Consider the following 71,335-nt stretch of genomic DNA (forward strand, 5'->3'; position numbering starts at 1 on the left):
ATCCGGGAGGCCCAACAGGAGGCTGTGAAGGAGGAACACCGGAAGAGTGAGTGTATCGTGGGCCAGATTTCCTCCTTCGACTATGATAGCTGTGGACTGTTGAAACTACACCGCATAGTGTGGGTTACGTACGCAGGTGGTGTGCACCAGATCCTGATGGAGGAGGCGCACAAGTCCAGATTTTCCATCCATCCCGGGGCGACGAAGATGTATAGAGATCTTCGTCCTAATTATTGGTGGCCCTACATGAAGCGGGATGTAGCCTGGTACGTTGAGAGGTGCTTGACATGCAGGAAGGTCAAGGCCAAGCACCAGAGACCTCATGGCAAGACGCAGCCGTTGGATATCCCTGTGTGGAAATAGGAGGATATTACTATGGATTTCATCACGAAGCTTCTCAGGACCGCACGGGGAGTGGATTCAATTTGCGTCATCGTGGATCAGTTGACCAAGATTGCCCATTTTATCCCGATCCACGAGAGCATTTCGGCCGAGAAGCTAGCCGACATCTACATTAGAGAGGTATTAGCTCGACACAGAGTGCCAGTTTCTGTGATTTCTGATCGAGACGTGCGGTTTACTTCCAGATTCTGGAAGAAATTTTATGACGAGTTGGGTACTTGTCTGCACTTTAGCACGACTTTTCACCCACAGACGGATGGTCAGAGTGAGCGGACCAACCAGGCCTTGGAGGACATGCTGCGGGCGTGTGTATTAGACTTTGGTGGTATTTGGGATACCTACCTTCCCTTGGAAGAGTTTTCCTACAATAATAGCTACCACGCCAGTATCGACTGACCTCCCTTTGAGATTCTTTATGGGAGGAAGTATAGAACCTCGATATGTTGGGGTGAGGTTGGACAGAGGGTCATGGGGAGTGCCGAAATGGTACTCAAGATGACAGAGAGGATCCAGCAGGTCCGTAGTAGACTCCAAACGACCCAGAGTCGGCAGAAGAGCTACGCCGACAGACGACGATCAAACCTAAAATTTCAGGTGGGAGATATGGTCCTTCTGAAGGTGTCACCTTGGAAAGTAGTCATCCGGTTCAGGAAGCGGGGCAAGTTGAGCCCCAGATACATCGGACCATTCAGGGTATTGGCCCGGGTGGACAAGGTTGCATGCCGACTGGATCTGCCAGCTGAACTTTGTCAGATCCACAACACTTTTCATTTCTCCCGGCTGCGGAAGTGCTTGGTAGACGACTCGACTGCGGTGCCCTTAGAGGATATTCAGGTGGATGACAGCCTGAACTACATTGAGCGACCAGTAGCCATCCTCGACAGGAAGACGAAGGATCTTAGGAACAAGAGGGTAGAGTTAGTGAAGGTGCAGTGGCAGTACCGCAAGGGCTCGGAATGGACTTGGGAGTTGGAGGATGAGATGAGGGAGCACTACCCCGAGATATTTCCAGGTGCAGCAGACTTCGAGTACGAAGTCTAAAATAAGTGGACGAGATTTGTAACACCCAGTTCCTGGTATGTATTTAAGTATAAGCTATTCATTTTTGTACATGAATTCGACGAGTTGGAGGCCCCAAACATGTCGAGTAGAGATGGTGTTACATCCCAAAATTTAAGACCAAAAATTTCATTTTTAATAAAGTTATTATAAAACCAATAGTATAAAAAAACATCCATAGTGTCATCCCATATCCAAAACCGATATGTCAATAATCAAAACATGTCATAATGAAACAATATCAGAGTATAATCCCAAAGATCTCTTGTGCGGAAAACATAGTGTGATGCACTGCGATCATGTCGGCTCCTTTCCTTTTGCAGAAGAAGTACATGAAACCAAAACTGAAAACCATAAGCACGAAGCTTAGTGAGTTCCCCCATCATACCACATACCATACAAATAACATATTGTCTAACATTTCTGGGTACTGGCCTACCCCTTCGGTCTCTTTCAACCGGTAACTGCCTAGCATATCAAGGTGATGGCTTACCCCTTCGGTCTCTTTCAACCTGTAACCTGCCTAGCATATCAGGATGCTGTCCTACCCCTTCGGTCTCTTTCAACCGGTAACTTGCCTAGCATATCAGGGTGCTGGCCTACCCCTTCGGTCCTTTCAACCGGTAACTTGCCTAGCATATCAGGGTGTTGGCCTACCCCTTCGGTCCTTTCGACTGGTACCGGAGACTATTTCACCCCCTACTTCTACCATATAATATCCTAGTACATAAACATATAAGCCACATACTGCCTAGCATATCAGGATGCTGGCCTATCCCTTTGGTCCTTTCGACCGGTACTGGGGCCTATCCTACCCCTTCCTACAACTATCACATAATATCAAAGCATACTAGCACATAAAGCATAACAGATAGTGGTATACCAGATAACTATCACAAAGACAATCATCTCTACTATAACTCTTACTAGTGGCCCGGAATTGGTGCCTTCGACCCACTTCTACTGGAAGGTAACTCACCTCACACTGCTGAAGTCCATTGCAGGAAATCCTTAGCTGCTGTCCTGGCAACTCCCTGGGCTATCAATACCAAAACGTCACCCAATTAGCAATTGGGTTCCAAACCATGATCCATAATCCTTCCTTGGGGTAAAATGGCCATTTTTACCCCTGGTCCAATAAGACCCATAGCTAAGGCCCAAACCCACAACCAATAAGGTCCAAAACGATAAGATCCATAAAAGCCCAATATATGGCCTAATTTCCAATTAGGCCCCATCCTTTCGCATGGGCCTCAACCTAGGGCCCAATAATGCTTTTCTAGTCCAAAAGGTCCAAGTCAAAGTCGAATTCAACGCTCCAAGTTAACTCAACTCGTCGATATTGCTCTTCAACTCGCAGAGTTCTCATAAATCTCAAAATCGTGACTTTTTGTATCAACTCATCGAGTTTTTCCTTTTCATAATCGGGACATTTCAAGAACAACTCGTCGAGTTCTCTCATGAACTCGCCGAGTTCCTCAGTCTGTTAAGCCCTTCTTAATGGATTAAGCTCCTACTCTTCAGATCTGAGCTTCATACCTCACATATACACTGAAAATGTCCTTTTAAGGGCAAAGTTTCCAACTTTACCCGTTAATACCCTTACTTAATGGGTTTAGCTCAAACCCTAACTCTTTAGGACCTAGATCTTGGTCCACAAGCCATCAATACTCCAAACTAAAGCATACAAACTGAGATCTGGACTCTAGATACTTCATGAACACGTAAAGTCTCTAACTTTCTCCCCATGCATGGCCTTTTGGAGCTTAAAAGGCCAAAATGGCATCCTAAAGCTTGTATGGGGCTTCAATGGTCATAAAGTTTGCACCTTTATTGCATGAAAGCCCTTCAAGGTCCTAGATCTGGAAGTGTACTCACTTGGGACGTCCATTTCCCAAGGACCATGCTACTTGGACCAAAATCCAATAAAAGTGAAAGATGAAGATATCTAAGTAATCATTAAGCAAGTTTTAGACTTGCTTACCAGGAAATGTTGCAAATAGAGTGGAGTTTCTGGATCTATAATCTCCTTCTTTAGTCCTCAAGCTTCTCCTTCTTCCTCAAGCTTCACATACACAAGATTTCTCTCAAAAATGGCTCACAAGCTCACACAATGCATTAGGGTTTCGAGGTCTAGGGTTTGGGACTTGGAGGCTGTAAATCAGGCCAACATGTGGGGATTAAGATACTTAAATAGGGTGCAAAGTCCCGATTTTAGGGTTTCCCAAACCCATTCCAACTCGATGAGTTGGTCCTCCTCAACTCATTGAGTTGGTCTTCCAAAACGCGTAGTCCAACATTCCAACACGTCGAGTTATCATCCTTGAACTTGACGAGTTGGCTTCTTAATTGAAGTTTTTCCTTCCCTAATTAGTCTTCAGGATTCTGGGTGTTACAACTCTCCCCCACTTAAACTAGACTTTGTCCTCGAAGTCTACTGCAATCACCTATCCCGAAAATGGCTCACACGATAAGCTCGCGGCTCCCAACATTTGCCATGAACCAACTGATGTTTCTTACAAGAACTAACACTTGCCATCCTGAGGGTACAAGCATCACCCCGCGTGATCAATGGCCTTCCCAAGGCAAACCGAAACTTCTATCCTGGATATATCACCCGAACCTTCAACCCTTGCAAGTTACTTCTACCTTCTGAGACCTGAAACCTATCATAACCTGGCTTCCCGGTAGCTACCCGGTGCTAAAACAACTTGAAGCAACTCTCCGTCAATCTCTCACCTTCTAGCAAAACAATCACAAATCTTCCAACTCTGTTCATATATGGGCCCATCACGATCTACTAAAACCATCCTTAGAGTAATTCTTCAAACTCGGTGAAGAATGACTCCTCGATCTCTCAAGTAAAACCAATCCTACTTTCCCTGGAATCCGAACCCTAAGGTCTCAGTGGTCTGGCTCCTTGTCAGACCCCTCAGACCGAACTGTCACCCATCACGTTGCTGCTGAAAAGGGAAACAAGTCACTGTCCATAAACGGCTACAGAACACTTATACCTGACAGAAGGCTTAGATAATCCTTCGAGTAGAAGATTCATCCCTGCCACGGTTAGACTCATACGAGAGCTGCACAACAGAGTCAAACCGACTACTCTTAGATTATTTAATCCCACTGCGAGTGACTTATCACCTCCCAATCAATCAGTTACTTTGTCCGTACATGAAATTCTAAAACACCAATACTGCCCGATACACTGAAACTGCCCGAAACACTGAACTGCCTGAAACACTAAACTGCCTGAAACATTATGCTGCCTCCCGACTGCTTTCCAAAATCCACCGAGACCTCCCTTATCTCAATTCGTTTGCCAGTCATCTGAAATACCGGATTCCGGCCCGGTTGCTAGGCCAAAAGACTCCCACACAGTCGCCTCACACGACTTCCGAACGAAATCCCTGTCTGATAATTGTTTCCACTAGTTATCTTGCCACTGTGGCTCTAATGCTCTCCTGATCCAACCGATCGGGTCCATACGTCGGATCCTAATGTCACCAAATCCGAGGCTAAAAGTGATTTCTAAATGACCAAGGGTAGCCTTATATCAACAACGACCTTAAACGGTCCATTGCTCCCTTGACCCCATGACTGTCGTGGTGTTCCCACAGTCTTATCACTGGCTCAACCAGATCTAGCCCATCTGGGTAATTCTATAACCCAATCCGTGTATTTCCATGCCCTCACTGCTGCACCCAAACTGATGGGTACTACTGTTCCTTCCGCGATCTAGCAACACTCCCATGCTATCTACCAACCTAGTGAATGCTACGGCTATACCTGCAGACTCACAGCACTCTAACACTATTTTCCAACCTTGTGAATGCTACGGCTACACCTGCAGACTTAAAACACTCTATCACTATCTTCCAACCTCGTGAATGCAACGGCTATACCCGCAGACTTACAACACTCTATCACTATCTGCCAACCCTGTGAATGCTACGGCCACACCGAAAGACTTACAACACTCTAGCACTATCTGCCAACCCTGTGAATGCTACGGCTACACCCGCAGACTTACAACACGCTAGCATTATCTACCAACCCTGTGAATGCTACGGCTACACCTGCAGACTTACAACACTCTAGCACTATCTGCCAACCCTATGAATGCTATGGCTACACCCGCAGACTTACAACACTCTAGCACTATCTGCCAACCCTGTGAATGCTACGGCTACACCCGCAGACTTACAACACTCTAGCACTATCTGCCAACCCTGTGAATGCTACGGCTACACCCGTAGACTTACATCACTCTAGCACTATCTGCCAACCCTGTGAATGCTACGGCTACACCCGCAAACTTACAAAACTCTAGCACTATCTGCCAACCCTGGGAATGCTACCACCAATCCAACTATTCCCATTCTGGGTCGAACACGCACTCGAACTAACACTCATCTGAAATTGAGTCCTAACTGGACATCTAACATGGTTCCCCAACCTGCTATCCGATGCCAAGGAAAGGCATGAACCAAATGTTGGAACGTTTTCTAAACTCCCAACTCACCCAATCCTCAACCAAGATGGCCACTCGACTGCCTTCCTTCCTGACGGGGATACGAAACTCATCCTAGTTTCACATTTATTTCTGCTCCTGTATACTTAATCGATTCTCCCCCACTTAGGTTCGACTAAGTCTTCACGGAAATGTGAGAATTGAAGGATTCCCAATCCTTCTTACCTTCTAGAATCCAATTGTTGACAACCTGCGCTTACCAGTGCTAACGATCGATTACCAGTCAACCTAAGATCGCCCATCCTTGGAAATCTTGAAGAGTACACGCACTCGAACTAACACTCATCTGAACTTGAGTCCTAACTGGACATCTAACCTGGTTCCCCAACCTGCTATTCGATGCCAAGGAAAGGCATGAACCAAATGTTGGAACGTTTTCTAAACTCCCAACTCACCCAATCCTCAACCAAGATGGCCACTCGACTGCCTTCCTTCCTGACGGGGATACGAAACTCATCCTAGTTTCACATTTATTTCTGCTCCTGTATACTTAATCGATTCTACCCCACTTAGGTTCGACTAAGTCTTCACGGTAATGTGAGAATTGAAGGATTCCCAATCCTTCTTACCTTCTAGAATCCAATTGTTGACAACCTGCGCTTACCAGTGCTAATGATCGATTACCAGTCAACCTAAGATCGCCCATCCTTGGAAATCTTGAAGAGTACTCTTGAAATCTGGTCCAATCTGATGCCTCAATCCTCCTTCCATGATACTATACCAACTCCTTGATTTCCCATGTTGGCGACTAGAAACCTTAACCATTACTCTGGCTGACAAATCCTCGCAGAACCACTGACTCTATTCAAACACGACCCATGCGAAAATACCATATCCTTGGAACCTCTACCGGTTAAACAACCCATGCGATTACACCCGTGTCTATCTGCTACCGCTCCTCTCCTAGCGACTACATTGTTTCGATCCCCCGCTGGAGATTTTGGTTATAATGTCAGGACTTTAACTATATTGTTTAAATGAATTAAACAACTTGTATCACTTGACTCATAAAAAGCATATAAACGTTACATGTATAATAGTTATGAAAAACCCAATCATTCCGAAATAAATGACTGACAGTATGTTCTTGAATTAGTATTCTTAACATGTATCTGAAAGATGTATATCCTTGAATAGTTTTGAATCAAACCTTAGTTCTTGTAAAACAATGTACTTTTAGTATACTTGAATCGTGAATTAATGTTCTGTGAATCATAAATTATACCTATTATAATTTATATGTACTATCTGATTTGATAACGAGTATTCATGAATGCAACCCCTTGCTCAACATGTTACAAAGGGTAATTGAACTTAATGAACTAACTTTTATACTTGTATACATATACAAATATATATAAGTAAAATTTAAAAGACATTCAGACAAATAACTTATGCTTATAATCCCACATCCAAACAAGGAAAAGGAACCAAAGTGGGTTATCAGTCCTAAGCCTTTTAAATCTTATTTATATTAATATATATATATATATATATATATATATATATATATATATATTATATATATATATATATATACTAGTATGATTTTTGGGAGAAATATAAGTTTATAAAAATATTTAAAAGAAGTTTGATATTTTGAAATTCATTTTGGTGACTTGATGTCATTTTGATAAAATCATTGAAAAACATGTGATTTGATGATAACTGAAATCCATTTTGATAAGATATTTGAAACCATTTGTTTATAATACAAAATCTTTGTGTTAGACTTGTATTCCCCCCTTAAAACAGTAAAAACTATGAAAATACGGAGGGTATGAACTCACCTTATGTGGGTGATCTAATTGCAGCTTCGCGTAAGGATGAGAAGTTCCACGAATGAATTCCCGAGACACAAACGAGTCCTAAATGACATATAATGGCATATATAGTCATGTAATTAGTGTTTAAAAGCAACTAACACGCAAGGAAACACCCTCCGGGACTAGGAAACACTTGGACTAAGTGTTAGAATCACATGTGATTCACTAAATGGAGTATAAGGCCACACCATGGAGTGTACGGCCAAGGGGTGTACGGCCATGGAGTGTACGGCCATACACTCACGGAAAACATGCATAAGGAAGGGTGTTTGATCCATGGGGAAGCTAGTGTGACAAATGCGCAACCAAAGGATGACCAAGGCTTTCATTTTGGAGGGTTTTGAGGTGTGTATGGCCACACCAAGTGTGTACGACCGTACACTCCCCAAGATGGATGCATTTTTGGGTCTTAAGTCAAAGGGGTTCAAGGTTTTTAGAGTTCTAAGGGGTACCAAGTGACTAGCAAGTGTTTTAAGCCTTAGATTATGGACTTAACAAGGGTATACGGCCGTATATAGAGTGTACAGTCGTACACTCTTGATGTTCTTGAGTTTTGAAGATGTTTCATGGATGAAATCATGGATTCTTACTAGATAATGTAATGAATCAACTAAACAATGGAAGGAATGCTTACTTTCTTTGAAGATCTAGGTGAAAGTTTGATGATAGTTGAGAGAGAACTCGAATTCTTGACTTGGAAGTTGAAGAAATGAATAAGAAATGAAGAGTTGGCTTATATATGGGAGGTGGTGTACGGCCACATTGAGTGTACGGCCGTACATCCATGTGTACGGCCGTACACTCCTCTTGAAGGAGTGTATGGCTTGAATACAACTCGATGAACTGAAGATAACATATCCCTACACCCAATCCTTAAGTGTACTAGGCTTAAAACTCATAAAATGATCCTTAACAATGCTAAAAGATAGCAGAAATGAGTCTGACTCTCAATTGATTGGCTGGACTTACAAGGCAAAAAATTTTGGGTTGTCACATTATCCCCCCGTTAGATGGAATTTCGTCCCGAAATTAGCTTTCTTAGCAGTACTACTGGGGTTGAGCTCCTCTGATTGGCAGAATACCCACTCGTAGACCTGGGCAACTTTGCCCTAATGTCCATGATAGGATTCATACCTGGTCCATCTGTCATTACCTCGTGTATATAAGTCGTATATAATTAAGATTAGTTAGACGGTCGGATGTGCGACTCTACCCCAGGTCCACAACCAAACAAGGAACAGGAGATAGGGCAGAAGCACACATACTAAATCTGCATAATCATAATTATATACCACCCTCGTGTATACACTTAATAGTGATAGGTGGGTTGTATTCGTCCTTAGCCTCTGTGCTTGAACTTGATCTGTTGAACGAGTGGTATTTCAGGAAAGTCTGATGAACATACGGCGGCAAGGTTTCGGAGGGCAAAGTACTCTTCGCATGAGTACTTCGGGTTTAGAATACAAGGTAGACGATTCCGAGGTCTGGGTTGGACTGTCGTTACGAATGACGGGAGTTCCGTTGATTTGACGGTCAAGGCGACAGAAACATATGAACTTAGTATGGTGAGGACCACACCAATCCATGACTAATGATGACAACGAACCCTTTACAAAAACAAATGTTAAGCCGATGTGAAAGAAACGCTTGTTATATGACGGTATATCCCGAGTGTGTTCGGCAATGTACTCTGTGTAAACGTTCTAGTGCTTTCTATTTTCTCTTTGATATTACCACTGCCACCAATCGTACCGCGGTGAGCGAGTACTAATAGTGCAAGTTTTTTGATAACTAGTGTTGGTACTTTATGTTACGATCCTCCTCGGTACCACTATGATCGTCTGGCATATACAAGTTATGAATAATTAAGATGAATAAGACGGTCGACTGAGTAACTCTGCCCTGATATCCACAATCAGACAAGGAACAGGAATTAAGGCGGAATCACTCACTCTAAGTCTGCAAAATCTTAGTTATGCACAACCCTGATGTACATACTAAGCCATTATAGCTTCCTTGAACGGATCTTTAGTTCTCTTGTGAATGTTGTGACTTGTTCAGACGAGTGAGTTATTATAATTACTTTTAAATGTTTTCCCCAAGTTTTAATCTTATATAAATATAAATTAAATTTTTTAAAGTAATTCTATTTAGGAGACGTACCAAAATCTCAAAAGAGGGGTTCTTCGTTGTTCCATTATGTCTTGTCGTTAGATTCCTCCTTCTCCTCCGTCACCTCCCTCTGTTGGGCAGTCTCTCTTGGCATGTCCCATTTCCCCACATGCATGGCATACCTGAATTATACCCACATCGGTGATTGAAGTGATGTGCTGAGTCGGAGTTCTGCAGAAGCGAACTCCTTCGTCATTTCTCTCCGTTGGACATTCCTTCCTGAAGTGTCCAGATTCGCCGCACTTGAAACAAACCTGTTTTACTTGGGAGATTGGTTGTGCCGGCGCCCTACAGAAACGGGCAGTGTGCCCCTTCCTGCTGCAATTTCTACAGTGTAACTCTCGGCAGGCTCCATAATGATGGAAGTTACACTTATTACATTTTGGGCGATTCCCCGCATATTGTCGTGTCGGCGTTGGCGTGTCCGGTTTGGCAACTGCTATTGCAATTGTAGGGGTAGTTACGGATTGTCGTCTCTTGGTAGAATCTTGAGCCGACTTTTTCCCCTTTTTCTTTCGTTTCTTGCTCTTAGGTTTGTGGTCTGGGGTGTCCTTGTCAACCGACACTCGTTGTTTCACTTGATTGTTACCGCGATTAGTATAATCGGCACCACTTCCTCTTCCGCTGGTGTTATTAGCATTTAAATGTGCAATGACGGCTGTCACAGCAGCTGTGATCGCAGCCTGAAAAGTAGCAGAGTCTATCTGCAGAATTGGTGCCTCGCCTGTTGGTTGGTTTCCTCCTTGTGAAGACATGATTTTGTTGCATGGCAAAGAATGATCTCGTGAGTAATGATGGTCATCACTAGATGTATCCCATCAACTTAAATGTATTAAACAATTTCACGCTTTACTGGACTACTCTCAATGTTTCTGTCAACATTTCTGAGATATGTCCATGATAGTAAGTAGAAGTGGGTTTTGTACGAGTGATATTTGAACTAAATTATCCTCGTTTCCTAGTGTATCTGGTTCTGACTTTCATAGGGTTATGGAAAATGATTCATAAAGAGAGTCAATACAAAAATAAACTTTATGAATCAGAAATGGCTATCCTCGAATGAATTTCTATAAATTGAATAACTGTTACCAGTTGCACGAAAAAGAAACAATCCTAACACATAGTGTGAGCAGTGTATCCATTAGCTCACTAAGGCATTCAAGGTTATTGTTTATTAGTGTGACGCATAGGACATTTTAGTTTCTCTGGCTGATCCTTCTCTGAAAACTTCTCATGAATCTGTTCTTGTTCCTCCTTGACTCTTCTGCTGGCCGCTATGAGGAAATGGTTACATCTATCTGGGTTTGTCGTGCGAGAATGGAAATGTCTAAAGAATTCATGAGTTTAAGTGTAACATTATGGGGTGATCCTTTCCAGGTCCTCCTATAATTGTGCAATGTATACAGGTTGTATATAATTTAAGATTAAATAGACCTTCGAATAAGTGATCCTACTCCAAAACCACAACCAAACAAGGAATAGGTAGTGAAGCATAGATCACAAATTCTAAGTCTATAAAATCTCAATTATATAAAACCTTGGAAGTATACACTCCAGAATCATAGACCTACCAGAAGGGTCTTTTAAGTTCTCACATAAGTTATTTGTAGTGCCTAAAATACTCCTATAGTATTTTTAATGTATTGAACTTGGTATGTTTTAAATTTGTTGTTGCGTTATAGTATCATAAAATACTCCCATAGTATTTTAACTTTATGTACTGATCTAGAAATCCCTTGAATAGAGTTAGGTAAGTTTTAAGGTTGTTGCAACACCACATCACTCCCAAACACATGTCGGTCACATCTCAAATGAATATAGTTGATCAGGCTATATTGATTCCAGATGTGATTACATAATTGTCCAGGTTTGACCGCAGTGTTCAACCTTTAAATACTTCTGTTCTGTTCTTCTTGTGATACTTGTTCTAGTATGTAAAAGCATGTATGTATACTTTTATAAGGTATTGTTATACATTTAAAATATATTATTATCCAGAGCACTTTGGCCCCATTGTATTTATAGTTGTATATCTTTTATAGGTTGATATACTTAGTTCACTATAAACAATGCTCTGATACCAATCTGTCACACCCCCAAACCGGAACGGCGGAAACGTTCGGGGGCGGAGGACCTCATGTTTAGTATCACAAGACATGCATCATAGTAATCAAACTAACAAACAACCATTGTATTAATATTAAAGTGTTTACAAAGTAGTGATTCACAAAAGATTGAATCCAAAAGTAAATAACAAAACAAGACATGAAGCTACTATGCTCCATCTTTTGAATCCCATCACGCGTACCTGTTTACTATTTACCTGAGAATACAAGTTATTTTGAAAGAGTAGATCAATATTTAAGCTGGTGAGCTCATAAGTATTTTAGTGATGTATTAGTAAGTTGAAAGTTCTTTTAGAAAAGTTCGCATGTTCCTCCAGAAGATCCTATACCTTCTGATATGATGAAAGATAAGTATAAATGGCTCTACAATCCTTTATATGAGTACTAAATGAATATAAGTTATATAGAATACAGATCAAACAAACAATCGATTGTGTGAATCTGCCCTAAGCCCACAACCAAACAAGGAACATGGAATGAGGCGTAAGTCACACATCCCATTGTTATCTAGATCTTTACTGTATATAACCCTGGTGCATTCATTTGGTACTCATAGAGTTAATTGTAATAGTTCCTTTATATTTGATGAAAACATTCTTTAAGAAAACCCTTACTTCTTTTAGTAAAAATGGTAACCACAATAGTTCCTTCTATAATCACTTAGTTTATACTAGCTATATATAATCTAATATCGAACAGATAGTTAATTGTGTGAATCTACCCTAAGCCCACAACCAAACAAGGAACAGGAAGTAAGGTGGAAAGCACACATCTAACTATCTATCGGATATTACATATATATAACCCTGATGTGTAAACTAAGGTATTATAGAATTAACCACTTAAGGTCCTTTAAGTTGTACTGGTTTAATAAAATGGATTAAACCTTTCACTGATAAGTTTCTAGTTTAGTTTACTCAATGTTCTATCTGAAAGTATGTTTTTGTACTAGAAAACGGTGTATTGAATTTGTATACTATGACCTGACCTATACCTGGTACTCCTTATGATTACTTGGTGTATACGAAATATATATATATAGTCAAGATCGAATAGATAGTAGACTGGGTGCATCTGCTCTAAGCCCACAACCAAACAAGGAATAGGAAATGAAGCAGAAGGCACACATCCTACTATCTGCTGGACTCGATTAATATATATCCCTGATGTATCTACCGATGAATCATAAAGTTAGCATTATAGGCCCCTTTCTAACTGAATGTTCTGTATTTGTAATCCTTTTGTAAACTTGTATCTGAGAGTGTGCCTGGTTTCATCAACTGTTATTGTAAACTGTAATGTTATATTGTAAACTGTATCTTGTAAACTAGTACTTTGAAAATGTACTTAAGTTTAGTTAATTATACACTAATATATTGTTAATATCTTTTATGAGTTATTATAACCATACTGACTAGATGGCCTGACCCAACGCTATGAATGCGCTGAAAGTTGTTGATAACAATTTGTCACTCACAGGCGTGTATGCCTGACTGTAGCTAGCAGTCTGAGTGCGGGGTTGTCAATCCCAATACAGATCTATACACACATTGTTTCGATCCCCCGCTGGAGATTCTGGTTATAATGTCAGGACTTTAACTATATTGTTTAAATGAATTAAACAACCTGTATCACTTGACTCATAAAAAGCATATAAACGTTACATGTATAATAGTTATGAAAAACCCAATCATTCCGAAATAAATGACTGACAGTATGTTCTTGAATTAGTATTCTTAACATATATCTGAAAGATGTATATCCTTGAATAGTTTTGAATCAAACCTTTCTTCTTGTAAAACAATGTACTTTTAGTATACTTGAATCGTGAATTAATGTTCTGTGAATCATAAATTATACCTATTATAATTTATATGTACTATCTGATTTGATAACGAGTATTCATGAATGCAACCCCTTGCTCAACATGTTACAAAGGGTAATTGAACTTAATGAACTAACTTTTATACTTGTATACATACACAAATATATATATATAAGTAAAATTTAAATGACATTCGGACAAATAACTGATGCTTATAATCCCACATCCAAACAAGGAAAAGGAACCAAAGTGGGTTATCAGTCCTAAGCCTTTTAAATCTTATTTATATATATATATATATATATATATATATATATATATATATATATATATATATATATATATATATATATATATATATATACTAGTATGATTTTTGGGAGAAATATAAGTTTATAAAAATATTTAAAAGAAGTTTGATATTTTGAAATTCATTTTGGTGACTTGATGTCATTTTGATAAAATCATTGAAAAACATGTGATTTGATGATAACTGAAATCCATTTTCATAAGATATTTGAAACCATTTGTTTATAACACAAAATCTTTGTGTTAGACTTGTATTCCCCCCCTTAAAACAGTAAAAACTATGAAAATACGGGGGGTATGAACTCACCTTATGTGGGTGATTCAATTGCAGCTTCGCGTAAGGATGAGAAGTTCCACGAATGAATTCCCGAGACACAAACGAGTCCTAAATGGCATATAATGGCATATATAATCATGTAATTAGTGTTTAAAAGCAACTAACACGCAAGGAAACACCCTTCGGGACTAGGAAACACTTGGACTAAGTGTTAGAATCACATGTGATTCACTAAATGGAGTATACGGCCACACCGTGGAGTGTACGGCCGTACACTCATGGAAAACATGCATAAAGAAGGGTGTTTGATCCATGGGGAAGCTAGTGTGACAAATGCACAACCAAAGGATGGCCAAGGCTTTCATTTTGGAGGGTTTTGAGGTGTGTACGGCCACACCAAGTGTGTACGGCCGTACACTCCCCAAGATGGATGCATTTTTGGGTCTTAAGTCAAAGGGGTTCAAAGTTTTCAAAGTTCTAAGGGGTACCAAGTGACTAGCAAGTGTTTTAAGCCTTAGATTATGGAGTTAACAAGGGTGTACGGCCGTATATAGAGTGTACGGCCGTACACTCTTGATGTTCTTGAGTTTTGAAGATGTTTCATGGATGAAATCATGGATTCTTACTAGATAATGTAACGAATCAACTAAACAATGGAAGGAATGCTTACTTTCTTTGAAGATCTAGGTGAAAGTTTGATGATAGTTGAGAGAGAACTCGAGTTCTTGACTTGGAAGTTGAAGAAATGAATAAGAAATGAAGAGTTGGCTTATATATGGGAGGTGGTGTACGGCCACATTGAGTGTATGGACGTACACCCATGTGTATGGCCGTATACTCCTCTTGAAGGAGTGTATGGCTTCAATACAACTCGATGAACTGAAGATAACATATCCCTACACCCAATCCTTAAGTGTATTAGGCTTAGAACTTATAAAATGATCCTTAACAATGCTAAAAGATAGCAGAAATGAGTCTGACTCTCAATTGATTGGCTGGACTTACAAGGCAAAGCATTTTGGGTTGTCACAGTACCTGCGATGAATCCCGAGCGGCCCTAACCACTATGTGGGGGCAATTCGCCCTAAAATGACTAGGCTGATGACAACGATGGCACAACTCTACTTCCAATGTGCATTCTCGGCGGAGGTGACCCTTCCAACCGCACCTGCCGCACTGAGACCTGTTGCGAACATCCTTTTGTACCACTTCGTCCTTCGTGCAACCGCCACGACCCCTTGGGTCTCTGACACTTGCTGCAGCCGCACCCAACTGCTCGGTTCGTCATCCCAGACCATGCTCCCGCTTCCTATTCCCCAGCTGTCCATCTAAACCAATCTTCTTCTCCTGAGTTACCCCGATTACCCCATCACCTGCTTGAACAACCACGATCCGATCCTAGAACTTAGCGATCAATCTATCAGTGACACACCCAATGATGTTGGGTAACTCCTCGCGTAGGGCTGGCGAAATCTCCACAGTGATCCAATCATGTGGTAGCCTCTCCTGAAGACAAGGTGCATAACCCACCTCCGATCCCAAATGACTCGAGCCAACAATAGGATCCCCCTTCCAGAAGGATCCCTGAGATCCACAAGCTTCGGGCTCCAGATGAGCCCCCAACATCCCTGTCACAATCTCGGCCTGAAAGGCCCTGAGACAACTATCCAATACCTCCATAATCCCCTCCTTGACTGAACCAAAGATTACAGGGGTCTGCTTCAAAATACCACGGGTAATCTCCGACGAGATGAACTCCCGTATCTGCTCGCTAATCGACTCAACACCTGCACCTGAGTCAGAACCCGAACCACAACCACCTCCCCGAGTGCTCATCTCCAAACTGAAAAAAACCACAAAACCACTGGTCAAAACATACTCAAGGATTCTCCTCCCCGAATCTTCTTAGATTCTACAATACTCTCACCGATTCGAGTATGGATCCTGTGCTTTCGGTAGTACGAGCCCAATACTACCTTCCAAACCTATCCATACTTTCCTCAGCAATCCTCCCGAATCTTCCAAGTCACTTCCTCAAACTGATGCACCCAAATCTCACTAAACCTCACTATTAATCCACTGAAGCATATCCTAGGCTTTCCTAGGTTCCCGAACCCACCCAGTCCTTACGTGCTAAAAGATTCCCAGTAATGTCAACTAGCTACCTCATGAATATAGCCGCATGCAATAGAGATCAGATAATTCTTCGAGTAAAAGAATCAATCCTAGAACGGTTAGACTCAAACGAGAGTTGCGCAATAGGGCCAAGTCCGTCACTCTGAGATTATCCAGCCTGTGCCACATGTGACTTAGCATATTCACTTAGTAGCTAGCTCACATTGCTAAGAGTCCCACAAAGCACAAACCAAGCAGCATTCAGACAATGGAAATTCAAACCAACATGATCCAATCAAACCATTCTATCCTCTTATCAGGAATTTATACTGGCATAAGATTCTAAAGCTCATACAATCAGGCATAACCTAAACAGGCCATCCTATCACTGACTGATCAGTACTAGCATGCAGGTCTACAAGCACATATAATAGGCATATAAGACATCTTTCCTAGATCCTTAGCAATAATCTAGCATGCAGTTCACATATTGTCAATTCATATCATAACATAACATAACATGTATGGGTATCTTGGGGAAAACTTACTTGAGCTCGGCTGATTGCACGCATCACACTCCTTGTTCTTTATCAAAAACTCTTTATTTTAAATTTTAGAAAAATTATTTTCTTGTAAAAATCTTTCAAACCTTCGATTTGAGTCCAGACACCCCCGAAGGTGTGTCCGAATCCCTCAAACCAAGGCTCTGATACCAACTTGTAACATCCCAAAATTCAAGACCAAAAATTTCATTTTTAATTAAGTTATTATAAAACCAATAGTATAAAAAACATCCATAGTGTCATCCCATATCCAAAACCGGTATGTCAATAATCAAAACATGTCATCATGAAACAAATATCATAGTATAATCCCAAAGATTTCCTGTGCAGAAAACAAAGTATGATGCGCTGCGATCATGCCGGCTCATTTCCTTTTTAATAAGAAGTACCTAAAACCAAAACAGAAAACCGTAAGCACGAAGCTTAGTGAGTTCCCCCATCATACCACATACCATACAAATAACATACTGTCTAACATGTCCCGGTACTGGCCTACCCCTTTGGTCTCTTTCAACCGATAACTGAAAGGAGAAGCCCTCTTCAGAACCCATACCCTAAGTCGATTCTTTTTGAAAGACTCTCGTCGGCGCTAAAGGCAACCGCCTAGCATATCAGGGTGTTGGCCTACCCCTTCGGTCTCTTTCAACCGTTAACGTGCCTAGCATATCAGGGTGCTGGCCTACCCCTTCGTTCTCTTTCAACCAGTAACTTGCCTAGCATATCAGGGTGCTGGCCTACCCCTTCGGTCCTTTCGACCGGTAACTTGCCTAGCATATCAGGGTGTTGGCCTACCCCTTCATTCCTTTCGACCGGTACCGGAGACTATTTCACCCCCTACTTCTACCATATAATATCCTAGTACATAAACACATAAGCCACATATTGGCTATCATATCAGGGTGCTGGCCTACCCCTTCGGTCCTTTTGACCGGTATTGGGGCCTATCCTACCCCTTCCTACCACTATCACATAATGTCATAGCATACTAGCACATAAATCATAACAGATAGTGGCATACTAGATAATTATCACAAAGACAATCATCTCTACTATAACTCTTACTAGTGGGCCGGCATTGGTGCCTTCGACCCACTTCTACTGGAAGGTAACTCACCTCACACTGCTGAAGTCCATTGCAGGATATCCTTAGCTACTGTCCTGGCAACTCCCAGTGCTATCAATACCAAAACATCACCCAATTAGCAATAGGGTTCCAAACCATGATCCATAATCCTTACTTGGGGTAAAATGACCATTTTTACCCCTGGTACAACAAGATCCATAACTAAGGCCCAAGCCCAAAACCAATAAGGTCCAAAACCATAAGATCCATAATAGCCCAATATATGGCCCAATTTCCAATTGGGCCCCATCCTTTCGCATGGGCCTCAACCTAGGGCCCAATAATGCTTTTCTAGTCCAAAAGGTCCAAGTCAAAGTCAAAGTCAACGCTCCAAGTTGACTCAACTCGTCGAGTTAGATCTTCAACTCGCTGAGTTCTCATAAATCTCAAAATCGTGACTTTTCGTATCAACTCGTCAAATACTCCCTCAACTCGTCGAGTTTTTCCTTTTCAGAATCGGGACATTTCAAGAACAAATCGTTGAGTTCTCTCATGAACTCGCCGAGTTCCTCAGTCTGTTAAGCCCTTCTTAATGGATTAAGCTCCTACTCTTCAGGTCTGAGCTTCATACCTCACATATACACTGAAAATGTCCTTTTAAGGGTAAAGTTTCCAACTTTACCCGTTAATACCCTTACTTAATGGGTTTAGCTCAAACCCTAACTCTTTTGGACCTAGATCTTGGTCCATAAGCCATCAATACTCCAAACTAAAGCATACAAACTGAGATCTGGACTCTAGATACTTCATGAACACGAAAAGTCTCTGACTTTCTCCCCATGCATGGCCTTTTGGAGCTTAAAAGGCCAAAATGGCATCCTAAAGCTTGCATGGGGCATCAATGGTCATAAAGTTTGCACCTTTATGCCATGAAAGCCCTTCAAGGTCCTAGATCTGGAAGTGTACTCACTTGGGACGTCCATTTCCAAAGGACCATGCTACTTCTAACATCTATAAAAATCATGCCAGGTTTGAACTTTTTTAAAACATTTAAAACCATTAAGTTATTACAATTTGTTTTCAAAATAGTTTAAACATCAGAGTATCCCCATAATTAAATCATGAAAATATAAGGAGGTGCATGATCATGCCTTCGCCTTCCCGCGATCATCAGAACTACCTGAAATAAAATCAACAACTATAAGCCCGAAGCTTAGTGAGTTCCCCCAAAATACCAATGTCATACAGATATAACCATAGCATATAAACAAACACAGCATGCATAATGAGCCATCAGTCTGACTGGACCCCCTTACTGGCCATCAGTCTATCTGGACCGCTCTCCGAGCCTTCAGCACGTCTGGACCGCCTCTGAGGGCCTTCAGCCTATCCGAACCACTCGTCGGGCCTTCGGCCTAACTAGTATGCCCTAACCGGGTCTGCAGTCTATCCGGTCTGCCCTACGTATCTTGGCCTACAACACAAAGCAGGACCTGCCTCAACCCAATCCCCCAAACCAACAAACATGTGAACATACATATCATACGCTAGCTAGCAAGTACAGATAGTCATACAGATCTAACAGATCACTAATCATGGCAACCATCCTATAACCAGGATACCGATCTAACCGATCACTAACATAGCAACCATCATATATCCAAGATATTGATCTAACCGATCACTAACATAACAACCATCCTATAACCAGGATACTGATCTAACGGATCACTAACATAGCAATCATCCTATAACCAGGATACAAATCATAAATGGCCGGCCTTTGGTTCCTTATAGCCTGTTGATATAGTGAGAAGAACTCGCCTCGCAAGTAGTGCTGAACTGGACTAAAAGTCTTCGATCGTTGTCTCACCGAAAATCCCGAACTATCCAAAATAACAATTACTAGGTCAACACATGGGATATCAATCTTGACTAAAGGTCCACATAGTCCATTTTGTATTTTCTCTACTTTGGGCCAAGGCCCAATTATCAAATCCACTGTCCAGAAGTCCATATACTTAAGGCCCATTATTGGCCCAATTTTCCCAATTGGGCCCCAACTCCCAAATCGGCCTCATCTAAGATCTATTACCATTAATGGACCAAAACACATTTATTCAGAAAGCCCAGCAAGGCCCATGTCAAACTAGCCCAAAAAGGAGCCCAATCCCGAAGCCTAAATCGTCAAAAGCCCAATAGAGGGCGTACGCCGGGCGTACTCCTCTGGTACGCTGGGTGTACTTCCGTTTTGTGTTGACCACCATCGGGGTGGTTGACTCAGTACGCTGGCCATATAGAAATTACGCGGGGCGTATGCGAGGTTTTTCCAAAACCCTAATAAGTGCTTAATGGCTTAAGCACTTAAGTCCAAACTCCAGATCCATTGACTAAATGAACCCCAGAACCATAAAGTCTCAAACTTTAGGACTTTGGACGTCCATAAAGGTCCTAATACACGGTCTTAAGCAATTAAGACCTTCCTACTACATGCATGGGACACTTTCAGCCATTAGGATATCATTTTTATCACTTAGGACCCTCTTTAGGGTCTGAAAGAACATTTTATTTCGTTCAAATCATAACAGGCACCAACTTGGGACTTTTGGGACAAGAAATGGTTCCATAAAGATAGCATGGCAAGATCTACATCATACAAGCATAAAGTTTGGATCTTTTTACCTCCTGGAGCTTCTAGGGCTCAAAGAAACCTCAGATCTACAAGCTTGTCTTTCTTCTCCAACTTCTTGATGCAAGACCTTCTTCTCCAACTACTCAAAATACCCACTTTTAGCTCACACACTCAAGAAAGGGGTTAGGGTTTGGGGATAACGACTCAAAACTATACAGGCTGAGATGATGGAGGGTTTTGAGCTCATAAGGATGTTTATATAGCACTCAAACCCTAAATATTGGGGTTTCCATCTGACGCAAGTACGCCTAGCGTACACAAGTGTACGCCCAGCGTACTAGGGCGCGCCTAGTACGCTTAGCGTACCCTATATACGCTTAGCGTATTAGTCTTGTTCTCAAAGCTGCAACTTTAGCCCTTAGGCTCCTCATGGGTCGACTCTTCTAACCCCACGGGCTACAAATGACAAAATAATAATAGAAGAGAGGATTCGGAAATACTTGCAAAATCTCGGGATGTTACAACTCTCCCCCACTTGACCTAGACTTCGTCCTCGAAGTCTGCTGTAGCAAATAGATCCGGGTAATGCTCCCGCATCTCAGACTCTGGCTCCCAAGTCCACTCAGATCCCTTCCGATGTCGCCACTATACATATAGCAGAGGTATCTCCTTGTTGCGCAGAACCTTTACCTCTCGTTCTAAGACGACCACCGGCCTCTCGACGTAGTTCAGGCATTCATCGTCTTGAAGATCACTCAATGATGCCACAGCGTCCTTTCCCGACACGCACTCCCGCATCTGCAAGACATAGGAAGTACTATGAATCTGACCGAGCTCCTCCGGGAGACCCAGTCGATACACTGCCTTGCCAACCTTGGAAAACTCGGAATGGCCCGATATATCGGAAACCCAAATTCCCTCCTTCCTGAAGCGGATCACACCCTGAAAACCTGGAGTCCTTCCCAGAACATAATTATGGATCATACGCGGTTGCCGATAATTCTCTGCTAGAGAAGAGATTATATATTCTTTTACGGGAACTCATTCGATAACCAAATTTTTAGAGATAACACAGACTACGGGAGGCAAACTAGGAGATGAACCCTTAGTGTGCTGACAGGATAATGCTTCCTTTAGATCTTAACTCTACATACAGTAACAGTCAACTGCTAACGCATAACCACAAACACCTGTGACTGGCCCGATCAGCCTCGGGCTGGAATATCAATATGTCGAATCCGATCAACCACCGGATTGAAATCCTCATGGTTTGTCGGCCTACCGCCTCAACCCTACCGCTCCTCCTGACCTTCGTGCCTACGACTTACAGTCGGCCCGCACCGGGTGTCTTGGCCTACTACCGCAACCCTACTGCTCCTCTCGAGTCTTCGTGCCTACGACTTACAATCGGCCCGCACCAAGTATCTTGGCCTACTGCATCGAGCAGGACCGCCTCAACCCTCCCAACACAATGTGTCGCCATAATTAATCAAGAGCAAGATCTAACCTGGTTCTCAGAACCTGACAAACAGGGACGCTCTAACCCAGCCACCCTCGATTTCTATAGATGATATCATACCTTTCGCTTGCCACTCGTGATCCACCCTACAAGCAAAAATTTTCCCCCATTTACCTTACCGACCTCCAGAGTGCATGCCTCACACGGATACACTTGCGATCCCCAACGCAAGTTTCCACTATAAGCCATCTTGAAATGGCCGTTCATGAATCCACCCCAAGTTTCTGACTGAAACTCCCACAAGTCATGCAGAGAAGACCCTCAAATAGGTCGATAGCGAACCTTTCACAATCTGAATCCATATGATACACCAAAACCTTAGTATAACCTCTGACTCTTTATCATTCCATTACCAATCTCAGGAGCGACGAAAGAAGATGATCAACCAAAAAATTCCACATTACATCCGCCCCCTAACAACAACTTGCGAACATGCAGGAATACCCGGATTCATTCTGATACCTGACTGATACTCCCCTCAATCCTTACTGCTTCCAATAACCTATTGATGCTGTCGTCTTCTCGTCAGTGGCCCATTCCTTCAGGCCCGAAGGTATCCACTTTCCTCCGCTGCCCAAAGGGACAAATCAACATCCTCACATCACCAAACAAGCATCGCAATTACTGAAATTCTACCACGCATGATTCCCTTCTTGGAACAAGTGACTACACAAGGGTTTCCCGGCCCTCCTATATGACTACCAATTATCCCTAAGGGTACTCTATAAGTGATAACCCGCAACCACGGAATGTACAATTCCACAGGTTATTATCATAAAGCAGTATGCTCAATACTAGAACATAGGTCTAATCATAATACATACAGAGTCTTCAGCATGACTGGACCGCCTCACCGGACCTTCAGCCTATCTGGACCACTCTCAGAACCTTCAGCATGTCTGGACCACCTTATCGGGCCTTCAGCCTGTCTGGACCGTTCTCCGGGCCATCGGCACGTCTGGACCGCCTCTCAGGGCCTTAAGCCTATCCGGACCGCCCTAAGTTTGTTGAGCATAACCCTGGACCCATCCTGATGCCCTCTCCTATATAGCCAGCTCTCCCCCACTTGGGGTTTCAAAACCCTGATCCAATCCTTAAACTATAATCCCGGCCTAACTCTAGACCTCATGTTGATCGCCCACCCTCTCGGGAAAACCGTGGTCTGATCCCTGACCCACGTATCCGCCACATACACTAAATAACCCGTGCACCCGTACTAAAAGTACTGTCGAGCCCTGGTAGCTAAACAAAACCCTCAATGGCTGATGCTCCATTTGAGAATTCCCAATTCTCCCCCACTTGGGACACTAACCACTACCTACTAGTGGCGAAACCAAAACACCACTCGACCATCCCTACTAGGTATTACCATACTTAACCATGGAATGATTAACACTGGAATGAAAAACCTACGTAAAACAATCCTCCCGGCACAAAACAACCGAACTTCAAGAGAAACCTGAATCCCAGTTGAATGATTCTGAATCTCCAAACCACAACTACTGACTCTAGAATGGTGATTCTCTATCCTAACTTCTCATCCTTAATGCATCCCTGGATCCTAACTATCTACAACCCTTTGATAATAAAATTCTCCTGACACTTCTAGTGACCTAACGACTCATGTAGTTCCGCCACACATATATCAAACAAAACAGGTAACTAACCCGTAGTTGTTGCTTACCATACTCAACAAGATTCCAAGGCAAGACCAATACCGATCAAAGACAATTTGACCATAATATTATTACATAATGGGGTTTCCAATTACATACCTGAGATTTCTTGCGGCTCGACTTTGACCTCCTGAGGAACGATGACTGTTGGAATCTGAATTCCTTCCGCCCCCAACACAGGACAGCTGGACCTGAAATGACCTGGCTGGTGACAGTGAAAGCATATCTGATCCTTCTTCCAATCCTGTTGCACATGCCCTCTCTCTCCGCACTTGTAGCACCTGAATTTGTGACAAGCAAATCCGTAGGTTCCCCCACACTTTCCACACACCTCCTGACCCTCCTGACTTCCAGTTCCCAGGTCAGTAGCCTCCAACTCTTCGTCCTCTGCTGAAAAGTCCCTCCTCCTCTTTCCTAGTTGTGACCCTACAACCGGCACTCCCCTAGTGGTCATCCCAGTAGCAACGTCTCTCACAGTTTGCAGGACTGCAATTTGCTCCCCGTGCTTGGTGATCACCCTGGCGGTGACCCAGTTCACTACACCGAACAATTCTTCTTTCAAAATCCGAGATACCTCCATGGAAATCATCTCCTGTGTTTGATCATCAAACAATACTGGCCTATCCTGGCTGCTAGCTCCTCCCCATGTCGTCGTTACAGCTGCTGCGGCAGCCGTCTCAACAATGGCTGCATAGCGCTCGTCAAAGTACTCCACCATGGAGGTCTTAATAGACCCAAACATCTCCGGAATCTGACCCCGGATAATCTCGACCACCTCCTCCCGGATAATCTCCCTAACGCGATCCTCTGTCAACGCTGGCCTATCCTGGCTGCCAGCTCCCGATCCTGACCCGAATCTGGCCTCAAATCGTCTCGTAACCACCATACTAAAAATACATACCAGGAAGATATCAGTCATTTCGTGCAACAACAGAAAACCAACTACCAACAAAACCCTAGGAGTTGTGACTTCCTTGTGCTTTCAATAGTACGGGCCCATACTAGCTTCCACACCTACCCATATTTGTCTCAAGTATCATCACAGCACCCTAACAATATACGTAAGCATAGCAAGCTCTCAATCCTCACTCCTAGAGGAATGCTAAATATCTCATACTGGCCTACCGACCTCGCACAACCCTCCCATCCATGAAACTTCCACCAACCCTGCAGCACTCGTGTATGCTAGCCATACATAACGTTGGACCCTATAGACTTTCGAATACCTGATCCTACCCTAAGCCCTTAATCAGACAAGAACAGGAAATAAGGCCAAACCAAAACATTCTCAGGCTATAATATCTTAATTATGTACGACTGTGATGCATACACTAAGCAACTACAGTAATGATGTCAATTTCATATAAGAATAACCCTAGGCTATCATGCATCATATAATCAGGCAATTTTATCATGCAATTACTGAAGATCCCTAGCCTAGTACTAGCATGTTGTTCTAACATATCACAGAATCAAATAATCCGTAAGGTATTTTTGTTGGATTAGGTGTCTAAGCCCATAACTGTAATTGGTATGTACTTGACCCGAGAGTAGCATGGTCCATTTGGGTTGCCTTCACCAGGACAATTTGATAGGATGGACTTTTGAGAAAAGGTTATTTATGATTTACTAATATATTATAAGTTCTAATATATTAATATGAGATCATGTGATTTAATTAGTATTGATCAAGAATTAAATTAGTGATCAAAAGAGACTAATTAAATTAATAGGAACTAATTGTGTAAATTAGTTATATATATGTTTTGGGCTTATGATACATGATGGACTAAGTTTACGGGAGAATCCATAAAGAGTTAGCCCACTCGAATCATGGATCATGGATAATAAGCCCAAGAGTATGGATTAGGGTTTACCCATGACTCTTGGATTCCTAACATATATATATATATATATATATATATATATATATATATATATATATATATATATATATATATATATATATATATATATAGCACTCCATAGCTAAAATTACCACCCTAATGTTCTATGAGTTCATATGAGGTGATTTGTGTGCAAGGATATTCACTATCAAAAGTCTTCCTTTGTTCATGGTGTTTGTGAACCATTTGAGGTGCAACATTTGAGGCACTAAGTTCTTAAAAGGCCAATTTCTACAAGCTACAACAAAGAGGTAATCTTCTAACTTACTTTTATGATTCATATGTCAAATTGTATGCTAGTTGTAGGCTTAATGATTTGGAAACAATATTGCATGTATAATTAGAGAAAACATAGATCCAAGGCATTTAGGGTTGTATGTGCACCATAGGATGTTGTAGTATACCAAAACCCAACAGTGGTATCAGAGCCATGGGTTGTTTTCTATTATATTTGATGCTTGCTTAAGTTTCAAAGCTGGAAAAATCATTTTTCTGCATTCTGACTGATGAACTCGCCGAGTCCATGAACAGACTCGACGAGTCCACTCAGTAAAGCATGAACTCGTCGAGTAGGTGCTCCAGGGTGCAGAATTTCGAGTTTTGGCCAGAAATTGGATTAGGATCATTACCCAAACTGTTTTTTGAACCATGAAATATGTTTTTCATAAGGTAATGATCATGCTTGTCCAATTTAAAGATAATTGTCATAATTTCAAGATTTGTATTTGTTTATATGATTAGGCTAATTTCTTGAAGATCGATGATATGAATTATCTTGTTCTTAACAGTTTAGTTAGATCATGAATAAATTATTTGATAATTTTTGTTAGTTAAAAATATGATCTAATTGCCTTAATGAAACTCATAACTTGTCCTCAAGTTATGGAAAGTGAAAAGGTTATTAAAACTCATAGGTTATGGAAAATGAAAGGTCTCATTTTTAAGAGTCATTTTAAATGGTTTTAAAGTCTTCCATAACTTCTCCTCAAGTTATGGAACATGAAAAGTTTTTCATAAAAAACCACATTAAACTCATAAGTTATGGAAACCAAAAGTTTTGACAAATTTCAAAACTTGCCCTCAAGTTTTGGAATTTGTAAAGTCTCACTTTTGAATACTTTAATTCCAAACCCTAGAGTTTTAAAAGTTAAAATTCAACCCTTATACTATTATATTATTATAAGTTTAATAATTATATATATGCATAAGAATAAGTCAGTCTAACCGTTAGTAGGCCTCATTCACGAAGCCGGTCTATAAGGGGGTATGAGGTTACTGCCTATAAAATGGCAGTTTAATGGGTGTCCACTCTCACCCACCGCTTCCTTGACTGGTGGAGGGCTGTTAGCCGAACGGGTAGGATAGGACATTAGTTCTCCCTCATTAAAAGTATAATGAAAAATATAAAGTAACTAAACTTTTATTAAATTCCCAATCTTAGTTACTTTAGGAAAAATGTGAAAATGGTGCTAATCCATGAAATTACACTTTGCACCTTGTTAAGTCGTTAGTTGAGCGTGTATGGTTAACCGGCACACTAATCTGGGACTGACAATGTGTGGAAAAGGGTAACTTGATGTTAATCATAGATCAATGGAGCGTATGTGGTTAACCGGCACATTGATTAGGTGATTTGTAACATTAGGTGTACCAAGCTAATTTGCATGGTTATTCACACCTTGTTTGTGATCCTCGGCGTCCCAGTCACAAACTTGAAGGGCACAATCGAGATTTAAACATACCATTGAAAAAAGTTCAATGAATCTCAAAGGATCTAGGGATTTCAAATCCAATTAAAACTTAATAATCTATTTCGTTTTTCATGGTGGAAATTGGTAAATCGTCATTTACCTACCTTCAAATATTCTACAATTGGATTACGGCATCCCTTTTCGCAACTGTAGAATATTGTGTTGGGTCATAGCCTTAATATTTCGTTTTGGGGGTTATATTAAGGACTTAAATCAACTAACTTGAATTTCCTCCTCATAGATGTCTAGTTCCGACTACTATGGTCTTCCTTATCCTTTTGGAAAAAGCTTTCTAACGAAGATGATATCCCACATGGCGATCAAGGTGAAAGATTAATCCCTTTGTCGGGTATTAATGGGACTGGAAATCATACTTCACTTCCTCCACCTCCTTCAATTATTCTCCCTAACCCACAAGTTCAAAGACGTGAAAAGTTTAAGGTCACTCAAGCCTTATTGGCAAGCACACAAAGATGGAAGTCTGTATGTGCCAACATCTTGGAGATGAAGTTACATATTGACAGGCTGGGAGAGTTGGATGTCGAAGTCTCAAGGAAGTTGGTTGTTGACTGGGTTCTTCAATCACCTCATGAGTCATATAGTGGGTTCATTAAGGGCTACTATATGACAGACCACGACATAACCCTTATCGATCTTACCTATTTGCTTGTTGCTGCTGAATCAGCAATGATTTGGTGCACTGGTAAAGCAAATTTGATTGGAAGGTCTACTCCCCAAACTTCCATGGACATTGACAATGGTAACATTGGAAGTCCAGAAAAACTTTCACTTCCCAATGGAAAGGGATCGGCCATGGTAAAGTCAATTGACCAAATGGTAAAGAGAAAGGCTAAGTCTGAGATAGTCCGGTATACTATTCCCAAAGAGTCCATATGTTTTGTTGCCAAAAGAAGGGGCATTGGTTACGAAGCTGCCATTTTTACCTGAAAGATTGCAAGGATGGTAAAGTCAAAAGGTTTGACTCTACTTCAGGTAAGTCCACTATCTAACTCTATTAAGTTCCTATTTGGAGATTCTTAATACATGATGTAATGTAATTACATTTTGATGTTTTAAAGAATCGAAAGGAAACTTAAAGGAAGAGTAAGCTGATTCTGATCGTGAAGAGATGGATTTCGATCGCATGGTTCGGTGATCAGAATTTTGAGCTGTTGCTTTAGAGTTATGATAGATTGCTTAGGAATAGATAACAACATAGTTTTCATATGTATTTGCATTGTAAGGATAAGTTTTTCCGCAGTTTTGTGAATAAAGAAAAAAATTTGAAATTTATTTTATTTTAAGTTTCCTTACAATGGAATTTGTGAAAATTGTTGTTTATGTGTTTTCATTGATAGCAATATTGGAAAATGGATTTGATTCTTTCATTTGTCGTAGTGTCAAGATTCACCAAATAAGGAAAGATTCTCATCACCCAAGGTTCAGTTGGATAGAAACTTGGAATCATGCAAGTTGCATTGTGTGATGAATGAGAACCTTCATCTTTGGGAAATTAAGACTAATTCCTTGTTCGCATGTATATGCGAGTCAAGTGAAGGAATAGGGGATCGGGTACACTTGGTTGTGCGCTGATCAGGTCCACCACAAAGAACGATAAGACTATTCGTTATGATTTACTAAAGTTTAGTAAATATGGTTATGCTTAAAAGATTAAGTGTAATTCTGAATCATTGAAAAAGTTTCAATGTATGGCAGAACGAATAAGACGAATCAAATTAGGCAGAAAGATAAGAGTTTCTCCAATCTGAGAAGAAGGAAGAGTACTTGAGTATCGTGTTTTATGATTATCTTAGTGATTATGAAACCATGTCACAATTGATCCTCTAAGTGCACTTGTATTGCTAAGAAGAGGAATCGTGAATTGTTGAAATGGTTAAATCAAGAAGATGAGTCATACTTCGTTCCAAAATCAAGTCTTAGAGTCCTACTCCAAGATCGAGCCTCGAGTGACATAATCTTAAAGAAGGTTTATAACACTCATCAAATGTAGAGTAAAATGTTTTTCTTACTCTTGTACATTTGAAATTGGTAAGTTGTGATGTCTTGGTAAGGACAAAGACCAACTAAGACCAATTGTGTGAAGTGTTTTATCGTGATAAGAATCCGCACTAACTCTTGAATATTTGTTTTTTCAAGGAATGGTTCATGACAAGAGAATCTTATATGTCAAGAGGGCAGTGGGAGTCTTAAAAGATCTTGAAAAAGTTTCAAGAACTAATCAATAATAAAACCTATTGTTAATCACTAGCACACAATTGAGGTTTGTAACCTATCGTGTTGACATATTCTTGTTTCTGTGCCCATTCCAGTTAAAGTTGATTGTGCATGTGAGTTCTATGAGTTCTCAACTGTTTGCATAACAACCTGGAAGCAATGGTAGGCCTTTGTGCTGCCAAGTGGCAAGAAATTAAGATTTAACAAGTTCAGTCCATATGAGTTTGGATTTGTCACTAACCTTGTCTTGTGATTATGGTTATGACAAATTCACATGGATAGGAACACATACACCATAAATCTAAGTGTCATAAGTTTTCTCTCCAATTCATGAAAATGATTGTGAGGAAACGCTTTCACTAAGTAGATTTTAAGGAGATAGCAATTGTGTTATTTGCATTCTCAAATTCGATTATGATTACGACATCCCTCTTCATAGTTCGAATTGCGAGGAATGGAAAAAGGTCTAAACATTTGAGACTTATTGTTGTAAGTTCTAAAATTGTTTAGACACACATGTGAGCTGTCTAAGGAAAGGTGTATGAATTTGAGAAGCCTAGATAAAGTCTTATCGAAGCATCTCGTGTCAGAAATCTGAACTTTGGTAGGAAAGTCAATAAGTATTGATTTCTAGAAGTCCAGCTGATTTCTGAATACATGTCAAAGCTAGTGGGAGCATAAGTGTTATGCTAGTAAGATAATAATTATTATGCTAGTAGGAGCATAATTATTATGGTAAGTGTTGCAGTTAGCAATGTTAATTATAGAAAAACAAAAGTTTCAATTTGCAAAGTTGTAGAGTTTGAAAAGTTGTTTTGCTATAATTAAGGGAGAGGAATTTATACTTCATTTCAATTCTAAAAGCTTAGATTGAGTTTTTAATCTAATTTAGTCAAGGATATATATGAATGCTATGTTGGAATGGTTCAACATAAAGAAATTATATATATATATATATATATATATATATATATATATATATATATATATATGGAAATGTTAATTGCGTTCTCGAATTCGATTATGATTACGGCATCCCTCTTCATAGTTCGAATTGTGAGAACATGGAAAATAGAAATATTATAGCAAAAGACTGATCAAGTATCATGTATTTATGTTAGACATTATGAATCACATCCCATAAGCTTCGGGTATAGGATTGATAGCATATCATATAATATTCTCGTGTTCTAATTTTCCAAATGTCTAGGGCATTAAGAGGGAAAAGGGGACTAGAACAAGATATGACTAAAGTGGTTAAGCAATTGTCGAGGACAATCTGAGGTTTACCAAAGATTGGTTGCTCATGGACAGTTGGAAGTATTTTCAAATTTTTGGAAGGACCATATTGACATATTCTGAAAAGAGGTGACTCTTGTTCAGAAGTGATAGTCAATATGGGAATATGGAAATGTTTCCATAAGTGGAAGTTATTCTTTAAATCTGTGTAAGATTAGAAAACTTAATGCAAGAAGGAAGTTCAAAGGAATGTACTTTGAATGTGAGACTTCGTTTCCATGAAATTTCTCTCCATTGGAATACTTTGTAATGTCTGTTGCCTAGTCTCTGTGACTTTTGTGCATAGTCATTACAAGAGGATCATTGCATATAAGTTTAGAATCTAACAGATTTTAGTAAATGGCAAGAATTGGGTATTATTGCATTTATCATAGGGATTTGGAATTGTGAAATGAGCATCATTGAAATGTTCTCAATTGATCTATTTCACAAAGAAAGGACCATAGGCAAACATATTGTGCATGCTTGGAGCATGGGATAACTATTGTTTTAATTCAAGTATTAAGTTGATTATTCGAAACATTATACAATGAATAATGAGTAATCAATATGGCGATTAGATAAAAGGTGTTTTATTTACACTCAAAAGTTTTTGGGCCATATAGGATTAGTATTATTCTTGTGTTTCACTTTGCATGTTTTGACTTCCCGAATAACTAGGTTATTCAAACCATCCACAGTCAATCATACTTTGGAAGTAGGTATTGAGGCAAGACTGTCATGAATAGGTCTGTAAGATTGTCTAAGGTGTTAGACATAGCACAAGTTTGTTGCAGTATTCATGAGTACTCTTGTAATAAGATTTGAGTATTGGATTTAACCCACGCTCATTTGTATCACTTTATGGATTTTATCACGAGTGATCATCAGACGATAATATCTTATATTCTTGAAACCAAGACATGTGAGTTGTAATTTACAAGTCGGTTGCACATTGACATATGTAAACCCACCAGTAACTTGGTGTCATAAAACATATCGTTGTGTGTGATTTGATGAGTAAGTACAAGCAATCATTTGAGTTGAAGTTTCTCCATTCCTTTTACCCTTAGAGGGATAAAAGCGATATCTGTGGGCCCCTCGATGATTTAGTGATGACAAACCTAAGTGCTTGGCCAAGCCTGGACTGATTTGATTTGTTCAAATAGTCGTTCGTCATAAATTTGAAATCGGGAAACAACACATGAACAGAGAGAATGATTATAATCCATGTTTCAGTTCATACAATTTCTAGAATGGAGGAATATATGATCCCTTATCTAATGGACGCGTCATTTGATTTGTTCAGAGTTCGACAGCGGCTTTTAAGAGCTACGATTGCTAGTCGGGATTTTGGATTCGTACTTGCAATAATAGTTATTAGACTTATCCAAGTGGGAGACTGTTGGATTAGGTGTCTAAGCCTATAACTATAATTGGTATGTACTTGACCCGAGAGTAGCATGGTCCATTTGGGTTGCCTTCACCACGACAATTTGATAGGATGGACTTTTGAGAAAAGGTTATTTATGATTTATTAATATGTTATAAGTTCTAATATATTAATATGAGATCATATGATTTAATTAGTATTGATCAAGAATTAATTTGGAATTAATTTAGTGATCAAAAGAGACTAATTAAATTAATGGGAACTAATTGTGTAAATTAGTTATATATATGTTTTGGGCTTATGATACATGATGGACTAAGTTTATGGAACAATCTATAAAGAGTTAGCCCACTTGAATCATGGATCATGGATAATAAGCCCAAGATTATGGATTAGGGTTTAGCCATGACTCTTGGATTCCTCACACACACACACACACACACACACACACACATATATATATATATATATATATATATATATATATATATATATATATATATATATAGAGAGAGAGAGAGAGAGAGAGAGCACCTCATAGCTAAAATCACCACCCTAATGTTCTATGAGTTCATATGAGGCGATTTGTATGCAAGGATATTCACTCTCAAAAGTCTTCCTTTGTTCATGGTGTTTGTGAACCGTTTGAGGTGCAACATTTGAGGCGCTAAGTTCTTAAAAGGCCAATGTGTACAAGCTACAACAAAGAGGTAATCTTCTAACTTACTTTTATGATTCATATATGTCAAATTGTATGCTAGTTGTAGGCTTAATGCTTTGGAAACAATAATGCATGTATAATTAGAGAAAACATAGATCCAAGGCATTTAGGATTGTATGTGCACCATAGGATGTTGTAGTATACCAAAACCCAATAATTTTGGGGTCTACTTACTGGCTCCGGCTGATCGTACACTTGCATCCTCCTTTAGTATTTTGAAAACCATTTGAAAAATCTATTTTAAAATCTTGTCCTTAGTTTGAGACTGGAGACACACGATTGTTTCATCCAATTCACTCAAACCAAGGCTCTGATACCAACTTGTAACATCCATAAAAATCATCCCAAGTTTGAACTTTTTTAAAACATTTAAAACCATTAAGTTATTGCAATTTGTTTTCAAAATAGTTTAAACATCAGAGTATCCCCATAATCAAATCATGAAAATATAAGGAGGTGCACGATCACGCCTTCACCTTCCCGCGATCATCAGAAGTATCTGAAATAAAATCAACAACTATAAGCCCGAAGCTTAGTGAGTTCCCCCAAAATACCAACGCCATACATATATAACCATATCATATAAACAAACACAACATGCATAATGAGCCATCAGTCTGACTGGACCGCCTTACAGGCCATCAGTCTATCTGGACCGCTCTTCGAGCCTTCGGCACGTCTCGACCTCCTCTCAGGGCCTTCAGCCAATCCGGACCGCTCGTCGGGCCTTCAGCATGACTAGTATGCCCTAACCGGGTCTGCAGTCTATCCGGTCTGCCCTGGGTATCTTGGCCTACAGCATAAAGCAGGACCTGCCTCAACCCAATCCCCCAAACCAACAAACATGTGCACATACATATCATACGCTAGCTAGCAAGTACAGATAATCATATAGATCTAACAGATCACTAATCATGGCAACCATCCTATAACCAGGATACCGATCTAACAATCACTAACATAACAACCATCCTATATCTAGGATACTGATCTAACCGATCACTAACATAGCAACCATCCTATAACCAGGATATTGATCTAACGGATCACTAGCATAGCAACCATCCTATAACCAGGATACAAATCATAAAGGGTCGGCCTTGGGTACCTTATACGTTGTTGATATAGTGAGAAGAACTCCCCTCACAAGTAATGTTGAACTGGACTAAAAGTCTCCGATCGTTGTCTCACCGAAAATCCCGAACTATCCAAAATAACGATTACTAAGTCCACACATAGGATATCAATCTTGACTAAGGGTCCACATAGTCCATTTTGTATTTTCTCTAATTTGCGCCAAGGCCCAATTATCAAATCCACTGTCCAGAAGTCCATATACTTAAGGCCCATTATTGGCCCAATTTTCCCAATTGGGCCCCAACTCCCAAATCGGCCTCATCTAAGATCTATTACCATTAATGGCCCAAAACACATTTATTCAGAAAGCCCAGCAAGGCCCATGTCAAACTAGCCCAAAAAGGAGCCCAATCCCGAAGCCTAAATCGTCAAAAGCCCAACAGAGGGCATACGTGGGGCGTACTCCTCTGGTACGCTGGGCGTACTTCTGTTTTGTGTTGACCACCATCGCGGTGGTTGACTCAGTATGCTGGGCATATAGAAATTACGCGGGACGTATGCGAGGTTTTTCCAAAACCCTAATAAGTGCTTAATGGCTTAAGCACTTAAGTCCAAACTCCAGATCCATTGACTAAATGAACCCCAGAACCATAAAGTCTTAAAATTTAGGACTTTGGACGTCCAGAAAGTTCCTAATACACGGTCTTAACCAATTAAGACCTTCTTACTACATGCATGGGACACTTTCAGCCATTAGGACATCATTTTTATCACTCAGGACCCTCTTTAGGGTCTGAAAGAACAGTTTATTTCGTTCAAATGATAACATGCACCAACTTGGGACTTTTGGGACAAGAAATGGTTCCATAAAGCTAGCATGGCAAGATCTACATCATACAAGCATAAAGTTTTGAGCTTTTTACCTCCTGGAGCTTGTAGAGCACAAAGAAACCTCAGATCTACAAGCTTGTCTTCCTTCTCCAACTTCTTGATGCAAGACCTTCTTCTCCAACTACTCAAAATGCCCACTTTTAACTCACACACTCAAGAAAGGGGTTAGGGTTTGGGGATAACGGCTCAAAACTATAGAGGCTGAGATGATGGAGGGTTTTGAGCTCATAAGGATGTTTATATAGCACTCAAACCCTAAATACTAGGGTTTCCATCTGATGCGAGTACGCCTAGCGTACACAAGTGTACGTCCAGCGTACTAGGGCGCGCCTAGTACGCTTAGTGTACCTTATGTACGCTTAGCGTACTAGTCTTGTTCTCAAAGTTGCAACTTTAGCCCTTAGCCTCCTCATGGGTCGACTCTTCTAACCCCAGGGGCTACAAATGAAAAAATAATAATAGAAGAGAGGATTCGGAAATACTTGCAAAATCTCAGGATGTTACACTACTTGGACCAAAATTTAATAAAAGTGAAAGATGAAGAGATCTAAGTAATCATTAAGCAAGTTTGAGACTTGCTTACCAGAAAATGTTGCAAATAGAGTGGAGTTTCAGGATCTATAATCTCCTTCTTGAGTCCTCAAGCTTCTCCTTCTTCCTCTAGCTTCACATACACAAGATGTCACACCCCAAAACCAGAACGGCGGAAACGTTCGGGGGTGGAGGACGTCATGTACAGTATCATAACAATGCAAAGTAGTAAATAAGCAACAACATCATCCATTGCATTAGTAGTATAATTTCATACAAGTGTGTTCTTTAATAGTAATAGGACACCAAAAATGAATAACCAAAATAAAAGACGAGTCTTAAACATGCTCCGTCTTCTCAAAACCTGATCATCGGTACCTGTCTACTAGTGACCTGAGAATACAAGTTATTTTGAAAGCGTAGATCAGCATTTAAGCTGGTTAGTTCATAAGTATTTACTGTCAATGTTTGTATAAGTTTGATGAAAATGTTTGTAAATGTTCAATGTAAATGTTTGTATATGTTTGAAAAACTCCTAGAAAATCCTATATTTTCTACTAGTGTTAAAAAGTAGTCTTCTACCAAGACCCGACTGTTTTGTATGTTTGTTTCTCTGTAAAAGTGGAAGCTTTTCCCAAATATGACTATCGTTACCAGAATATAGTTTTATATTACCCTTTATGTGAGAAGATCACAATTTGAATATAATGGGAAAAATGTATGTGTACTGCAGTATTATTTGTATTAACTACTGAAGTAATAACTACCTTAAAACCAATGGTTTAATTAAGGCAAAATGTGATAAGATTGTTACCATACTAAACCGACTATAACACAACGATGAAAGACGTCGGAAAAAATGACATTTGGCACCCGTAGACTTGTAAGTCCCACTGTAGCGAACATCAAGGTGTAGGATAGTCAATCCAGTATAGATCTATACGCAAACTCATGCTCTCCCTCCAGGAGATTCTGATTACAAAACGTGACATAACGAAATGGTCGATGTGTCATGAAGTAGTATCTCACATTATGTTATCTCTAAATCTTGTTATAGTATACTTGTTATAGTAATAGTATTCTATGTATAGTATTCTCTGTATAGTATTCTCTATCTAGTATTCTCTGTTATAGTGTTCTCTGTTATAGTGTTCTCTATTATAGTGTTCTCTGTTATAGTATTCTCTGTTATAGTATTTGTATATGATAGTATTCTCCTAAACTATACCTATTATAGTTTATTAGTAATTTATGTAGTTTGAATGAAGGAAGGTATGCCTTTGCTACCCAAAGGTACTGAACTGATTGATAGTACTTTTATATCTACATATGTATACATAATATATTACTAATATTTAGACGACATTTGGACAAATAACCAATACCCTAAGGCCACATCCAAACAAGGAAAAGGAAATAAAGCGAGTTATCAGTCCTAAGTCCTTTAAACATTACTTAAATAACTATACATATATAGACATGCTTTTGACAATATATAAGTTTAAAAAGAAGTTTTGTAAAACATTTGAAGAGATTAATTAATAAATATTGATGACTTGATGTCAATTTATAAAACGATTTAAAAGCGGTTTGATTGATAATACAGTTTGAAAGTATATGAAACCTTTTGTTTGAAACATAGTTATAAATCACATGTGATTGATTATATAACTAACATGTTTTCTACTTGTATTCCCCCCCCCCATAAAAGCATTTAAAATCATTTAAAAGATAGATTAAGGGGTATGAACTCACCTATATTGAGTGATACTGAAGTATGTTTGGAAATAGGATGTGGAGTGTCAGGTGAAACCTTGAGCACACAAAGATCCTAATAAACATATAATGACATGTATGTGTATTTGATTAGTGTATAACCAACTAATTATAAGGGATAACACCCTAAAAGACTAGGAAACTCTTAGTTTGAAGGGATACAATCACATATGATTGCATAACTAGGGTATATGGCCACCCTATAGAGTTTACGGTCCAAATGGCATGACCATAAGTGTTTACGGTCAAGATGGTTTACGGTCCACTGAGTTCACGGTTCAAATGGGTTTACGGTCCCATGTGTTTACGGTCCTATGACCTTACGGTCATAAGGTTTACGGTCTAGTGAGTTTACCACCGTAAACTCACATCCTTTTGTGCATAGGATGATTTCCAAGCATTTCGAAGGGTTCTAAGTTCCATTCTAGGCTTTAGGAGGGTTTAATGGTCACAATGCACCATTTATAAGGGTTTACGGTCTAAGGAGATGCACTAGACCGTAAACACCTTTTGTTCTTGGATAAATGATGATTTCAAGGCCTTAATCAAGAATCCTAACCAGATAACAAGTATAGAAGATAGATAATTACAATCTGGAAGCAAAGAATGGTGTTTTCGGCCCAAAACACTTAAGTGTTCTTGATGTTCTTGAGGATCTTGAAGATCTAGACTCAAAAGATGAGATTTGTGGATGAATTCAAGAGTGAATCAAGAAGAAGAGATGTAACAACAGATCAAAGGATAGAATTCTTACATTTTTGGAAGATCAAGATGAAGATCTTATGATACTTGAGAGAGTTTTCGAGATTTTTGGCTTGAAAAGGAAAGAAATGATCAAAATGATCATGAATTATGTATATATAGGGAGTTTACGGTCACCATGACCGTAAGCTCTAAGCTTCCTGACTGTAAACTCCTTTTGAGGAGGTTTATAGTTTGTTAGACGGTTTGGAACATTAACTGATAAATCCAAACACTGATTCCTTTGATGCACTAGGCTCAGAATGCTCAAACAGACTCTAAACAGTGCTAAAAGTTAGCAGAAACAAGTCTGACCTTGATTGAAGTGAATGGTTGTACAAGATAGAAATTTCGGGTTGTCACACAAGATTTCTCTCAAAAATGGCTCACAAGCTCACACAATGCATTAGGGTTTCGATATCTAGGGTTTGGGACTTGGAGGCTGGAATGAGGCCAGCATGTGGGATTAAGATGCTTAAATAGGGTGCAAAGTCCCGATTTTAGGGTTTCCCAAACCTAGTCTAACTCGTCGCGTGGTCCAGCATTCCAACACGTCGAGTTTTCATCCTTGAACTCAACGAGTTGGCTTCTTAATTGAAGTTTTTCCTTCCTTAATTAGTCTTCGGGATTTCGGGTGTTACAGATGGATTTTAGACGTGGGTGATGAAGTCTACTCGACGAGTTGAGAGCCTCAACTTGACGAGTAGGCCTGACATAATGAAACCCTAATTTTAAGGGTTTTGCATCCTATTTAAACACCTTAACCTCCAAAGGCTGGCCTCATTTACAGCCTCCAAGTCCCAAAATCCTAGCCACAAAACCCTAGAGCCTTGTGTGAGCTTGTGAGACATTTTTGAGAGAAAACTTGTGCTTTTGAAGCTTGTCGAAGAAGAGGAAGCTAGAGGACTCAAGAAGAAGAGATTAGATCCAGAAACTTCACTTCATTTGCTGCATTTTTGGGTAAGCAAGTCTCAAACTTGCTCAATGATTTCTTAGATCTCTTAATTTCACTTTTAAGGGGTTTTTGGTCCAAGAATGTTAGCTTTTGAGACTTGGACATCCCAAGTGATTACTCTTCCAAATCTGGGGTCTAGAAGGGGTTTCATGGCATAAATGAGCAAACTTTATGGCCAAGGAAGCCCCATGCAAGCTTTAAGTTGTCATTTTGGCCTTTTAAGCTCCAAAAGGCCATGCATGGAAGGAAAGTTAGCAACTTTACGTAAGATATCAGCTTTAGGGGACCAGATCTATGGTTTGGAAGCATTAAACTCGTCTGGAAGTGACTGAATGGGTCGTGGTCCCCTACCTTTTCTGATTACTGAGCAAAATCGGTGAGTCTAGGAGATGACCCAGCGAGTTGGCTAAGGTTTCTGGGTTTCGAAGATTGAAGAACTCGATGAGTTCAAGGAAGGACTCAACGAGTTGTAGTGAAATGTCCTGATTCTTTTATAGGAAGGAACTCGACGAGTTCATGAAAGAACTCGGCGAGTTGGGTTGCGATTTCAGGGTTTATGATCGATGAAACTCGGCGAGTTGATGGACCAACTCGGTGAGTTGAGTCAACCAGGATGTTGACTTTGGCCAGGATGTTGACTTTGACTTTGTATTTGACCAAATTTGACCCGTAAGGGGTTATGAGTATGAAAGGGTAATTAAAGAAGATCTTTTGTGTGTAGGAGATTGAGTGGAGTTGATTTCAGAGCCGATGACATTTCAGCTACTTCACGACATTTGAGGTGAGTTACCTTCCAGTAGAAGTGGGTCAAAGCCACCAATGCCGGCCCACTAGTAAGAGTTATAGTTGAGATGATTGTCTTTGTGATAATTATCTGGTATGCCGCTATCTGTTATGTTTTATGTGCTAGTATGCTATGATATTATCTGATAGTGGTAGGAGGGGTAGGATAAGCCCCAGTACCGGTCGAAAGGACCGAAGGGGTAGGCCAGCACCCTGATAAGCTAGGCAGTATATGACTTATGTGTTTATATACTAGGATGTTATATGGTAGAAGTAAGGGGTGAAATAGCCTGCGGTACCGGTCGAAAGGACCGAAGGGGTAGGCCAGCACCTTGATATGCTAGGCGAGGTACCGGTCGAAATGACCGAAGGGGTAGGCCAGCACCCTGATATGTTAGGCGAGGTACTGGTCGAAAGGACTGAAGGGATAGGCCAGCACCCTGATATGCTAGGCAAGTTACCGGTTGAAAGAGACCGAAGGGGTAGGCCAGCACCCTGATATGCTAGGCAATTACCGGTTGAAAGAGACCGAAGGGGTAGTTCAGTACCCGGACATGTTAGACAATATGTTTATTGTATGGTATGTGGTATGATGAGGGAACTCACTAAGCTTTGTGCTTACGGTTTTCAGTTTTTGTTTCAAGTTCTTCTTCTTTGAAGGGAAAGGAGCCGGCACGATAACAACGCATCACACCACGATTTTCCGCACTATGATGTTCTTGAGATTTGTACTCTGACATTATTATCTTATGACATGCTTTTGAGACATATGATCTATGGTTTTTATGAAATTAGATAACTCGGTGATGTTTTCCATAATCTGTTTTATGAATTGTTAAATCAAAAATGAAATTTTTGGTCTTCAATTTTTGGATGTTACACTGTGATTTTTGTGTTTTAAACTGTAAATTGACTATATTAAGCTGTGAATTTTTTGTATTAAACTGTGAATGTGTTAAGCTGTGAATTTTATGTATTATACTATGAATTCACTATATTAAATATTTTAAGTTGATAATATGGTTGTGAATTTATACTTTGTGTGTATTAAACTGTGATTTTATTGTATTAAGCTGTAACTTTTGTGTTTTAAATTGTGAAGTATCTGCAATAAGTTGCGCATTTTCTGTTTAAACTATGAATTAACTATATTAAGTTGTAAATTTTGTGTATTAAGTTGTGATTTTTGTGTTTTAAACTATAAATTGACTGTATTAAGTTGTGAATTTTATGTTTAAATTGTGAATTGACTATATTAAGTTGCAAATTTTTAATGAATTTTATGTTAAAATATGAATGAGTTATGTATGAATGTTTGTATTAATTTTCTTATAAATATATTTATTTTTTTCTTGTATAAATATGTAAGAATGAATTAGTTTTTATAATTATTTTGCATTAAACTTTAAATAAATGAATTAATTGGTTTATTAAAGTGTGAATATAGTATTTTGAGCTATCAATTAATGATTTTATATACAACTCTTATTTGGAAGAAATGTTGATTGGGACGATGATACATGTGGTTGGTGGTAGTGTGTGGTAGTTGGTGGGGGTAGAATTTAGGTTTTACTTATTTAAATATGTGAATTAGTGTATGATAGATTGTATTATGTTATGTTGTGAATTTTATGTATTAAACTAAAATGGATTGTATTAAGTTATATATTTTATATAAATTTTGTGTTAAAATATGAATGAAGGTATGCATAAAAATATTAAAGTATGTATTATATAATTAATGTATTTATTAGCCTGTGATTATGGTATTTTAAAATTTAAGTATATCTTATATAAAATATATTTTTTAAATTTAGAACAAAAAAATTAAATTTGTCAAGGCATAATTTTATTTACTTTTATTAAATTTTTATATATTTGGTTGCAAAAATGAAATAGCATTTGTTAAATATGACCAGAAAATTATCATTGAATTTGGTGATAGTTCGGCGGCGGTCCGATAGAGGTTTGAGGGTGGTCAGACGGCAGTCCGATGTCGTTTGACAGTGGTCCAACAACAAATGGCAACTAATTGTAAACTAAGGAATGCGATTTTTTGCTTAATTTAATATGAATGTTAGATTTGTCCAAAATGTCTTTAATGAGAACATTTTAAAAAATAGTTTTTAGAATTCTTAACATTTTTGGGTTCTCATTTGAACCACTCCATATATATATATATATATATATATATATATATATATATATATATATATATATATATATATATATATATATATATATATATATATATATATATAGGCTTAGGTTATTCTATTTAAACTAATTATTGTGTTATTGTATGCATAAATGTGGGCCAATCATTTTACTTATTTTAAGAAAGTGATTAATACATATTATTAAATTAAAGATAGTTGAAAAATACCATCTAATTTCTAATTTCATTCTAAGGGTATTTTAGACAATTGAGATAAATTTAAAAAAGAAAAATTCCATATTTTTTGGGATAATTAATTCTCTTGATTTTAAAATTCTAATTTTTTAATTACTTTAATTTTAATTATAACGTAATTTTTATAATTAAACACGATTTTATTCTGTTAAAATGTCATTCTGTTAGAATCATATTCTCTAGGAATTTCAGGATATATATTTCTATTAGAATGATATTCTATTAGAATGCTAACACCGACTAATAACAAATTTTTGGATACAACTTCAAATTTTTCATTACATTCTTAAAAATGTAAAAACTTTATATAATAGTCTATGACAATGAAATACTCACTAATAACAAACAAAACCATGTATATTATTCTGTTAGAATGTCATTCTGTTAGAATCATATTCTCTAGGAATTTCAGGATATATATTTCTATTAGAATGATATTCTATTAGAATGCCAACACCGACTAATAACAAATTTTTGGATACAACTTCAAATTTTTCAACAGCTTTTTCATACGGTTTTTCATTCTCCCATCCAAAAGAGAGAAAAACTGTTGTATCAATTTCAGCAGCTTCTGACTTGGGTGAATCTTGTCATATACCACTTTCATTTGTAGTGTCTGTAAGAACAGAAAGGCTACCGGTGCCAACCGCCGCCAGCTCATCATGTTCTAAATCAGAATCACTATCATGCTCCCGAAACCTCTTCACAGAAGTTTTCGCCTCAATTCCATCATTAACCGAATGCTCGGCAGTTACAGCTACCTCTGAAACTCGGTGAAGATTAGTTTGCATTTGTATCCACCGATTCAAGGTCGGAAACCTGAATTAGAAGTTAAATGGCATTCAAAATCGGGTAACCAACTAACTGAATTCAGTTATATATGGAGAAAAGACAAAAGTAACCTCTCGGATTGATCAAGTGCAAACTCAAAGAACAATCTATCAGCATCATGCTTCTAGACTGACCCTGGCCCATCAGTCAACGAGCCTGACATGGTTGATGAGTAGTCATTGCCACCATATAAAATACAATTCCTAAAAACACATGCTAAAACAGCCCTGACTGGTGACAGTTTCACAAGATGCTTTACAACATCTAACTGAAGAGGGTACAGGGGAACTCCAGGTGTGGCTGAGGACGGACAATAAGAACTCGGCTTGGCTTCTTTTGAAGATGGGGATAAAAGTTTACCCTCTGAATCCTCTTCGTGTCCTATTTCTTCAGACTTACCCTCTTCGTGACAGCAAAAGACAATTGAATCCACTAATTAAACAGGGATTTATATCATGAATCCGCTGAGAATCGACATACCGATCATCAATTTCAATGGAAATTAAATCAGTAAACTGAAAGAAAAGGGAGCATCGACATACCGATCATCAATACCAAAGGTAGGGTTTTCTCTAAGGGGCTGAAACGAGAATCGACCAAGAAACCTCGCAACACACTTGCCATAGATACGCGAACGAGTTCGCTGAACCAACTGTCGCCTCGAGGAGATCGAGTAAATTGGACTGTTGGGCTTCGATTTGATGAAGTTGATTGCGGAGAAATGTCGATCAGTGGGATAGTTTGGGGGTTCGGAGGGGGAATTCTAGGGTTTGTTTGGGGGAAAAGACTGCGGGAGATGCAGCTTGAGTGGTGGCGGCGTAAACATAGGGGAGAGGCGAGTATGCTTCATTGATCGACGAAGATTGAGCCACTGCCATTGATTTTCATCAGAAATTGTAAATGGTATTAGGCGGAAGAAGCAGTGGCGAGGAGAACGATTAATCGGTGATCGAGACAATGAGGAAAGTGACCTACGACGCAGAGAGGAAGAAAGAGGCGGATTTAAGATTTAGTTCACTTGTGTGATCCTATTACGGTGTAGGTGGATTTTAATAGGGTTAATAATAAACGGATCCCTGATTATAGGGATTATTTTTGGTAGTTACTAAACAAATTACTATATTACCCTTATTTATTTATTTAATTATTTAATTTTTTATTTAATTTTGATTGGCCCACATTTATGCATACAATAACACAATAATTAGTTTAAACAAATGAACCTAGCTCTCTCTCTCTCTCTATATATATATATATATATATATATATATATATATATATATATATATATACTAGCTGTTTACCCGCGCCAAGCGACGGGTGCATATAGTTTTTTCAAAAATTAGTTTTAGAGATGATTAGTTCTTTTCTGCAAATAGTTTACTACATCTAAACAATTATCAATAAAAGTTAATCGTGCAACAATTCTTTATACACCACATTTAAGATATAAACTTCATCCTCATTGAACTTTTTTCAGTGTTCACTAATACATTTGTAATGTCACGTGATGTTCCTATGGACAATGCAATGTAAAGTTTCTTATGCGTGAAAATAGTTTTCAGTCCACTAATTTTTCTTTAGTCGAGCGTTCTTTAATTCCATTTCGATGATTAGTTTCCTTTTGACGAATAATTTCTTGTAGCTTCATTTTGATGGACAATGATAGTTTCATTATAAACATATGATATTACAAAGAACATGAAACGCATCAACATATATCTAAGTTTACTTGGTGCTTTAAGGTTTAAGGATTACGGTTTACGGTGTAGGGTTTAGAGAAGTGTTAGTAGCATGGTCGTAGGTGGCGTTTTCAATGTGGTGATTTTGAGATAATAGCTTTCTTTAAAGCAAATAGTTTTACTTTAGGTGAATAGCTCTTTTTGAAAAACGATGAATATTTTTTTCAACAAATAGTTGTTTGCTAGTATCCTTAAGACTTTTGTATCGATATATAATTAACAAAAAATGATAAATGATATTTGAGATTACGATTAGAAACCAATGTTTTATTTTATTTTGTTTTCATATCCAAATCTCTCATTTGTAGAAATATTATTGTGGTCTGACAGGTTAAATAATAATAATTCTTACAATTAACTATAGTGATCGTTAACAAAGAAAATTATTGATCAATCAAAACATCAGTTTACCATAATACCGATGGTATAATATCATTGATGTCTATATTGTTATAATCGATATCGATAGATTGTTTAAAGTTTCACGTCGTAATAAAAAAAGTTAAATGCACAACTTACATATATTAAAATAAGAGAGATAAAAATATAAAAAGAAAGGTATAAATAAAGACACATGTCATGTGTATCATTTGTATAAAGATAATAATTTTTTTTGACAATTAATTTTACATACATTCATTAAGATAAGGTAGTTATTTGAAAGTTGATAACTATTTGTTATATGAACAAATATTTAATTGTAAAGTTTTTTTTAGCACAAAATAAGATATAAATCCAAACATATAACATGTTATCTTAAATTATTCCCCATTATTTTATGATGATGCAAAAATAATATATTATATTTAAATATTATAATTACCATGTGTATTGGTAATTAACATACGAAGTAATTTTGAATGCATATATGCATCCATTAATTTTTTTTTTTATTTTGTTAAATATCACGTTTAATCTTAGTTTGAGGGTGAAACTTGCCGAATCATTTATTAATTTTCTTATTATATTTGACAGTGAGTGTTTGATTAAATCGCATCTTGCCATGAACTGGCAGCCATAACTAAAGCTCAAATCTTTTCCACTTCCAATCCAAAATTCCCTATAGACATAAGTAGACCATAAGAAAAACATTTGATTGTGAAACTCTTAAAAAATCCATATTATAAAAATTGGAAGGAAAATACAAATTTCAAGACCAAGAACCATAATCATACAAAATCAAAAGGAAACAAACATAATTAAATTTGGTTGAAATTTTCAAGTACAAAAATATTGCAGCAAGAAACAAAAATAAGATAAAACAATGTACAAACCAACGAAAATAAGTTGCTATATATTGCATTTAAGCCTTCTTTATTTACCAAAGTCATCTTATTTTCTAGCACATCTATACAACCACTCCTAGATTTGTTCTATCAATCAATCACCTTTACATTTTGGTTCTGTAGAGTAACCAACCTATCATAACAGAGAAAAATGTTGATCGAATTCAGTGAAGTTGTAAACGGCATTACCTACATCTAAACATGCAAGACTCATAATTGTGTGGTGAGGGAACTTCAAACACAATCATGCACTAAGAGCTCCAATATAAAAAACACCAAACAAAAAACTTGGATTCTCAATATTTGTCCTGTTGAGTTTTGAGTTTACATGGTTCATACAAAGTAAGATGCTATATTATACCCAATAATGAAAGTAATTTGCTAAAAAGAGCAAAAATGCTAACCAACCCAAATAGAAGCTTAAAGGTTGAAATTTGAAAATCCACGCAAACTGGCCCCTTCTTAAAGAAGAAGAAGGAAAACAGACTTGGGCATTGATTGAGAAGACCATTTCAGCAACAAAAAACAACCTGACATGAAGAGTCAATCAATGCTTTTGTAATTAGAAACAGTCATGCATTAAAATCATGTTACTTGTCATAATTCCATTACTCTTATCCTGCAGGTGATCAAAAACTTACAATATCAAGACCTGTATGCGATTAAACAATGAAACAACTACAAAATTTCTTTGAGACCTTACATCATACACTTGGGGTGCATGTTTTGTAAACCCTCAAAATAACTGCAAACCCATATTTTTGTGCTGACCTGGGAAGAAAAAATCAAATCTAAGGTTCTCAAATCCAGGAAAAAAAAACTAAAAAAGCAACAAATCAATGCTCATACATGATTCCACAGGTAGAGGTGGATATGGTGCTACGGTTGATGTCGAGAGAAATAGTGGTGGTGAAATCAAGCGATGATGGTGCTTACCTGAGGTGGTGGTCCACAAGATAGGTGAACATACAAGTGAATGAGGCAAGATCCAAGAGATAGGTGCTGAGAATCTGGAATTCAATGCTCAATTTCAAAACTGATTGTCATTTGTTCTTCCGTGATTATCTTACGTGATGCAGAGATTATGGTATTGTAAATGGAAAGATGGTTGGGAATCTTATGTAAGAGGAGGCAACGATGGTTAGGGTGAGTGAGGACGGTTGAAGGATGAACGAAGATGGTTGACGGCTACTAAATCGATGGTGATGGCAACGGTCGAGAGTGGTGTTGGTCATTGTCTTCTAAGAGATAGGGGAAATATGTGAAGGTGATGGTGGTGCGGTGCTAGTGGGTGGTTGAAGCAAAGATGGTTGTGTATGGTGATGACGGCGGAGACTTGAAGGAGGGACACTAAGATTTTCTTAATTCTACCACAGGAAGATGGGAGATATAGGCGACGGGAGCCGATGCATGGGCCTAAAAATTGGGATTTTAAATTTGAATTTCATACATTATCGTGACCTATTTATATCTGTATTTATGGGATATAAAATTGGCTGAGTCAAACTACCTATTAATAAGGAAATATATGAAAACATATGCATTAATCACTTGTATTTGTTAGTGCTCATGATTCAGCCGACATAAAGTGAGCAATACGGTTTGTATATATTGTATTATTAATTATTATTTGAATAATTGGCTGGAGTTTAGCTATCACGGGGTCAAATTTTACTCATTCAATTCAAAAAGAAAACATCCTTATCTTTCAACTTGAAAATTCAAAAATTGGTGCTCCAAAGGTCAAAAGATTGCGAGATATAAGGAAAACATATGGGAACATACGCATTCAGTAATTGTATTTTCAGCTTCTTGTTTTGTACTACTTAATAATTAAGACTATGTTGTCCTAAAATAGGTAAATGTATTTTAAGGTATTAAGATATATATATATATATATATATATATATATATATATATATATATATATATATATATATATATATATAACCTTTTAGGTATAACCTTTATAATTACTTATACAAATTTAACATACTTAAACAAACTATTTTAGGTTGTTTTTACGTATTGAGAAAATTTGATTTGTAGTCTTAGACTGATTAATATGGATCATTTTTTGGCGTTGAGAGGCTTACATGGCCACCCTCAAAGGTATTAAAGGGGATTAGAACATCACCCCGCCTTCATGTTATGTAGAGTGATGTAGAGAATGCTATGTTAAAAAACGTCAGTAGGTAGGCAATTGACTAACCGTGCTTCTTCATTTGATTTCATTAGTTTTTTTACATATTTAAATTTTAAAAATAATAATAATATGGTGTGTATATTGAAATGGTATCTGAGGTGGAAAAAAAAAAGAAAAAAAATAGTATGGAGGAACCATCTAGATCTGGCAATAGAGCGAGTTTTGACTCTGATCCGATCCAAACCCTTAACAATTATATGGGTTTGGAGCATAGTTTTTGATCCGTTTACCCGTTAACGATTTGTACTTCATAACCCTTTTATTAAAAGGGTCGGGTATAGATCATCACCGATCCGCTTCGTTATATAACTCCCCGTATAAATTTTAGAATGATACATTTATAATTTATACTGCCTAAATTTTACTTTTAATTCCAATCGAAAGTCCAAAGAGAAAATGCCAAAGACTAAACTGTTTTTACATAGGACTTGATGATCAGTCTTCTATCAAGAGTCATGATGTCATTTTAATTATATTTCATCAAGTAATCATCAATTTCATTTATAAATCAATAAAGTTATTTATCAACCAAAAGAAAGTTTTCAATTGTTATTCTCTATCAATGCAATCGACGGTCAAAAACTAATCTGAAGTTACTACAATAATGATTTTATTTTCAATCGAAAGTCCTCGAATATATAATGTGTTTTCTAAATCAACATTTATTTTATTTAATAAATGTTATTATATGATTTAAGTAAAATGTATTTGATTATTCAAAAAATCTAAAGGTTATAAGGCGAGTTTGAAGATATGTTGATTCGGTTGAATAAGAATATAAGTTTGATTATTCAAAACCTATGGGTTTGGATCGGATTTTAAAATTTGTTAAAAGGGTTTGGATCAAGATCGATTCGTTCTAAACTCACCCTTTGTCCGGTGTAGAGCCCATCCAAGTATAATTTGATTTTAAAACTTTAATTGATTTGTGACAATTGCATAGCACCCGTACATCGATGGGTTCCACAGCCATGGCTTCAATTTCTCACTACCCTACAACTGCATCCGCCTATGACCGCACCCGCGCCACCGTCAGCGTAACTGATTTCCGGTGACAGCCGAAGTTGCCAACGCCGCCCTTAGACTATCTCCTCTTACCCTAACGGCGATGTAAGCCACACGACTGATATGAATCAGACGTCGAAGAAATGACCAAAACTGAGTATTTAAGCATGAGAAAGATCAAGCCTCAATTACCCCCCTCTCTGCCGTCACTTGCCACCAACTCCACCAAGTCCTACAATGCTCTGATCAACCGTCACTCAACCGCCGGTTCTCACCGCGAAGTCCTCCTCCTCTACTTCTCCATGCTCAAAACCAACATTATGCCGGACCCCTACACATACCCAAGTATGCTCAAAGCTTGTACTTCTCTAAACCTCTTCTCACACGGCCTTTCTTTCCACCAACATTCCATCGTCAATGGGTACTCCTCTGATGCCTACATTGCTGCTTCCTTGATTAACCTTTACGCCAAATTTGGGTACACCGATGTTGCCAGCAAAGTGTTTGATAATATGCCTGAGAGAAATGTTGTTCCCTGGACTGCAATTATCGGGTGTTATGCTCGATCAGGGAAGGTAAATACCACGTTTCAAATGTATAAGCAGATGCAGTGTGAAGGAATTAAGCCAAGTTCAGTCACCATATTAGCCATGCTTTCAGGCGTTTCAGAATATACCCACGTCCAGTCTCTTCATGCTTGTGCAATCCAATACGGGTTTGATTGTGATTTATCTTTAGCCAATTGCTTACTAAGTTTATATGGGAAATATGGAAGTGTCACTGACGCTAAGAACTTGTTTGAATCAATGGCTAATCGAGATATTGTCTCTTGGAATTCTATAGTTTCTGCTTATGCTTTGATTGATGATATTAGAGAAATCTCACAACTTTTGTCTAGAATGCTTGTTAGTGGATTGAACCCTGATCAACAGACGTTTGGGTCATTAGTTTCTGCTGCTACAAGACAAGGTAACCTCAGAATCGGGAAACTGGTGCATGGGAAAATAGTCATCAGTGGTTTTGAAATGGTTTTCCAAGTTAAAACATTACTTATAACCATGTATCTTAAGTTTAGAGACCTAACAAACGCCTACCAAATATTCGAATCAACTCCAAATAAAGACATGATTTTATGGACTTCAATGATCTCTGGGCTTTTATGGAATGAACGTCCAGATAAGTCATTGGAACTGTTCCATAAGATGTTAATTTCACAGGTAATGCCATCCACCACAACCATATCTTGTGCTCTTGCAGCATGTGCTCAATTGGGGTCTTTACTTCTAGGAACCTCAATCCATGGGTATATATTAAGGAAAAAGATTCTTCTAGACATCCCTACTCAAAATTCTCTCATTACCATGTACGCGAAATGTGGGAGACTAAATCAAAGTTGTGCCCTTTTCGATACAATGAACCATAAAGATGTTGTCACATGGAATGCCATGGTTGCAGGGTATGCACAAAATGGTGAATTATCTAAAGCGTTGTATATCTTTAACAAAATGCGAGAATCTTTTGAGAGACCCGATGAGGTAACAGTTGTATCTCTTCTCCAAGCTTGTGCTTCCGTTGGAGCTTATCATCAAGGAAAATGGATACACAATTTTGTTGTTAGAAATTGTCTTGGTGGGACCCGGTCCCTCTTAATCGACACAGCTTTGGTTGATATGTATTTCAAATGTGGAAACATGAAGAATGCTAGAGAGTGTTTCGATAGAATGTCACAACATGATGTGGTGTCATGGAGCATAGTGATTGGTGGGTATGGTAGTCATGGTGAAGGGGAGAATGCTTTGAAAATGTTCTCAGAGTGTTTGGAAACAGGGATTGAACCAAATCATGTTACTTTTTTATCGGTTCTTTATGCTTGTAGTCACAATGGGCTTGTGAAGGAAGGTGTTAGGCTCTTCGAGACTATGGCAAATCATTTCAAGATGGAACCAAAACTTGAACATTGTGCTTGTGTTGTTGATCTTTTGTGTCGAGCGGGTAGGGTAGAAGATGCATATGATTTCTACAAGAAGATGTTTAAAGAGCCGGCTGTTGATGTTTTAGGGATTCTTCTTGATGGGTGTAGGATTAAAGGTAATAAGGTGCTTGGAGATGTTATTGCATGTGATATACGAAGGTTGAAGCCTGAAGATCCTGGGAATTTGGTGCAGTTGGTTCATAATTATGCTTCGAGTGGTGGATGGGATGGTGTGGGTGAAGCATGGATTCAGATGAGGGGTCTTGGATTGAAAAAGATTCCTGGTTGGAGTTTTATCGAGTTAAATGGGAATATTACGACTTTTTATAAGGATCATACTTCACATCCTGAATATCATGAGATAGTAATGTGTTTGAAAGCCATGGCCATGCATATTAAACCACGAAAATCAGCCACAGATTGTTTGGAATAAGAGTATTTGGTGGAACAATACTTTTTAACACAATGGTGCTTTTCAACATCTCAGATAGTTTGTTACCTGTTTATAATCCTCTGATTTTGGCATATCTGTAATCAATTCGGCATGTCACACAAAACACCATTGACATCTAGAAGTAATTTTTTGAGAAAAAGTATTTGTTTTACGTTCCGATACATGTACAGAGCTATTTTTATGAAAGGAGAGACGACCGAAAAGCTTCATTCACACTCACACGGTATCTCTAACAAATGAAGAAAACTATTTTAAACATGTTTTTCTGTTTCACCTAGTCTCGGGTGTCTTGACTGCAGGCACCTCATCCGCATAACCAGACATGTCAATATCCACAAGTGATAGGTCAAAGGGTATTATTGACGGGGACTCGGAGACATCCACTAGCAGCGATGATGAAGGAGTCGGTACCTTTTCTTTAGTCGGACTTCCAATTTCCGGGGTTGTATGTCCTGAATTGGAATTTGACATACTTGACACTGATAGCTGTATGTCACTTAACTTCCCTCCTGGAAGATCCTTGCTTTTCCTAATCGTGTCCATCTCTGACCCCGTTGGGACAAAAGTGCGTGCCCTGTATTTCGTCCCCCCGTTTTCTTCCCCCGAGTCGCTGCTGTGGTTGTACAGTACGTAATCGTGGTATGTCGGTGCAAACTGCAAAGGGGAAAAGTCAAATGACCAAAATACCCCCGAATGATGATGAAGATCTATCTAAAAGGAAAGAAAGATGAACAGACCTGATGGACGGTGTCATGATAGAAGTCGTTCAATTTCAAAGCATGTGCAAGACTAGCTGTAAAGCCACGGGGTGCACCCACATTCGCACCAGCATACTCTCTGTACGGAAACGCATAAAGATGACCCACAGCAGCAATAAGCATCTCAACACAGATAATCAAGTTTTGGAACTGAGCTGCTTCCTCTGCGGTTTTTATAAAGTCATACTTTGCAGCAAGAAAAACCAAAACACCCTGGAAACCAAATAAAACCAACAAAGTCAAATAATATTACATATTTACTTGTGCATGTATATATACCTTACCTGCCAATAGGTCATAAAAACAACACTCTTAATGATGATGAATTTTGGAACGGGATTAAACGGCTGGAGCAAATCCCTGCATGCCATGTAAAACAAGGCCAAAGCATAGAGTGCCAGACTGTATGAAATGGTGTATATAATGGTGAGATATAAGTAGGATTGTGCCACGCTGAAATTCCCATCATTGTATTTTCCTTGTGAATAAAGTAGAAAAGTAACTGCCACCAATATAGGTTTTAGAATCACAAACTGTAAACACCCTTGTTTGCATCTCCTTATAAATCGTCTGCACAAAGAGAAATACATAACTGTCTTGTCACTACACTACAACATCAACATAACCAGAAAGATAGTCTCATTGATCTCACCCATCCAGTGGAATAGGAGGGAAGCAACATGTCATCAAACACCAATTTGACTTAAGAGAGCGCCCGGTAAGGCTTAAAACAACCGCACCTGGACCACCTACCCATGCCAGGCACAGTGACAGAAAGTTGTATATAACCCAAGCTTCATACCTGTAGTAAACATTAAACAAAAAAAAGTATTTACTCAAAAATGCACATTTATATTTACAACTTCAGTCTTATCAAGCAAAAAACTAGCTTTTCTGACAAAGAAGCATGTTTAAAGAATCCAAATGTTGGTACAGTAGTTACTTTTCCAAAATTAGGCATTGAATACTCACACTTCTCGAATAGAATTGAAGTAGATTGAGCTCTTATTGAATACAAGCGACAAGAAAGACATCAATGCATAAACCTGCAAATAAACAACAACTCATTGTAAAATGAAGCAAAACCCACACAAACAAACATCAATGAACAAAGATAAAGAAAAATTGAAACATCAACACTTAAAAGAGTTTAAGGTAAGATCACTAATACACGCAAAAATCAACAGGGTAGAATTTGGGAGACCATCTGTCAAATCTGCCTAAATTATGGAGGTGTAAATCCTTAAGTGAGGTCTCCTGTTCAAGCCTGATCATCACCTTCCTTGCTCTGAAAACAATGTGATTTACATTTACCTCCCCCATATGTTGCTGTGTTTATCCACTTACATGCATCCTTAACCCTACTAGGTTTTACAAATCTAATTCTGGATAAAGGTATACATTTCTAACTAACCAAATTAATGGGATTTGAGACAATTACTAGGTGTGTTAGTTAAATTATAACAGATTTATGTATGCAATTGGGAATATACTCCCTCCATCCCTAAAAAGTTACCACATAGTTTATCAAAATGTTTGACTATTAATTTAAGGGTCAATGTCACTACATAGTAAATACTAACCAAGTTCCAGATCCTATTTATGGCTGCCCAAACTTGTACAAACAACTATTTGAAAAAGAAATTTCTCTTAGAAAAGATTTGAGGTACCTAGGTGGAACAAACAGAAACTTGGTTATTATTTAACGAAATTGTTTAGGGTTGCTAGGCCATTGCCATGCCACTGCTACATCATTGTCAAGTCATTAGTCAAACAGTCAAACAATTGGCCTAGTGGTATCAGTCCCTCCCCAAAGGAGCTTGAGGGTTCAAGTCCCATGGTGGAAAAGCTGTAGTTTTGGAGTAGGACTTAGAGGGTGTGTGTAGCCATTCTATATATATATATATATATATATATATATATATACCATCTTATAAAGCATACATATCTAATGTCTTAAATACAAAATTTTAAGCATGATGTACAACAAACTAAGCCTAATGTCTTAAAATTCAAGGGGGTGAAATCTTGACCCTCCATTCTTATTCCAATGGCCAAGATGGTAATCCATACGATCCAAAACTGACCAATCAAAATCAAAGGAAAAAATATACAATTTAAGCTCAATGTACAAAAGATTAAGCATAAAAAAACACATATTGACCTATTTTTTTGTTTACAAGCCTCCCTCTTTCTGAGACCTAAAAGCGTCGCTCTCTTCTACTTCCTCGCCAAATCTCGATTCAAAATTTGAATTCAACACGCTCCTTTCTGAAAAACCTAACGCGATTACATCACCGTTTTTCTTCACCACAGTTGTGGATATTTTTTTCACCCGAAGACCGACATATCCCAATTTTTTGGTTAACGACATACTGACCTATTGCCACTGCATTTCTGGTGGCTTGAGATCAGAATATATCACTTACAAATGGAAGTACCTAGATTGACAATTTTCACGGTTGGTGTTCTTCAAACTATAAACACGCATATGACTATTTGATTTTTTTAGTGGTCACAGATCTCTATCAATCTCTCGCTCTCTCTCTTTTGCAGAAACAAAAGGCAAACACACTCATATTTGCAGAGAGGGGTTTGGAATGCGCAAAAACATGGAGTTTGTAAGAAGATTGCGAGGAAAGTTGGATCCAGTCACCGGGTAAAGTTTTGATAACCTTTCTTCATCTTTTTGTCTCATTTTCTCCCTTTCTTTCTTTCCTCCTTCTTTAAACTTTGATGGCTAAAATATTAATGTTGGATCTGGTCTCTTGGTTCATGGGGTGGTTTGTTTTGAGCTGAAATCGTAAATGTAAACTTTCAGATCTAATTTATGTTTTGGAATCTTACAGTTTTTGGCACTCTCGCAGAAAATTCTAACGCTTAAGACATATGTTGATAGATTCCATCCAGGTTAAACCTTCATCGGTCATTTTAGATTTTTTTTTTTTTGAAATTTCCTTCTGTATAATAAGAATAATGCTCAGATCTTTGGTCACAAACAGCTGGAGAGGGATTCATGAATGAAAAATGGTGTATAAATCAAAATCAAACGGATGCAGATGAGTATGGAATGAGTAAGAGTGAACCATAGACATCGACGTTGCTCTTCTCTCTGGGGTCTATGATATCAAACCAATATGTATTCAAGACCTATTTCAAATATGTAAGTGAAATTTGGCGCATTAAAATTAAAAAGAGCGCCTAAAATTTTGGATTTATGTTTTCTTTTTACTGTGTGATTCATTAATCGATTTTATGCTTGTGTGTTATCTTTTTACTATGTGATTCACATCTCGGATGATTTAAATAGATTTTTGGTTTAGATTTATTTATTTTGCTCCTGTATTTTTCTTGAGTTGTTGATGTGTGTCACCTTTCATCTGACTTTGGACTATTTTGCCCCTGCAGGTTTTTTGTCTTATGGATGGTTCAAATTGGTGTTGTTCTTGTGGCTAAAGTTGTTATCTCTAATTCACTGGAGAGTTCATTGCCTATGCTGGTTTGCCTTTGAGTGTACATTGCTTTTGCTGCTTTTCACTTGATAGTGCATTGTTGTTATTGGTTCATACTTGGAAGTTCATCGCTATTATTGTGCCACCCTCATAAGTTAGAAGTGTAATGCTTTTTTTAGTTGCCCTGTAATGGCTCTATGTATTAAACCTAGCTTGTAGACTAACCGATTACAATATTCCACGCTTAAAGCTTATATACTTAAGCCAATGACATACATTGTACTGGTTTGACCCTTTTTTCCCTTAAAGGGGTTTGTTGGTGGTATTACTATTATTTTGCTTTATTTCAATTCAATGAAGGCTTTTTTAGGTGTACAAACCTAAGGTTTTTATGCAAAATGCCAACCCTTCCATTGATTGGTAAGTGTTGCCCCATTGTTTTTTGGCACACCTGTTTATTGGAGCTTTATGTCTCTGTTTGCTGCTTATTTCATGTAATCTTATTGATTTGTTCTTGGGCAGGAAAGTTGGTTTATGACAGTCATTTGTTTATAGGACTAATATTTCATCAATAAAAGACGGTTTTTTTTGGGATTTATGATGTGAATAAAAATCTATTTGAGGATCAGAAACGAGCAGGATCTACTATAGGAATAATGTGAATGTTTTTATTGTAGGAAAATACAAGGCTTGACCCCCGAAAGCGAACAAGAAGAAGATTAAGTTAGCATCTAAGTTTACATGTTCTATAGTATAGGTTAAATTTATGGTTTGTAATTAATATTTTGAGTTAACATTTTAAAGCACGACTTCTTTTTTAATTCCTTGGTGGTTGTATATATGATATTTAGAAAAAAGACTTCATCTCTTTATATATTTTCCTTCATTTTACCATTTCTATTAAAAATTTAAAGGTATTTAATGTATTGTCTTAGAAATCAAAACAGGCTGCTTCTATTTGCAAAGCTTGTCAGAACTCCAATTATTTGAGTTTTGTGCGCATGAGTAGAGTAGTTTCAAGTAGAATTTACCATTCTATCATATTTATTAAAGTATTTACTTAAAATTTCAGATAGGAATTTGATATTCGATTTAAACTCCAATATTTCATATTTTAGTTTGATAATAACTTGGATATATGAAAATTTTGTCTTAAATATTTTTTTCAATTAAGCAGTATTAAAAAATAACTTTTCTCTAAGCTACTTTGATTGTTGCTATCTTTTATCTAAGAAATTGTTGCTTTTTTATATTTCTTGATTTCTTTTATTTATTTTAACAAATTGTTTGAGATCAATTTGTGTAATTGTTAGTTTACTATTTTTTTTGTCTTATGACCTACCCAACATAGTAAAGGTTAACTGAGCTAAAGAGAAGGAAAAATGAAATTACAACAATACAGAAATAAAAGATGTTTGCTATCATTTTAATAAACTATCTATATATCAAAATATGAAGTCGTAAAGATGGTCAAACTCTCTCACGATCATCTATATAAATTCTCTCTTTTACAACTGATTTGACTTATGCTTTAGTTTGTATTAATGTCCATTTAATTTATTACGTATTAAACTACCTAAATCTAGGCTTAGATTTACTAATTTGAATGAATTATGAATACCCCATCTGCAAATCTATGCATCCAGCTAGAAACTATATGTGGAAAGGTACTATTTGGCGCAAACCAGCTTGCCGAAAAAATAAAATAACTATCTGCCGCAAAGAAGAAACTAATCGTCGTGTTTAAACAATCTCCCGAAAGGAACTAGCTGCCGCCGCCGCATCGCACGGGTACGCCACTAGTATATATATATATATATATATATATATATATATATATATATATATATATATATATCTTCAAGAAAAAGTTTGAGGACCTAGGTGGAACAAACTTGGTTACTATTTCTTGAAAAACATGCCCTTCAACAAGGACAAATAAACATGCGACTTGAAACTAAAGCTGCTAATTTCTCTAATGATTATTTAGAAAAAGTATACAAAGGATTGAAAATATACCCAAAAACAAACTGTTGCATTTCTTTAGAATGGTGACACATCCCGAAATGGAAAATGTTGTAATTTTTTGGGGTGTAGGGAGTATTATGTATGTAGAAGAAGCATCTAATTTATATATTAGTAACTAGAGTCTAGATATAGATATCTTTCATCTATTACAAGATATGTATTCTTTACTTTTAGCTCAAGTTTATACTAAATTTTAGGATTGGTCTTCCAATACTAGCAAAATAGTCATTGAGGGATGCATAGAGTAATAATAACCTATTTCTATAGTGATCTGTGAGCTTTGCACCTCCATATAAGTACTTCTCACATGAATAGAGACCTCCTCTGATGATAACATTGATTAACCATCCATCTCTATGGGGCATCATTTTAACTTAGCATAAACTAGATGCTGTTCTTTCAAATCAATAATTCCAATAGCAAGAATAAAAAAACTAATTCCATAGTCCATACTGGAAAAGAAGCTTGAACTTGTTAGAACTCCTAAAGACAATCAAACCAACTCTAGTTCCTGAGGATGTTAAACAGAATAGCAAGCAAACAGCTTAATAAGTTCCTCCAAATAACTGAAGTAACAGGATCTTAAAGGCAAAATCAAAGTCCCTACTTCTAGAGAAAGGCAGAAGTTGCTGACTACAATTAACTCATACACCTACGATGATCACCTTCAACAGCCAACATCACAATCTACATAACCCAAAATGCTTGTTGGCATGCCAGATTTTAGCCACACTATCATAGTTTACCTACAAACTCATGTGATGTGTTTGTCTTACTATATTTGATCTTTTTGTAATCTTTCATTTTCTGTGGGGATGAAGATGCCTTTAATACATCGTTGGCTGGGTAAAAAACAATGGAGTTCAGAAACGCAAATTTTGTAAGATGTGCAGTGATACTATAGTAAGAAGCAAAAAACACCATACATGGTAGAGACAAGTAGCCATAGTCGCTAAAGAACAAAGCCCTTATTAACACTGTTCTATAGAATTGAATGACAATATTACTTCAACATAAAATGACAAGAAAAAGGTCCCAGACTATCCAAACTTTAACCAAAACATCTTCATCATTAGTCAGGAATTAAGGGATTAGTAGTGAGTAGTAACAGGTCTTAGATAGCACTGCTTTTCATGCAGAAAGAAATAATCTCTTACCACAACTCAAGTAATATCTTACGATTAGCTGATCAAAAAAGAAAGGAATAAAAACTCACAGGAACCATAAAAATGATGCGGACAATATAACGCTGATACGTGGGTTCAGTGTAATTCAAAAGATGTCGGTAAATGTGAAGAAGCACCAACGCAATTGCCCCAATCGTGCAAGGAAGCGCCACTAATATATAGTATATTGGTCCCATTTTTCGTTTCCCAATACACACCCCTGTTCCCCCTGAAATCCAGATTAAACCAAGAGTAACGACGGATTAATGAAAAATCACCAGCACATCCCTATATGCTAACTTGATGCCAAAGCAATTAGAAAATAAAGGATATAAAAAATAACATAAATAAATTTCCAGGGTTTTGAATACGATGAAGTTTTTTCAAGTGACGTTAGGAAAAAATCGCTCACAATTTGGTGTATATAAACCCTAACCCCCAAAAAAATGACAATTCATACAGATATTAACATGATCATGCAGTTGGTAAAAGAAGACGATATGTAGATGAAATGGCCAACCTTTCTGTGAATTGAATCAGGGGGATTAGGGTCGAAGAAGACGATGACGATACGCAGATGGATCTGCTATTGTTAATTTTTCTGGAATGGCGATCTGCAATTGCCGTCGAAATGCGAAAGATGGAACGATAATATCGGGTTCCCGAGATGCAGCGATTAACAAATTTCTAAGGCAAAGCGATGCACTTATTCTGCAGTTATCGGTTTCCAGGTTTCTATAATAATTCACGGCAACATTTCCAGCTAGAAAGAAATTATTTAATCACGTATCTATCCATAATTCCATATACCAGGCATTAGTTTGATGCTAATAAGTCGTTGGAAAGAATATATAGAGGTGAAACAATATTATTAAAAAATAATTTGATTCACAAAATAAATGCTAACATATTTTCACAAAATAATATATACTATATAATAAAACTCGCATGGAATCAATGGCAGATTAAGAAAAATCCTCCGTAGGATATGATATAGTCAAGTCGAAGTCTAAATGGTCAAAATAGTTGGATCGAGTAAAAATGATCCACTTTTCGGTCCAATCTAGAAAATATCTCAAGTAATATAGTGTTTCCATAGTTATTATTAGAACTGCTTGATTTCAAATGTTGGTTAATGTTGTACAACTACGTTACTGTTTTCTTATGTATATATTAGAGTTAAAAGAATATATTGTTTTGATGGAATAACCATATATTTGTCAGCTAAGGCCGGAGGGAATGGCGATACACTTGTCACGGTCTACGTAGTGTCACATCATATTTGTCACATTGCGCAGCAAAAAACTTTCATTAAACTTCATTAATTTATATTAAAAATAATCAATTCAACCAAATTATTTTAAAACTAAAATTTCATTAAACTTCAAAGAAAATTACAACAAACAAACCCCAAAAAAACAACATAGAAATTAAAAATAGAAAACATGGAAATTAAAATTATCAAACCTAGATAGAGCTAAATGGCATATTCATCGGAAAATTGACCGTCTAAATCATCGACCGGTTCCGCGTTAAGATCGATGTGGTCGATGGTCCAAATATTTTCCATCAAGTCTTTACGAAGAACATGATGGGTCTCAACATCATGAATTATTGCCCTACTCGCCAAGTACTTCTCGCTTCCAACCTCAAAAGCTTGTGTCGGTGGAACGGTCTCGTTTTCGTTATACTCACATATTGCATTTCATTCGTCTTCGAGAATCATATTATGCAATATGATACAAGTACACATCACCTCACTCATTTTCTTCTCCTCCATATAAGGTGCAGAATATTTAAGAATATGCCAACGTTTTTTCAAAGCACCAAATGCTCGTTCGACTTCCTTTCTCGTCTTCTCTTGAGCTCTCTTAAACTTCAACCTTTTGTGATCATTCGGACAAGACAGTGACTTCACAAAACAAGCACGCTCCGGATAGATCTCGTTCACAAGATAATATTTGTTCCTCTACGACGTTCCACGCACTTGAAAAGGAGGAATCTGGTGCAGTCTCGTTATACACTTCGTCGAATAACGGAGACATGGTAAGAACATTAATGTCATTAAGAGAACCATCAGAACCAAAGAATGCATGCCATATCCATGAATCCTGTAACATCCCAAAATCACAATAAAAATTTTCATTTTTAATTAAAGAGAAATCATTGTTTTCAATCAAACCCAAGTCATAAGAACCAAATATCAAGTACAAATGTTCCAAAATCAATGTATCATAACATCTCAAAAACATATCACCAAAGGATGTGTACGATCACGCATTTGTTTTTCCCCGATCATCTGAAGTACCTGAAACATAAAACTTAAACTGTAAGCCAAAGCTTAGTGAGTCCCCCCAAAGTACCACACACAACCAATACAGATAACAGCATGCATATATGAGCCTTCAGCCTGACTGAACCGCCACGTAGGGCCTACAACCTATATGGACCGCTCTCTCAGGCCTTCGACCTCACTGGACCGCCTCACATGCCTTCAGTCCATCCCGACCGCCCCGGGTATCTTGGCCTTCAGCATAAAGCAGGTCCGCCTCAACCCAACAAACCATAACATGTTGACATATATAATAACAATCAATAACCAGCAACACAGGTAATCATACAGATCTACCAATCTAACGCATACTCAGTGAACACAAGTAATCATGCAGATCTACCAATCTAACACATACTCACCATAACATCAATCCAATATACTAGGATACATAATCCAGTGGGCCGATATTGGTGCCTTCGACTCACAAATACAATGAGGAAAACTCACATCGCGGTCTGAAAAGTATAGCAGAAAAGAACGATGCTCCAAATTCCAACTCTACAGGTCACATATAGAACAAACAATGACCTAGTCTCAAACTACTGCTCAAAATACCTAAAATACCCCTAGGTCAAATTGAAGGGTTTTGAGCACTATAACACTCTTATGGTGCACATACACCCCTGGATGCTTTGGATCTAAGTTTTCTCTACATACACATGCAATATTGTTTTTCCAAAGCAAGGAACCTAATCTAGCATACAACATGACATATGAATCATAAAACTAGTTATAGAATTACCTCTTGTTGTAGCTTGATGTGTTTGGCCTTTAAGAACTTAGCACCTCAAATGTGATGCCTCTAATGTGTCACAAACACCAAATGTAAGAGGAGGCTTGAGAGAATAAGTTACTAAGCATAAAATCGGTTCACACTCTCCAAGAATGTATTGGCAACCGATTTTAGCTTTAGGGAGTTCCTTTTATAGTGTGACAAGTGCTAGGGTTACATCCATGCAAACCCTAATGCACCATGACCCTTCATATTACTTAGGCTCCATGGGTTAAACCTCCATGGACTATCCATGTTGGTTTAGCCCATCCTAATTAACCATGGATCATTGGCCCACACTATAAGAATCATTGATTTTGTAACGACCCAATTTTTCAAAAAAAAATTCATTTTTAATTAACCAAACACATTTCCATAAATCAAGGAATTCCAAAACAATTGTTTCAAATCCATATTCATTACAACTTTATTCTCAAATATCAGATTGTCCCATAAAATCGCCTGAGAGAGAGTGCACGCCGCGCCATCAAGCTTTGCCCTTGCCCTTGGACTCAGATGAACCTGAAACAAATCCACAAACTGTAAGCGAATGCTTAGTGAGTCCCCTAGAGCATATCCCACACACAAACCACATAACACATATCGAATTAGTCATAAGCTACATATATCACATAAGTCATGCATTCAACAAATAAGGAAGCCCTAGAAACCCTCCCGGGTCTTATACCAAATGCCACGGGAACCTTCACGTGGTCTTGATCTGCCATGGGAACCCCCACATGGTCTTCCTGCTATGGGAACCCCCACAAGGTCTTCCTGCCAAACAAAACATAATGCAAACTATACAATTTTTAGTTCTCTTATGAATGATGTGACTTGTTCGAGTAAATAATTTATAACTACTTTTTAATTTCCCCAATTTTTAATACAATTTTTAATCTTTAAAGTAATTTTATTTAGAAGATGTACCGCTGTTCACAGGTGGTTCCGGGGCAGTCTCTCCTGCGGTGATCATCAGTATTCGCCCTTTCCCGCCCAAGTTCTTCGTTATCGGGCAGTCCCTCTTGTATTGCCCAGTCTCACCACACCCACAGCAGGCCTGGTTCACTTCTACTCCGGGGACTTGGGAGATTGGTTGTGTCAGCGCCCTGCAGAAACGAGCAATGTGCCCCTTCTTGCGGCAATTCATGCACTGTATCTCCCGGGAAGCTCCGGTGTGGTGGTAGTTACACTTACTACACATCGGGAGAGTTCCAGCATATCAACTGACAGACGCTGGAGTGGCAGGTGTTGTGGCGGCGTGCACAGTAACTACTTGTTGCTCCTACGGGGGTTCCTGTGTTGTTCGTTTCTTCCTCTTGTTCCCCGAATTTCGTTTATAGTCATCTCCCTTTGTTGGCTCGGGAACTGGGGCCACCACGCCATGGCGGACTCCATGGTCAATGAGTTGTTGGGCCAGGCGTTTGGCGCTATCGAAGGTAGTTGGTTTAGAGGCCAATACATCCCCTTAAATCGGGGCAGATAAGCCCCAGATGTACCTCTCTATCTTTTTACTCTCCGGGGTAACCATCCCGGGGCACAGTGCTGCCAGGTCACTAAACCTGTAAGTGTAGGCTACTATATCTGAGTCGGCCATGGTATGATCCCATAACTCTTGCTCCAGCTTTTGTACTTCGCCTCTTGGACAATATTCTTCCAACATCATCTCTTTCAGGCTCTCCCAACCCATTGAGTTAGCCACTGATAGGGTTAGTGACTTAACATGGCCATTCCACCATGTTAGGGCTCTGTCGGAGAAGGTGCAGGCAGCAAACTTCACTTTGCTCCCTTCTGGGCACAGACAGATTTTGAAAACTGATTCAGTTTTCTTGAACCACTGCATCAGAGCAATGACTCCTCCATTTCCATTAAAGGATTTGGGTTTACAGTTCATGAAGTCCTTGTACGAACACTCCCGTGGGTGTCCGTGGGTAACTCTGGGGTTAGATAAGTGGGTACCGCTACCAGATCCACTCGTACCACTTACACATATTTGAATTAAAGCAGCTGTTACTGCGGCTGTTACCGCTGCTTGGAAAGCAGCAGGATCGTGTTGTGGTGGTGGAGGCGGTGGTGGATTCTCTGTTGTGGTATTGACTACGCGCCTTATAGGCCTACCGCGAGGCATCTTTTGCTATAATGAATATGAGATGAAACGGTGATAAGTCTGTAGTAGTCGTTATAAGTCGAATGATGATTAAACTAAGTTATCGTAGTTTGAGTGTATCCTGTTCCAACTTTCATAGGGTTCTGAAACAATTCATAATAGAAGTATATATAAAATAAACTTTATGAATTAGTAGTGACTACTCTCGAATGAATTTATGTGAATTGAATATCTGTTACCAACTGTTACGAAATATGAAATAATCCTAACACATAGTGTGAGTAGTGTATTCACTAACTCACTAGGTTATTTTTAGTTTATTAGTTATTTATGCGACGCATAAGATGTTTGGTTTCTTCGGCTGATCCCTCCTTGGAAAACTCCTCATGAATCTCTTCTTGTTCCTCCTTGACTCCTCTGCTGACTGCTATGATGGAGTGGTTACATCTATCTAGGTTTGTCGTGCGAGAATGGGAATGCCTAAAGAATCTATGAGATTAAGTGAAACATTATGGGGTGATCCTTACCGGGTCCTCCTATAATTGCACTGTGTATACAAGTTGTATATAATTTAAGATTAAATAGACCTTCGAATAAGTGACCCTACTCTAAAACCACAACCAAACAAGGAACAGGAAGTAGAGCATAGATCACCAATTCTAAGTCTATAAAATCTCAATTATATAAAACCTTGGGAGTATACACTCCGAAATTATAGACCTACCAATAAGGGTCTTTTGAATTTTCACATAAGTTATTTATAGTGCCTAAAATACTCCTATAGTATTTTAATGGTATGAACTTGGTAAGTTATAAAATTGTTGTTATCTTATAGTATCATAAAATACTCCTATAGTATTTTAACTTTATGTTTTGTTCTAGAAATCCTTTGTGTATAGAGTTAGGTAAGTTTTAAGTCTGTTGCAACACCACATCACTCCCAAACACATGTTGGTCATATCTCAAATAAATATAGTTGATCAGGCTATATTGATCCCAAATATGATTACATAACTGTCCAGGTTTGACCGCAGTGTCCAACCTTTAAATACTTCTGTTTTGTTCTTCTTGTGATACTTCTTCTAGTATGTATATATGTATGTATGTATACTTTTATAAAGATATTGTTATATTTTAAAATATACTTTTAGTCAGATCACTTCAACCCCATTGTATTTATAGCTGTATATCTTTTATGGGTTGATATACTCAGTTCACTATAAACATTGCTCTGATACCAATTTGTCACACCCCCAAACCGGAACGACGGAAACGTCCGGGGGTGGATAACTTCATGTTACGTATCACAACACATGCATTATAGTAAAACCAGCAACAACATCCATTGCATTAATATTAAAGTGTTTACATTGTATTTAATTCACATAAGATTGACTTTAAAAGTAAATAACAAAACAAGGACATGAAGCTACTATGCTCCATCTTCTGAATCCCGGTGCGTGTACCTGTCTACTAGTTTCCTGAGAATACAAGTTATTTTGAAAGAGAGTATCAACATTTAAGTTGGTGAGTTCATAAGTATTTTCGTTATAAAAAGTATACCCTTAATTCTTTAGAAAAGTTCGTCTATTCCTCCAGAAAATCCTATATTTTCTGATGTGATGAATGATAAGTAAAAATGACTCTTACAATTCCTTCTATGAGTACTTAATGGATACAAGTTATTTACACTCCAGATCAAACAGACAATCGATTGTGTGAATCTGCCCTAAGCCCACAACCAAACAAGGAACAGAAAATGAGGCGGAAGTCACACATCCCATTGTTTGTTAGATTTTCATTGTATATAACCCCGACGTATTCACTACGTGCTTACAGAGTTAACTGTAATAGCTCTTTGATATTTGATGAAAATATTCCTTAAGAAAATCATATATTTTCTTTAATAAAATGGTAACCACAATAGTTCCTTCTACAATCACTTAGTAGATACAAGCTATATACAATATAGATCGAACAGTCAGTCTATTGTGTGGTTCTGCCCTAAGCCCACAACCAAACAAGGAACAGGAAATGAGGCGGAGTCCACACATTCCACTGTTAGTCGGATCTACATTGTACGTAACCCTGGCGCATACACTAAGTAATTACATAGTTAACATTGCTGGTCCTTTTTGAGTGAAATCTACATTGTACTTAGAAAGTAATGTAAAACTGATGCATTTGTATGAACTCTACTGTATATGTATGTACTTAGTTAATGTTCCATCCAAAATGTAAGTGTTTGTAAATGTTTCATCCAAAATGTAAGTGTTTGTACTTAGTTAAATGTTACATCCAAAATGTAAGTGTTTTTGTACTAGAAAAATAGTATGTTGTACTTGTATGTTATGACCTGACCCATACCTGTTTCCCCTTATGATTTCTTAATGTGTACAGATTATATATGTGGCTAAGATCGAATAGATAGTAGACTGGATGAATCTGCTCTAAGCCCACAACCAAACAAGGAACATGAAATGAAGCGGAAAGCACACAGTCTAATATCTATCGGATCCTATTGATATATAATCCTGATGTATGAACCAAGGAATCATAAAGTAAGCATTATATGCCCCCTTTCAAACTGTTTGTTCATGTTACTAGAAAAGTTATGTAATGTAGTTCTATTGTTTAGTAAAACCACTAGAAGTTTTGAAATCCGGTAATCTAAACACCTTAGTTGATACTATTGTGAGTTCATATTACCATACTAAATTTGACTAGTGTAAAACACGACGTATTGTAGGCATCGAAAAATATGACACTTGTCACCCGTAGGCCTATCGGTCCCACTGTAGCTAACAGCAAGGTGCGAGACTGTCAGTCCCGTATAGATCTATACACAAACGCACGCTCTCCCTCCAGGAGACTCTGGTAATAATTTGTAAGACTTATAAACCCATACCCTGAATGATACACGAAGTAATACCTCACTGCTCAGTATAACTAGACACGAAGAGAATACATATGTTCTTTTGTGCTTTGAAAATGTATGAATTACCTTGTACTAGTAGTGTACAATAATTATACTTTAAATAATCGTATTAGTATGATGATCCTAACTTAGTAAAATAACATTAGTGTTCCGTAAACTATACCTATTATAGTTTACAAGTATGTGCTTTATGAAAGCAGAATCTTAGTAATTTAACAGTTTATATAACATATGAAATAATTTATAGAATAACAGTCTTTTAAAATATATTAGATCTGTTGAAATATCTTAAAATGAACTTAAAATTGTTTCGAAATTATTAGTACGATAACACAAGATTTCCTTGTGTTTGTACTTGTATTCCCCTCTTAAAACATTGTAAAATGGTAAAAACATAGGGGTATGAACTCATCTTATGTGAGTGATTCGCTAGAATGTTCGATATAGGATGTTATTTCCACGAGTGAAGTCTCGTAGCAAAACCGAGTCCTAATTAGCATTTTATGACATATATATGTATACAGTTAGTGTATTTAACATCTAAGGTGCAAAGGAAACAACCTATGAAGTAGGGAACACTTACAAAGAAGTGTTAGAATCGAAAATGGAAGGTTGAATGGTGATCACGGCCAAGCTTGATGGGTTTACGGCCCCATGAAGGGTTCACGACCCATGGATGTTCACGGCCCTAAGAAGGGTTCACGGCCCTAAGGAGTGTTCACGGCCCAAAAGCAGGGAAGAACACTTGAAGATCTTGATGATTGGCGAGTGTTTGAAGATCCTAAGTGGTATACTAAGGAGATTCAAAGGAAAAGGATGATTATAGAGTGAAAATGGTCTTCTTGGTATATGATACTTGAGAGAGAAACTCAAGTTCACGGCCAGAAGAAGAAGTGAGGATAAAATCGATCATGAACATATATATAGGGAGGTGTTTGCGGCCGAGGAGTTCACGGTCGTGAACCGAGGGTTCACGGTCCGAAGGGGTTCACGGCTCTGAAGCCTGATCACGACCCGAAGAAGGTTTGCGGCCATGCGAAGGTTTGCGGTTCTCGGTCCAAAATGTTTTTCCCTCCAACCCATAACACTCTAGTTTATAAGGCTTATATACTTATAACCCAATAATCTAACTAACTTAAGATAATAGAAGGAAAAAGTTTGACCTTAACAAGACAGAAATTTCAGGTTGTCACAAATAACACCAAAATGACCAAGAACTTCAACGGGGGCTGGGATTAGGGTTTCCAGAGGTCTTGGGAGTGAAAGAGGATGAGGAGGAGTAACCCTAATAATCTCATACATTTAAATACCCGAAAATTAGGGTTTTAGTGCATCAGACGCTCCTCACGTCGTGAGCACTCCTTGCTCACGTCGTGAGCCTTAAATGAGCTTGGTCAATAAGTTAACGATCTGTAACGCCCCGTTTACTTAAATAAATTAAGAAATATAAGTCCCGGACTAATTTGTGAAGAATTTTAGAAGTTGAGGGTTAAAAGTATAAGATTCAGATTAGTTTTGTAAGTATTTATGAAGGCAGAGACTAAGTGGTGAACTATGGGAGTTCATCTGAAGAGATTATGGAAGATAGGGGGGCTGTTTGGTAAATTCTGTACTTAAGTTGTAATGGATTTTAATATTCAGGGTTTAAATTGTAAATATTGGATTTACTTTGTAAGGAATGGGGGAAGGAGGGACTAATTATGTTGTTATGCAATTATGTTTGAGAGTTGGGTATATAACCCGTGTATTCCTCCTGTCGCACCTGGTAACCCTAAACCTAAGAGTTTTTCTAGCCGCCATGAGTGAAGTCGGCCGCCACCCTATCCTCTCGTGGCTGTCCTTTCAAACAAGCCGCCGGCGAACCAGGGTGTCGGCGAGACCGTTCGTTGCTGCTGCTCCTGCTGCCGACGAAGGCAGCAAACGTGGTTCCAGCGTGCGAGCAAGGGAAGATCGGGAGCTCGAAGTCGCGACGCCGCCTCTGCTGCCTCCCTCATGTTGCGGCGCAACCCGCTATCCTCTTTCTCTCTTCTATCCTGTGCTCCACTGTTTCATTGCCATAAACCGCTGTAACCACCGGGTATCGCCTCAACGAGACTGCCAGACGTCTAGGGCCCCGAGGGCTGCTGACCGCCGATGTTAGCGACCACTAGAACCGCCGCTCTTCCTCCTCTCATTCTCCAGCCGCCTTGTCAAGATCGGTCGCCGCCTTTAGCGCCACTGCTGTTGCGTCGTACTCCGGTGGAGGCGCAACTTCCCTTCTCCGCCTCCTTCTGCCTATGTTGCCTCCGTTATGTTCGTCCTGCTGCCGCCAAACGCCACTAAGAGGGTGGGGGTGCTCCTGTTCCGGGCAAGACTTATGTGTGGGTGTGTTTTCTGTGGAAGTGTGTGTGTTGAGTGTGCTTGGTATAGTCGGAATCCTCGGGAAAAGCCACTGCCACCACCGTGAGGTGGTGGCTGCCGCCATGAGCCACCACCGGCCACCATGGTCTGGCTGTGTGTGTGTGTGTATTAGTTAGTGTGTGTATATTATATAGTGTGTGTATTTTGGATAAAAGCCTTGTAATTGTAATTAGCATGAAATAATGAAAATAATAATAGTAACCACCACCGTAAGGTGGTGGCCGCCGCCGCGAGCCGCCATTGACCACCACTACCCGGGGTGGTAGTGGGTGGTGCCCCACAAGCAAAACCCTAATGGACCTAGCCAAAACCCTAATGGGCTTAAAGATTAATTTTGGGCCTTTTGGGCCATGTTTGAGTGGAAACCCTTATTAGGGTTTAGAAAACCCTAATTGTGAGTAGTTGGGCCTTGGACTTATTGGACCCACTTTTGGGCCATTGGGATTGAATTGTGTATTAAGCCCAAATCACTCCATATCACTTATCTAGTAGAGTAAATGACTTAATGGATTAAGTCCTTAATGGGTTAAGTAAGAAACACTTAACCCTAGTTATCATTTTATGTGAAACCCTAATTTCACTTGGGCTTTGTGTTGGGCCATCCAAGAACAAGCAAATGGACTAGAATAATTTAATGGGCTTTAAGGTAAGGCCCATATGAGGGTGTGGGCCCAATTTGGAAAATTGGGCCATAGATGGGCCATAGTTGGGGCCTAGATGGTTGTATGATATTGGGCCCCTAGAACGAGACATGTTGGACTGGACTGATCAATTGGGCCTTAAGGGAAGTCCATGTAGAGGCTTGGGCCCAATTTGGAAAATTGGGCCGTATGTTGGGCTTTGAACCCTAGTTGACTTTGGGCCTATGGATTGGGCCTTGGGCTTGGGTAAGCCAAGCTAGGGGTAATGTAGTAATTATCCAAAGTATGCATTTATAGTTATGTGTTAGAACCCAATTAGTAATTGGGTGTTATTTTGGTGTTGACAGTTCGTGAATCTGTCATCCAGCAGCTGGGGTTGAGTCTGCGGGACTTCAGTAGTGTGGGATTGTGTCTACGGGACTTCAGCGGTGTGAGGTGAGTTTCCTTTCAGTAGGGACGGGTCTACGGCCACAATGCCGACCCGTTTAGTTAGCAGTAGTTCCGGACTTCGGTCCGATGTAGTAGTTCGGTGTGCTTGATGTCTTGGTGATTCAAGCATATCTTTGTGTTATGTGTTCCGGACTTCGGTCCGATGCAGTATGCAGTATATGTGTTGATGCTAGTAGTTATGATCATGTTATTCTATGCTCAGTCAGTTCCGGACTTCGGTCCGATGCAGTAAGTTCAGT

At 38.4% G+C, this 71,335-nt stretch overlaps 2 protein-coding genes across 2 annotated transcripts; one reads left to right on the top strand and one right to left on the bottom strand.

Moving 5' to 3' along the window:
- The first annotated feature begins 49,562 nt into the window (after positions 1-49,562).
- On the top strand, positions 49,563-52,200 carry LOC145114962 (Tetratricopeptide repeat (TPR)-like superfamily protein). The gene has a single exon (XM_079051089.1). The coding sequence runs from the start codon at positions 49,767-49,769 to the stop codon at positions 52,026-52,028; it is 2,262 nt and encodes a 753-aa protein (XP_078907215.1). The 5' UTR covers positions 49,563-49,766; the 3' UTR covers positions 52,029-52,200.
- LOC145114963 (uncharacterized) lies at positions 52,158-60,284 on the bottom strand. The gene is made up of 7 exons (XM_079051090.1): positions 59,974-60,284; positions 59,504-59,682; positions 53,780-53,853; positions 53,460-53,609; positions 53,092-53,377; positions 52,787-53,020; positions 52,158-52,703 (listed from the first exon to the last, which is right to left on the bottom strand). Exons 2-7 carry the CDS (start codon positions 59,648-59,650, stop codon positions 52,320-52,322), a joined length of 1,275 nt encoding a protein of 424 aa, XP_078907216.1. The 5' UTR covers positions 59,651-59,682; positions 59,974-60,284; the 3' UTR covers positions 52,158-52,319.
- Positions 60,285-71,335: the final 11,051 nt, after the last annotated feature.

Source organism: Lactuca virosa, chromosome 5, assembly GCF_052849685.1.
Source record: "Lactuca virosa cultivar CGN04683 chromosome 5, Lactuca_virosa_CGN04683_v6, whole genome shotgun sequence".
NCBI classification, from domain to species: domain Eukaryota; kingdom Viridiplantae; phylum Streptophyta; class Magnoliopsida; order Asterales; family Asteraceae; genus Lactuca; species Lactuca virosa.

What these genes read in the sequence shown, in the direction of transcription:
- LOC145114962 (XM_079051089.1), top strand. Translation starts at nt 49,767, where the DNA reads ATGACCAAAACTGAGTATTTAAGCATGAGAAAGATCAAGCCTCAATTA.
- LOC145114963 (XM_079051090.1), bottom strand. Translation starts at nt 59,650, where the DNA reads ATGGGACCAATATACTATATATTAGTGGCGCTTCCTTGCACGATTGGG. An exon ending in GCATCATTTTTATGGTTCCT is followed by an intron (nt 53,854 to 59,503) that starts GTGAGTTTTTAT and finishes GTTTATTTGCAG; the next exon opens with GTTTATGCATTGATGTCTTT. An exon ending in TTTTTATGACCTATTGGCAG is followed by an intron (nt 53,021 to 53,091) that starts GTAAGGTATATA and finishes TTTGGTTTCCAG; the next exon opens with GGTGTTTTGGTTTTTCTTGC.